The sequence below is a fragment of the Strongylocentrotus purpuratus genome, unplaced genomic scaffold (genome assembly GCF_000002235.5).
Source record: "Strongylocentrotus purpuratus isolate Spur 01 unplaced genomic scaffold, Spur_5.0 spur5_scaffold_11, whole genome shotgun sequence".
Taxonomy (NCBI): domain Eukaryota; kingdom Metazoa; phylum Echinodermata; class Echinoidea; order Camarodonta; family Strongylocentrotidae; genus Strongylocentrotus; species Strongylocentrotus purpuratus.
Window position 1 is genome coordinate 14,393,668 of NW_022145596.1, and position 72,089 is coordinate 14,465,756.

Below are 72,089 nucleotides of genomic sequence, written 5' to 3' on the forward strand. Positions count from 1 at the left end.
CACTAACAGGTAGTGGTCTTCCACGGGGCCCTGAATAAACGTGAACATATTTACATCGCTTATAACGTTTATACAGAACAGTTACAAAATAATACTCGTTTGCAAAATAAACATATATCATTAACCTAGTTCAACAGTAATGTCAATAGGAAAATATTGATTAAGTCGCAATTATGTGAATAAGTCATGTTAATATTACAAAACATGCACGTAGTGTATGTTCGGCTGAGCTATTCACAAATTACTACTTTTTTTAAACAAAATGATCGGATAGAGTAATAGATTTGTGTCAATGAGAAAGATTGAAATTATTAGAAAGGGACTGAGGAAAATGATTTGGTAGATAGAGAATAATTAAGATTACAATGTCCGTACAACGGTTTTGTGGCAAACACAGCGGTTACTCTGTTTTGTTTTTTTGTCAGGTTACAAGACTTCCCATTTAAGTTCCGATGATAAAAACAAAATAAATCCTTCCTTATTACGTAACGGATTAGAACTTGAACATATATATTTACAAACCCTAAGTATTTATAAACCTTCTGGTTTGTTACACATCGGAAGTTGTTTATTGGTGATAAATCAATTAAGTAGTAGTGGAATTTGATAGGTTTTGTCAAAGTCTTATCCAATATGCATGTAAATGGTCTTCTTATTTACCTTTTATCATTATAGGTTTATCATACAATGCTTATTTCTCTATTCGAAAATTAAAAAGAGAGTCGTTTATCACTTATACAAACGGGGGGAACAACTTTAGAATACCCCATTACTAAAATTGACCAAACGTTCGTAGGGTACCAAAAACTTCACCAATCAAGCTACATCTCGAGACTAAACCTAATCCTAAACCTAATCCTAACTCTAACCCTAACTCTAACCCTAACCCTAGGTCTTTGGCGTTTATGTACATTAACCATAATGGTGGGGTATTCTAAAGTTAAGCCCAAACGGGAAGTTAGTTTTCTCGAATATCATACAATTTAAAAGTATTTCAGGTTCTACATTTTTTTTTACTTAACGGATAATTGCAATTTATTACATTATATTGAGTCCTGATGGAAAATATACAAAAGATACAAATATATGACACACTAATTTTACAAATTTTCATCCAACGAACATTTCCTTTTCTTTTGATGGGGAGATAAATTTCGTTGTCATGTTGAAGTAATATAATTTCTTTGCCAAATAAAGGTATCTATCCAATCGACTGTTGAAAACTTCCATTAACGACATTCTCGAATATGATTAAATTTGTGGTTTTATTATGTCAAGTTTATCATGACCCAAAACTGAAAATACCTATATCAGTACGTAAACGCAATCGCACGCGTAGCATTAGACAAAGAAATGCAATTCGATGGTTTCATATACTGAATTAAGACAGTTTTCAAATGCTCTAAGAGAATTGGCAAAATAATCAAAATATATAAATAATTAAAATTTACATCATATTTTAATCGCTCCTTACTCTCCTCCAAGAAAATCAAATAGTACCCTGTATATGATATTTATTTACTATTATTTGATACTAGGTGATGTTTTTGTTGTTCTTAATGCAAAAACTCATTTTAACAAATTAATCGTGAGCAATGAATGTAATAGACATTACAATATAGTATTTGATGATTACTTCAGGTTGTATTTATAATTTATTCATGGTATGATAATACTCAGTACGGGAGCCTATTCACATACAAGCTATGCTTTTTATTTAGGCTCCACAAATTTTCAATTGTTTTACCTTGCCTGTTATATCAACATATTTCGAAATTTCGTAATTATTTTCCGTACATTTGAGTTGATTTGAAATTTTTTTATACATTTTTTTCTTGTGTGAAATCTAGTGTTATATAATATACGCCTGTATACAAAAAATTATTTAAACTGTTTTTTAATGTAAAATATGGAATAAATAAACTTCAAACTTCAAATTTCAAATAATATGATAAGCAACCAATGGCTGAACTGTTCACTTATTATATACAAGTAAGTTTTAATAATACATAAAATACAATGTTAAACATGTTAAAAATATCATTATTTACGATCGGATACATACTGCTGCATGTGTCTAAACATAGTAATGTTTCTTTAGTATACAGTGTAAAGGAAAATTGGAAATTATTTTTCGCGAGAACCGAAGAGGGTTACTAAGGATAAAAAGATCTGTGTTGCATCTTCGATTCTGATAAGCCGAATTTGAACACAGAAAAGTGCAAGTTTACTCTTCTTATAAATGTCCGTGTCAAATAAATTTCTTTCCTTTGTACTTTTCACAAAATGTCAAAACCTTTACAGAAATAATATACAAATTTACAAAGAAACTTGTTTAAGGAGAACCTACATGTATAGTGACTCGTCGTCGTAATTCATTTAACCGTTACATGCTACAGATTATTATTTTGTAATTAAGAAACTGATAAGCCGAATTTGCATACAGAAAAGTGCAAGTTTACTCTTTTTTTAATGTCCTTGTCAAAAAAACCTCTTTCGTTTGGACTTTTCACAAAAAGTTAAAACCTTGAGAATTTGTTTTATCAAAGATATCTCTTTAAGGAGAACCTACATGTATAGTGACTCGTTATTCTAATTCATTGAACCGTAACATGAGACAGATTCTTAGTTTGTAATGAAGAATAGCAGTTTTAATTTGAATGTGAAATGTCACGCTTTCTTATTCGTACGAGAGCAGTGTTAATGTGTAATCCAGATTCATATGTATTAGCTTTCGCTTGTTTATAATTACATGTGTAGCTGAACATCAATGTCCTTCAATATTTATAACTCATCGATATTTATTACAAAGACAGGTGACTCAGACTAGATTTCATAAAATAGAAATCAACAATGATTGTCATAATTGTTCAGCATCTTATTTTACGTCCCATTTTAGTTCATGTATATAATTCGTTGTTTTGTCAATAATGAACTTAGTTAACTTGTAATAATGTGTTATCACATCTTTCACTATGGATAAAGTAAAAATTTCTTTACCCTAAAATGTGTGTTGTATTGTATTCCTGACGATGCAATACTAATCAGTGAGATGGAAATGAAAATTGTGAATTTTCAGAAAAATGGATTCTCTTATGAGTATTATAAGATTTTCGTTAAAAGTACATGTAAATCTAACTTTTAACAAAAATTTGTATTAATTTCATTAATACAAGGCCTTTCAGTTTACTACATATTTCTATGCATTCTGAAACAAAAGAGGTGGTATTTCGTCCTAGTATTCTGTTTATGAAGTAAGACAGTACTGAAATAATTTACCCCATGCATGTAATAAGATAGCGGTCTTACTTTATATATGAATAATTAAAATAAGTTTGCATTATTAGGTAACATGTGGAGAGCAGCCCATTTTTTAAAACCAGCGCAGTCATTTGTGTTCTTTTTCAGCGTATCTCATTATATTTATCGCACATTCTATCGATCCTTACATTAGGAATTTGTATTACTTGTTATTTTTCATTATTTTCATTTCTACGTTGAAGATGCAAGTATTAATGTCTACTCGCATCAATCTTATAGCTTGTGGTATACCACGCCCTCTTCATTGTCATCTATTTATTCTTGGTGTTTCTCAAAATGATTGATTGATGGAATAAATACTTCTATTCCTTACTTATTCTCTTCTTTATATAGGCAACATGACATTTAGGTGACATTCCTGAGTATATATCAACTCAGGATTTTGACAAGGATGAGTTTGGTCCTGAGATCCTGGTTCTGGTATAAATTTATAACTCCTGTTCAGGTTAATGCATGCTCCGACATAATATCATAGCGGAAATGAAAGTGATTGATTGTGTATTAATATAATTATCTAGAAATGCTTGAAAAAATTCAGAAAGTTCAAGTGAAACAATTTTTCATTTGTTTGTTTGTTTTGTTTTGTTTTAAATTGTTCAAATAAACCTGCAGAAACATGGGCATGTATGCTCAAGTCTCTTTATTTTAAATTTTTGCTTATACCATGTTTTTTGTTTTGTTGTTAACTTCTAGTAATTTGCACTTTGTCCTGAAAATGTTTTAACGATACCTTGTTAGTTCTGATAGTCTGACAGCAATTATACGTGTTTATCGTATTACTATTGGCCTATATCAAAACATAAATATTCAATCCAATCCAATCTTAACCGTTAATTATTTGTGTACAGCTCATTGACCATTTTAAAATCACATGAAAAACAATGGAAATCTGTTTTCCTATCAAATTGCACATCCAAAGATTTAATTCCGTTAAAAGAAAAAAAGATTATCGTTAATTTACAAGCTCACGGTCAGTATTAATATATCACCATGCATGAGCATCAGAGTTTCTGTGCAGCTCTTAACCGCTTGACACAATACACAATACCAATGAGACTGAGAATCGGTTAAGGAAAAAAAAAATGTTGAAATACCATGTATTGTGGCAGTCCGTTCATCCCTGGCCCGTTTTTTTTACAAATACAAGAAAGAAAGAGGCATCATTATCATGACTTTTCCTAAAATCATTGTTGAATAACCCACTGCAGAATATATCTTTGCTAATATTTTGGAAACAAACTGATGCCTAATCAACATTATCAAACTGTATGTATAATCTAAGGTAGATAACCATGTCTGCGTTGTCTAAGGTTTACATTCGGGCGTTCTATCGCAGAATTAAGTCTTTTATTTCAAGAAAGAAAATTTGAAATAATCAACATCTATTTTAGTAAGGTGTGTAACATTACGTAAAGGATGTACAGCAACCGTTATTTTTGAGTACGAATGCCCTATTATGTACTGCAAAAGTCGTGATAAGCCATGATCTATTCCAAGGTCATGCTCATTGATGAGCTAAGCCAGAGCCGAAACTCTCCCGGTGAAGGTTTTCGACGTTCCCGCTATGGCTCAGATTACTCCACCCCTGCAGAAAGGGACTATGTAAAGCTTAATATCTATGATTAAATTAGTACAATTTGGTTCCTCAATATTAATCCACAAGGCTTTGTGTTTTCATTCGCAATTTTGCAAAATATCAGATGAACTGTGCTTAGATGGAGGCTGATTTTGTATTTTCCTCTCACTTATTAAGATTCATATCGTCAATATGCTTATAGAAATATGAACAGTTTAAAAACGTTGGCCAGTCAAATGTTGTATATGGAGTATAATTTCTAAACCAAAAACAGACAAAAAGGTGTTACACAAAGAGTATCTTCATACTATTGGCTGTATTGTTGAGGGCTTTGTATGTTGAGGATAGCAGCTATTAAGCCCAATCGAAATGACTAATATACTAATGGAGTTATCACTTGAGTCAAAACGATTTACCACCGAGTGCAATCAATTAACGAACAATTAAACAAGTATGAGAGATGTAAAGCAATTAATTTATATTAATTACCGATACATATTTTAATCCCAACCCGGTTCGTTCTCATTTTCGAAACTCGATTTCAGATATGTTTTCCTCCTTGGAATATATTAATTGCTTTCTTTGTATAGATTTGCTCTCACAAAGCCTTGTTTAAATTTAATATTCGATGAACACTGGTTTGTTGATTTCGTCATAAAGACCTCGCCACCATAATGGGTTGATTAATAAGAGACACGAAACAACAAAGATAATTATTATGCAAAGAGAAAACGAGATAAAACGCCATTTCTTATGAAAATATAGCGAGTTTACCTAAGCGTACTCAAGAGTGAAAGCCTCAAATCATTATATTTTATTTTATGCGGGATTTATGTCAAATTAAAGATGCTATGTTTTATTAATTGCAAAATTCAGTTTGTTAAATGTTTAATCGCCTTTGTAGGACGGAGTAAAGAATAATATATGAATTATAACAAACCATCTTAGAAGGAATTTTGAAAATGAATGTTAAAGACAACAAATTATTTCAAAGAGGTTAGCTTTATATCTAAAACAGAGAATATCCATAAACAAAAATTGATAGTGTTATTCATATATATCACAAGAATCATAATTTATATCTGATATAAGATATGATTCATGTGATATTTATGAATTACACATCAATACAAAGATTTTAATTGATAATCATTTTTTCAAAGAAGTATGTAATAGTTATTTTAAATGGTTGTAAAGATAATATTGCAGGAAGGGTAACCAGACGAATCTCTATTCGCGCTTTAACATAACTGACATTATACAGCGGCCTTGAATACGGCTCTCTTCGACCCTGCAGTGTACTATGTCAGACTTACCGACATAACATGAAATCGGTATTACTTGAGGTGACATGTATACGGTCTCCATGAATAGCTACATTTATTCTGATTGCGTCGAGAAACAATTATTCGCAATGTTTTAAATCTTTTATATTTGTTCTTAATTAAATTCAAATTTCCACAAACAATTGCATCGAGAAGCAATTATTTGCAGTGTTTTAAATTCTTTATTTTTGTTCTTGATTAAATTCAATATTCCACAAACAATTGCGACGAGAAGCAATTATTTGCAGTGTTTTAAATCCTTTATTTTCGTTTTTGATTAAATTCAAATTTCCACAAACAATTGCATCGAGAAGAAATCTTTTGCAGTGTTTTTGTTCTTGATTAAATTCAAAATTCCACAAACAATTGCGACGAGAAGCAATTATTTGCAGTGTTTTAAATCCTTTATTTTCGTTCTTGATTAAATTCAAATTTCCACAAACAATTGCTTCGAGAAGAAATCATTTGTAGTGGTTTTAATCTTTCTATTCACGTTATTGATCAAATTCAAATGTCCACAGACAATTTACTTAATCAAGCGTCAATTATTTCATTAAATTATTACTTCAAGACTCAATGTAATAATTATTGTGGACAGAAAAACAATGGCTGATCTACAATTATCGAGAAAAGAAATTTAAAGATTTGCATCGTTCATGCTCATAAATATATCTTCGCTTTCGTTAATGTTTGAAACTACAGAAAAGACATGTTCATAATTGAAGCAGTTTGTATCCCATACTAACTGACTTTGGAAATGTATGAATTTAAAAAACAAAGCTCCAAACCTAATTTAGTGTTACTTGAAATGTAGAAACTTAAGTTTATTACATTATGTCTGTTTAGTGTGCTCAAAATATTAAAACTTCTAGTTTTTAAAGTTCCGTGGGTCAGTAGAAACCGCTGATTTTCATTTTAAATCGTGTGCTTTCATTTTGTTATTTCTATCTTTTCTCAATGTGAAATTAAAGATTTACCATGGCAATGCTAATAGACTTCTGCAGTGATGAGAAAAAAACGAAGGGAGATACACGTAGCTCTTGACGCCACACGACAGGGCCGGTTCTCCGTATGCTGCACGGTGACGAATGCCCTGCGCGGGCCGACCGCTGATTAGAAAAGGCTTTACTTGGAAATATATATTTAAATGCATTTTCAAGATGCATATTCATCTGTTTTCCCCCTCAAATTTTAATGTATCTAAATATTACCAAACTTCATTTTGATCTCATTTGATTGCTTGATGTCTTCATGAATTCACAAATTTGATAGGAGTTTGTTCATATTGCAGACGTTAAAAATGACAAATGTATTTAAGAGTGATAATGCCAATATGGTTGTATGTTTTTCTGTTTTATAATAGTCATTGTTTGTTCCTTAATAAAATATTGGTTTCTGCATCAAGCACCATAAACCACATCAAACGAATCCTTTGAAAATAGGTCTGTCTGTCTTTTTCTTTACATATTAATATGAAGAAAGCAATATCTTCACAACGCCGATTTGTTTTCTTTTTCAATTTTTAGGGCAGCGTACTTTAATTCAAACGATTTTGATAGAATGTCTGGTCAAGCAGATTCTACGGACTTCATAATTTCTTATATAAATTTTTAAGTAAAATGTAGAAAAGATTGAGAATAAAAACTGAGCAAGTTTGTTACAAGGATAATTAAAATAGTGTACATGATATGATGATAAAGGAAAGACTGCGCAAGTGCAGGACATTTATAATAGCAACGAATAGAGTCAAAGAGTTTGTCACTTTTAAAAGATAAGATATCATACTTATGATGGGGTCATTCTTTTCCCCCAATTGTATTCGTCTTTTTCCAGATATTAAGTGACAAAAGAATCCATTATTTTTGCCCATTGTAAAGTTTAAACAACTCATTAAGAATAATCGTTCGATAATTGTCGAAAGAACTTTATCATTCTTGATAATGAAAATAGAGATTGTAATCTTGGGACCCCCTCGGTGATGAATTTGTAATTTGTAAAAACATTTCCTAATCAAAGGTCAAAATTTTCCATCACGACTTTAATTTTGTTTTCCATGGTCTACTTTTGTTGAGCGATTTGAATAAATTATTTAAAAATTTGACATATCATCGTTTAGTTTTCTTTTTGTTTTGTTTTCCTCTTTAAAGCATCTATAGCCTCCTGCTCCTCCTAATCCCGCGGTTTGTCCGTTACCCCCTTTGTATTTCTTTATCTCTTTCTCTCCTGGTTTCATCCTATCTCTAACTCTCTCTCTCTCTCTCTCTCTCTCTCCACCACCACCACCTCTAGCTCTTTCTCACTCAGTACCCTATATCCCATGCAAATTATATTATATAGTAGTGAACATCCTTATGATATTAATTGACAATGTTCCTTTCTGATTTCTTTCAAAAGTACAAATAATTTTGTTGTGATATATTTCACTTCAAAATTTGTATGCTTGCTTGCAGTGATGATATATTCAGATAAAGTAATGAACAAATCAATGAGAAAGGTCTCTCTGAAATCCATATGGGTCTTTATTCTTCGAAACATTTTCACCTCTTTATGTCGCACATCTTATTGTCTTTAATAATGTCACGTGATCGTGATGCCGAATAATTTTAAAAGATTCTCTATGTTTATCCTGTTTCTAAAATTTTGGTTCAAATGTCCTTGCTTTCGTCAACGTCGCTCCGTCTTTCTACTCAAAACTTTCTGGTTTCATTTAACAGCTTTACGTTAAAATGGAATACAGTGTTTTTTTTAAAGAAAGTTTTATATACTTTTTAATTTTTTAGTTTGCCTCAGAACTGAAATATTTAAAATAATTACCAGTGGTTAAATAGTTATGAAAAAATGATTTTGAAACAATACAAATTGACAACTCTGAGGTACGGCAATCACTTACCAATATACGTTGTGCAATTTAAGAACGGTTTTAATGAATTCCAAACTGAGATCTATCCGTAAGCATCCATTTGCAACACACATACTAAATTAGGTTTAGAAAATATATCGTTTATAACGGTGGTATATATTGCTAATAGCTGTACAGATTGTTAAAAAGTACAGTAGATTTGTATACTTGTGATACTGTCTTTGGTGCTTGGATGTTTTTGCAAGTCTGTGCAAATAGATTTTCTCACATATCGGCAGGTCATTAGCCACTAATGAGTGTTAATCGAGCTACATTTTGAGTGTTCGAATGGTCCGCCGGGCGAACATCGCTACAAAGTAGACGTAATTCGCGCGGAGATAATTACCTCGATTTGGAAGTCTTTAACTTTACGAGGCCGTGTGAGAGATATAGAGAAAAATTGTTAACGACCCTGCAATACATACAATCTAAATTATATCAAGACATAAGTTTGTTTTGTCAACATACAACAAAACCTAAATTAGGGGCATTAAAAGTCGATTTTATTCAGCTGTTTCTTCCGCACTTGAAAATTAATTTTGATATAGGCAACGTCATTTTTTGGTTATTCTATAAACCACCGAAAAAAATCTAGTTAGAAGGCGAATGAAAGCATGACAGTCCGATTCTATTTTACCTTTTTGTTCATCTTTAGTAGCGTCAACTGTCAGCAAGTAAAACTGAGTTAACTGACTATTTCTTCCTTTCAAAATGTTTCAAATATAAAACGTAAAGCTCGATCACCCCATGACACATCAGGCGAAAAAGCGTGACATCACAAGGATTCTTAACGCTGATTGGTTAGTTTGGAATATAAAGGTCATTATCGACTCGACTGTGTGGGTGATTGAACATAATACTGAATATTTGTGTTGTGGAGGGTGAGAGAGTGAGAGAGGGAAATACAGAGAGAGAGAGAGAGAGAGAGAGAGAGAGAGAGAGAGAGAAGGCAAAAGAAGGAAGAAGTAAAATAATGAGAGGGCGCTAGTGTCATAATGATAAGACAAGTTAAATTAACAAGCAGATCCTTGATTTACATGATATACATCTGAAGTAGTTTATAAAAAAAAGTATTTTGCTACTAAGAGCTTTATGAGCTAGACAATAATTATTATGTATTGTTTGAAGCAAAGATGAATACGGAAGGATATTGAAGTGATTTGATTATGTTTTTTCTGCTTGATTTTCAGGTAACTTAACGATGTCAGAGAGAGAGAGAGAGAGAGAGAGAAAGAGAGAGAGGGGGGGGGAAGGTAGAGATATAAATGGAGCCTGTTTACAAAAAAACATACCCCTAGTCAGTTTCATGATAACGACTTCTTTTATGTTTTAAAACAGACCTCTTCTAAAAACCTGCCCCTAAAATAAATAGGTACGACCCGCCCATTCGTTATAACTGTAGCCTTGTACTTTATACTTGACCATGACGTTATCGATGGAAATATTCCTAACATCTCTAAGCTGCGTGTTACATGTCTAATCTCGTGTCAATCACAATAGAACAAAGATAGTGAGAAATGAAGCCCGTTCGCCTCCAAACTTCAGAGTTTCGAGATCTCGGGTCGATAGCGAAAAAGGCCATACCTGAAGTTCAAACTCCGATAACAAACTAAACTGACCGACTGATGATTACAAAGCCTGATTATCTTTGGACGCCCGGACTATGCAGTTGGAAAAAAAAATCGCTGAAAATGAGTCAAAATGAATGATAAATATTGAATTGTCGGGTAGCTTCAAGGCGTTCGAGTGCTTGTCATTTGACCACATGGCAAACATGAGCCGGTTTGTTTAGCGGCAACAATCAGAGAGCCTGAAGTGTGAGATGCCCATTAACTAAAATTGGCGCGGATTAATATTGTTCGTAGGGAGTTTAACCATTATTCTTTTGTTGCTGTTGTAATTATTGTGTAAAATAGTCTAGATGTGTAGATTAAATTAATGGGAAACACAACGGATGGCATCTCAAGTGCACCAGAAAGTCTTCTTTCAATTTATATTCTTGTATTTTAACCCCCTTTTTTTACTCAAATATATTTTTGTCACCTCCCTCTCCTCACCTCCATTTACTACACGCCTCCCTCAACCGAGTTCTGTTTTTTGGTATCCCCCTCTCTCTCTGTCTATATGTCTGTCTTTCTCTCTCTCTCTATCTAATTATCTTCCAATACCCCCCCCCCCACCCCCCCCCCCTCTCTCCACATCTCTCTCTTACAAAATTTGTATACCCACTTCCTTTTCTCGAAATAGACAGCAACATTCATATATAAACTAGATGGAATTTTGACTGCGCGCAGTCGAAAATGATGCCTCCGCCATAGAGCAATTTAAACAAGTTTGGAGTTTAAATCTCCAGTGGTTCTTGAGATATCATGATAACAATCTCAATGTATGGAATTTCATAAGTTGACCTCTGTGACCCTTGACCTTTGACCTACGTGCTCCAAAATCTAATCAGATTGTCTTCCTATGGTGATACACACTATCATTAAGTTTGAAGTTTAAATCTCCAGTGGTTCTTGAGATATTATGATATGGTGATACTGTACATACTATCATTAAGTTTGAAGTGAAAATTCTCCAGTGGTTCTTGAGATATCGCGATAACGATCTCAATGTATGGAATTTCATAAGTTGACCTCTGTGACCCTTGACCTTTGACCTACGTGCTCCAAAATCTAATCAGATTGTCTTCCTATGGTGATACACACTATCATTAAGTTTGAAGTTTAAATCTCCAGTGGTTCTTGAGATATTATGATAACCATCTCAATGTATGGAATTTCATAAGTTGACCTCTGTGACCCTTGACCTTTGACCTACGTGCTCCAAAATCTAAACAGATCGTCTTCCTATGGTGATACATACTATCCTTAAGTTTGAAGTTTTTACATCTCCAGTGGTTCTTGAGATATCATGATAACAATCTCAATGTATGGAATTTCATAAGTTGACCTCTATGACCCTTGACCTTTGACCTACGTGCTCCAAAATGTAATCAGATTGTTTTCCTATAGTAATACACACTATCACTAAGTTTGAAGTTTAAATCTCCAGTGGTTCTTGAGATATCATGATAACAATCTCAATGTATGGAATTTCATAAGTTGACCTCTGTGACCCTTGACCTTTGACATACGTGCTCCAAAATCTAATCAGATCGTCTTCCTATGGTGATACATACTATCCTTAAGTTTGAAGTTTAAATCTCAAATGGTTCTTGAGATATCGCGCTAACAAACTCAATACAAGGAATTTCATAAGTTGACCTCTGTGACCTGTGACCTTTGACCTACGTACTCCAAAATCTAATCAGATCGTCTTCCTATGGTGATAAATACTATTCCCGAGTCTTAAGTTTAAATCTTAAATGGTTCTTGAGATATTGTGATAACGGTCAAACGGGACGGACGGACGGACGTACGGACGGACAACCCGAAAACATGATGCCTCCGGCACCACCTTCGGTGGCGGAGGCATAACAAAATGAACACATAATTCAAAACAACTAAAATTCAACAGATAATATTACAATGTAGACAGTATGCTTAAGGGGAAAAGATTCAACCTCAATTGAATATTTAATCACATGTACATTTTCTTTCATGGATAACAAACAATATTCACCCACCATGGAATCTAATTATTGATTTTAAGCTCAACAAGTGCATAGTAAACAGGAATTATTTTTCCCTTCCACTTCTGGGATGAAATACAACAACCAACATATATATAAATATTGACATTCATTTTGGCTTTGAAAAGGTTTTCATAGATGCAAATAACACTTTACGATGAAACGAACTATAATATCGTGTGTGATTAGAGGCAGAAGGGTGCTAACTCTTCACGTCTAATGCAGAGTTAATGCCCTTCTGGCTCTCAACAGATGATATTATGTCAGAACAAGAAATTCTCATGAATGAACCAATGAAATATCAAATATTACACCCATTATATAATTACTTGTCAACAGTAACATTTTATTTCCTACTCCTATAACTGTTAAGACATGTATAATTCAGGTTGATGATTCTCAGACCTCTTGATTTGTATTGGAGCAACATGCTCAGTGGTCCAGAAAGAAACACAATACACCAATGCAACTATAGCTCTGAAAATATATTGTGCGCTTTGTCGAATCATAATACTTTGAACCATTCTCAAACACTTTATCACCATTTTCTGTTTCCCCATGTCTTTTCCAAACGACACTCTTCAACATGCAGCATCAAGGAGAAAAAGAGTCTTTATGCTCCACGTGAACGAATACATTATCACCATCACCAACCAAGAATGCAAAGACACCATAAATTACTCATACGATTGGACAACCCGATATGGAATCTACAACTTTGAAGGAAATCTACCCAAGTTCTACTCCTGTCAACATCTTAAAAACTAACAAACATACACCCAATTTTTTTAGCAGTTTTGAGTCACAAAAATTTGGCTTGAGAGACTGACACCCGAAAGCAAACATGCTACCTCATTTAAGACCAACCCGAAACTGAAACGTGTCCAAGAAAGTAAATCATTACAAATACCAACAATGTTACAGCTTAAAGAGATCATTACGCATTGTTTAACATATTTTGTCAAGATGAGAGCCAATGTTACACTAGAACTTCAATCACCGCATCAATATCACTTAAAATAAATCTTATCAAACTAACCCCATCAGTTGTTATTTTACAAAACGAAGCATTTAAACGAAAATCTCAAATTCATCTTCAATTATGTAGGCATATAGAGGTAAGGGGATAATCTTGCCAATATGAATATATTCTTAGACATGATATTAAAGAATATATCCATCTATCCTACTAACTGCAACATCCGCAACCGCAAGTAAGCACCTTAGCACAACTGTCGAGTACATTCATGTATCTCATATCCATGTATCCATTTCATGTATCAACTTCATGCACCATTTTATCCATTTCAAAAGAGTAAAACATTCTACCTAAAAACAACAACTCCTCGCTTGGGTGGTTCCAATGATCTAACAACCTAAGCTACATGAGTTGAATATCTATAGTCTAGTTACAACGAGGAGGTTATTCCTTGGTTACAAGCAATTCTTCTTGACATACAAAACATGAATGTCGAGCAGATCTTGTTTTCTCTTCATCTTTTAAAGACACACAACCAAAACACTTGACATAATAGGGCAGTATCGGCATCTTTTCGATGTATGCATGTATTTCCTGTAACAACAACAATGATAGAACTTGAAATCATAAGACCTTAAAAGTCAAACATTCATTTCCTTGACAATATTTAAAAAAGTTATAATAATAATAATGAAACAGATTTGTAATTAACTACATGTTTATTCTAGTATATGTCTAAAACCGCTAGTATCATCTGTATATATCTGTTGTAAGAAACGCCAAACAAAAGGAGAAATATCAACGAAAAAAAATGAAAGAAGAAAAAAATCAAGTGGAATCAAATACAAGCCAGTGTATCCCCAACATATATATTTTTAAAAATCTCTCATTCAATCCATCATCCAACAATCCATTATCTAACTCTGAAATAAATTCATCACCACAGAATTTTGACATTTTCAAAAATTGGTACAAATACAATACGAATGTTAATTATCTATCATATGAATTTGAAACTCTTATACACACGAGACAAATGTCATGGGGATGAAACTAAACTATTTTCTATACAGTTCCCTTACATTTTCAATATTCAATTCATTAACTCTGTAAATGTTCTCTAGCAGATTTACATTTCTCATTTACTGTAGATCAAAGAACCTACTTAAAACAAAAGAATGTTGCAATTAATGACCAAAGAGCAAATAGTCCAGAATCAAACTAATCATTGGTTCATGTGTCCTGCGATTCGTTGTGAGTCTATACACTATTGAATTGTTTGTTAATAAATAGACCAACAGTCCTTTTAACAAACAAAAAAATGAAAAAATCAATAAAGAAAGAATGAACACAAAGCTCATATTGCGAAATAAACGTGATCGCGTGTGAATGGAAATGCGCTAGAAACAATCAAGTATTCCTGGAATCAAACTCAAATTTAAAGAAATAACAAAAAGTTGATAGAAAATATTTGCTACTACAAAACAGAATATAAACAATCCACTGGCTAACTATCTCTAGCCCTACACTACAATGAAAGTCCAACAGTAGCCAGCATTCATGATGTCAATCATATATCATCTTCTGTTGTTGTTTTTGTTTGTTTACTGACAGGGTGATTACAACAGGATGTTCTGTATTTTGGGGGTTTCCCTAATTTGTAATGCCACCACACAACTGAATAATCAACAACTCTGTAGCAGTTGTGCTTAAAAACAAAGTAATGGCACCAAATGACTAGTTAAGTAACTAATTTGGATAAACTTTTCATTAAAATCTAATGATTATTTGTGCACTAAAGAGATAATTAGAATTGCCTGCAAAAGAAAAACATCTAAACCATCACTGAGACAGTTTAGACCTTGGACAGTGTGTGCAGGCAAGCGTCTATCTGATGACTGGGTTAATAGTAATATCTGTAAAGCGCTTAGAGGTATCGTAGATGCATTAGGCGCTATATAAATCCAGAATACTATTATTATGTGACTCACTCGACCGAGTTTACAAACAAACTTGTGTATTGCCTTTGTTTATGTTGACATCATGAAGGCTGACTGACTAGACACCTGTTGCTAGAAGAGAAGATGCTATCCTCAGCAAACTGACGGGTTGCTAGGCAACAGGACGTCATCATTCCTTTCTTGAGCGCGTCTTAGGCTTCTTGGGTGTGCTGTGAAGAAAGAGAAACAAGGATACCATGTTATAGAGGCACATTTTTGAGAGTGTAATGTTTGCTACATCTACAATAAGCCAGTTCCTAAATAGCTTCGGTACACATGACCTTAAAATATCCACAGATCTTTTACACGATGGATACATGTACTTGTGCATTTTACAATAATCACTGCCAAAGTGATGGAGGTGCTTCATGAATACCTTTTGTTTGCCTCTTGAGAAGAATACTTCCATTTATGTATCCGATAAATGTACTGTTGGTGCATAAATGAATACTGATTACATAACTTTCATGAGCACAATACCAGTATTCATCGCGATGAGTTTTACAAATTAGGAACAAATGACCTTTATCTGCCCATGTGCGGTAAGTATTTACGAACTGGCTTATCAAAACACATTTTCTTATACCAATTTGAAATTGTTGTTCCAATAAAAAAAAAATTAATTGTCAGCTTTAACACTTTTTCTGGTATTCACTTTTAAGCATGGGAGTGTATGTGATAGTTTGACAAGAATGGAGTATCTTACGTGGCTTTTTCTTTTGGTGCTGGTGCTTCTTCTGGTGCCGCCTCCTCCTCAGCCTAATGGATGAACAAGAACAAGAAAACAACAACAATGAATACAAGAAAAAAAGACAAATGGAGGTTTTTACATTTGGAATCATATCTTAGTACAAACTTCCTTCAAAGATGGAAGAATAACACTACCTAATCTTGTATTGATTTTTACAGATATGAAAACATATTCTTCAGTTATGGTTTAAAGATGGTACTGAATGATGTAAAGATGGCTAACAAATTCTACCATATATTAAGATTGTAATCTATACTGATCTCTTTTTTAATGCTACATACAAGATCCTTATACAAAAAATTCCCCCAAATTTATGGATCCTGCTCCCATTCTTACAGGTACCGGTACTCCTCTGTGTCTAGGACCATGGCACTGGTGTCCTTTGACCAAGAAATTTACCTACATTTGCCACTCTCCACCCAGGTGTTGAATGGTTACCGGTAGAAAAGATATAGGATGTGAATACTGAAGTGATTGGATTGGCATGTGAGCGCTTGTAAAATGGCACCTGGCCGAAATATTCCCCAAGGAGCAGAGCATGTGCACTATCATGTGCAGAGTAGCAATAGAATGTGCTACACAAATGTGGCTGTTCTTATCATTATCACATAGCTAGCGTTTATTGGCCACGGCCACCAGGGCGTCCTCCCCTGAGGTGGAAAGACCAAATCCGCCAAGACTCTGGATTAAGCCTGGAGGCTGCCCAACACCAAGCCCAGGACAGAAGTGAATAGAGGCAGACCACCCGTAGGAGCGCAAGGGGACACTCCGTCCTGTGCACTTAAGTCAGTAAGTAAGTCATTGGTATCTAACCTGTTCTGTGGGACCTTCTAGGTCTGCCTTGGTGGTCTTCTTTCGTTGTCTCACTACGGCATCTCCTTCCGCTGATACATCCTCCTCTTCAGCCTTCTCTCCTTCTTCATCCTCATCTTCTCCTTCCCTCTCATCGTCTGGAGTTGCTCCATCCCTCTTCTTAACTTCATACTCCTCTGGATTCTGTAACAATAAAAAACAGCAAAATGTTGTTACTGTACTGTAATATTGGCAACTTAAAAACACATTAATGTCACAGTAATGATACAAAAATTATATGATATCCACGTTCAACATAAAAAGGCATACACTGTAAGAGAAAGTTTTTTCAATTAAAGAACTTCATGTTAATACTATGTAAACAACAATAATAACATTAATCTCAAACTAGCTACATTCACTACTGACTACAGAAACAATAATCATCACTTTCATTTTTTTAATTAATTGTCCTTTTCCTTCTTTCTTTTTTATATTTTGTGCCAATGAAAATAACTAATAACTAGGCAAATTAAATCATGAACATGAACACTAAGAATTCAAAACTTTTTCTCACCGATTTTAAGCAGAATCTTATACAGAAGAAGAGAGGGATGACAACAACGAGAGCAAACACAGCCCACAGCCATGGTCTCTCAGTGGCAGCATCGATTAGACCTGATACGAAGGACTCCTGTAAAACAGATACAAACAATATTTAAATGTTAGCAAAGAGGTAAATCATAAAGAGTGTGCTATATACACTTTGGTTGGTTTCTTCGCTGCTCTGTTTGCTCCTTTGCCACACCTAAGGCACTAATCGACGGAAAGATCACTACAGGCAACCCAATGGCATTGCAAAATTATCCATTTCTGATCTTGATTTGGTTACATATAAAGAGTTAAAAATATAAATAAGAAAAATTAAAAAGATAATCATGGTATGCTCAGAAAATGTACAAATAAAGTACATCTGCAATGAATATCTCAGGGGGATTTAAAAGGTGAATCATAATGAAAATCTCTTTTTCAAATGTTGTCATTATTGACTGTATTGCACTCATAACATGCATTTCAATAAAATATAAACATTTCTGTACTTACAGCTGATGCAACGACTCCTTCCTTGCGCTTGAGACCAAAGCTATCAGCAGCATACTGGTCAGCTACCTCTCGATCGGTCGTGATGATGAAGTTATCAAACAAGATCTTATCACTCATTGACCATAGCTCAAGGGCAGCAGCTCCCTGATGAAACAGAATGGAGATGGAGGGATGGAGGAAGAGGGAAAGAGAGAGAGAGAGAGAGAGAGAGGGGGGGGGAGGGGGAGAGGAAGAGAGTGAGAAAGAGGGACATGGATATAGAGAAGAAGTGAGAGAGATTGAGAGATAGAGAAGAGGGGGAAGGGGTAGATCAAGTGGAGCAAATGGATAAGAGAAAGGAACAAAAACAAAATCAAGAAGTCAGTCAGGGCTAGATAAAAAGATTAGCTGAATCTTTTCCCCAAATTGTGACTTCAGCAAACCTTTTAAATATTATAAGGGCCATTTGCATACAAGCTCTACATACAGGTAATCGAGAAAAAACAGTCATTTTTTGTTTTATAAAGGTGGAAAATAGGTAATCCTTGTAGTTATTTTAGTAATTTACTAACCAATTTGTCTAGGCCAATCTGTGATTATGGCACATGAATTACTGAGCCACTTGGCAAACGTGGTACGTAATGCAAACTGGCCAAAACAGGATTCACTCTCTAACACAAATCAATTCTGGAGCTGGCAAGCATGTTCCCCGCTGCGTCTTTATCGATCTCGAGCCAACCGTAGTCGGGAAGCATCATTTTTTGGTGATAAAGATTTTCGATAAGACGCCAACAAAATTGCCTTATCATCTGATCATGTCATGTAACCACATTATACATGAATAGAACGTGAAGAAAAACTCACATAGACTGATAGACAGCTAGAGAGAGAAAGAGAAAGTAAGATGACAGAACTATAATATTTCCCTGGGAGGTTCCCGACCCTCTCAATAGACATTTTTACTTTGAACTTGTATTATTGAACTCAGTATTCCCTAATAGGGGATTTAATTTGTGATTTTGTGATTTTTGTTTCTTTTAATTGAATCAAAATATTAATATTGAAAGACTCCAAAATTTGAAAATGAATCCATTTGTTATGAATAAAGAACTCAAATTCAGTGAAACACCATTTTTGGATAATGATTATGATGTAACTCAACTCAAATGTGATTATATGTTTTGTGAAGATTTTGGAAAGAAATATAGCTTATGTTCACCATCTTTGTCTTTAATACATATAAATGCAAGAAGTTTAAAAAAGAATTTTGATGATTTTCAGTTACTACTCAGTTCAGTGAAATTTGATTTTGATATTATTGCTGTTTCTGAGACATGGTTCCACCCAAATCTTGATCTTGATATATATTCTATGCAGGGGTATTCCTTGATACAACAATGTAGAGACAATAAAAACGGTGGGGGAGTTGCCATTTATGTTAAGCACAACATCCAGTATAAAATTTGCAATGATTTGACATGCATTACACCTGATTATGAAATTGTATCAATTGAAACAAATGAACCTTTAAAAAAACCTATTGTAATTACTTGTATTTATCGCCCACCAAGCTCTGATATACCATGTTTTATAGAAAAGATGAACTCTGTTTTAGAATTATTGGATAGTGAACGAAAAGAAATATATATTATGGGCGACTATAATATTGATTTATTAAATTGTGCTTCTCATGATAAAACAAATGATTTTTTAGAAAAAAATGCTTTCATTTTTTGATTGTTTACTGAGGGCTGGTGGACGCTATCGTGCGTGATTTGAATCTTGCCAATCACTTTTACCTTTTTTACCTGGAACTATTTCTTTTTAGCCATGTAAACTCATTTGGAACCCTCTTCTACTGTCACTGGATCTTTTAAAGCGCTGGGTTTGTGCTCATAAGAGGTAATTTATGATACTGTAACTATTTGTATTTTGAGACGTGTTGCTTCTGTGAGACTTGGACTATAGTACAGTCCCATCTACCAATTGTTGCGTGCGGTCATTTACATTTTCTGTTTGCGTGTGTGTACATGCCTACATGTACATCGCCATCGACTCATTTCATGCGAACTCACCTGACCTGTGCCGGAATCTGATTACTTTTACTTCCGCTGTGCAATATATTTTTCATCATCCTTCTCATCAAACGTCTCGCTACATTAAATTTACCTCGTTTTCTATTAGAGTTTTTATAGACAATCAGCAATGAATACTCGAGCTAAGCCTAAAGCACAAACCCAGGCCCAGCCATCTCAACCTCTCATCAGTGCTGAACAACTTGTTGATCTGCTTCAAAACGATGAACTTCTTACGATATTCCAAGGCGTTGTCAACAAGGTGATCGACAAGATACTGGCAGGAGTGAAGGAGCAACTTCTTGAAAGGATTGAGCAGAATGCTGGAACTATTTTGGATCTGCACTCTGCTGTCGAGCAGAAAAGGAAAGAGGTTGATCATCTCAATGTTGAGCTGACTAAGCAGCAAGACACCATCGGTCGCCTGGACGGGGAACTTGAGGAGCTGAAGCAGTACTCTAGGAGAAACAACATCAGAGTTTTTGGTTCTCCTGAAAGTGCAGGTGAGATCACCGATGATGTCGTGATTGACATCATGGTAAAGCAACTAGGAGTCGAGCTTCGGTCTTCTGACATCGACCGCTCGCATCGTGTGGGCAAGCCAGGTGGACCGAAAGCGCGTCCAATCATCGTTAAGCTTACTTCCCACAAAAAAAAGAGAGAAATCTTGAAGGAGAAAAAGAAACTTAAGAAATCAAAAATCTCAGTTCATGAGGACCTTACCCGCTATAGACACAGTTTGCTAATTGCTACCCAGAAGAGCGATAGAGTCACAACCTGCTGGACTATGGATGGGAAGGTATTTGCGAATGTTCCATCCACTCATGGTGAGTCTGTAAGACGACTTATCCCAAACATTGACTTTCTAAACACTCTCCCGAAACTTGTGTGGTAGTTCTCTTTCCTCACTTGCCAGTAATATGTTTATTTTTTTCATTGATAATGATAGTGTCAAGATTCATGACAGTGACATTTCACTTGCTGTATTTTTCATACTGATTTATATTTGTTATTGTGTACATAGTTGTATGAATCTAATGTATCCTAGTCTTTGTCAATGAGACTTTATTTTTTATTAACTTAAGTAAAATATTTTAATCTTTTTTATAAAGACCTTTTTATAATTCCTTGGCTGTGTGTAATTTTTGTAATTTTTTGTAATTTTTTTGTTGTTCTTCCTCTTAGCTGTTGAAGATACTGTGGGGTGTTGTTTATTATTGTTGTAGTGGTGGTACATGTATCAATCTTGTATGCCATAACCTATTCTTGTGGTTGGTACATTTTTTTAACCATTATTTATATAGCTGTAATATACATGTATAGTGGGTGGTACTTTTTCTAATGCCTTTATCTGATTTCTGCAAAGAGGATAGTACACCATACCTTCTAGAAGATCAATTCAATGAGTTTATGAATGAAGTTGACTCAAAGACTTCATTATCATTTATACATTTTAACTGTCGTAGCCTAAGGAAGAATTATGAAAATATATTTGATTATATAACTTCTCTGTCAGTCACATTTGATGTGATAGGTCTAACTGAAACTTGGATAAATCAGGATGAAAATTTTTCATTATTTGTTCCTCCAAATTATTCTTATGTAAACTGTGGCAGAGTTGAAGGTCGTGGAGGAGGTGTAGGAATTCTGATACACGATAATTTAAAATATTTTCATCGTTCTGATCTTACTGTGGTAAACAAACAATATGAGATGATCTTTATTGAAATTCCAAGAGAGAGTGACAAAAATATTTTAATCGGAGCTATGTATAGACCGCCTAATCAATCGGTTGGAATGTTCATCAATGATATCTATACAGTGTTATCCAACCTCCAAAAAGAAAATAAAGACTGTTATCTTATGGGCGATTACAATATTGATTTAATGAAAATGGATGTGTGCCTTTATGTAAATGACTTTGCCGAACTAATGGCATCTCATTGTTTTTTCCCAATTATTTATAATCCGACTAGAATTACTAAGGAAAGTGCAACTCTTATCGATAATATTTTTTCAAATACAGTACATGAATTTTTAAAAATTGGTATTCTATTGACTGATATAACAGACCATTTACCTATATTTGCCACTCTCTCTTGGAATAAACCAGTGAATTCCGAAAGAGTATTTTATAAACGCAATATAACTGACTCTGGTTTTCAATTATTTAATAGAAATTTCAGTACCTTGAATTTTCAAAATATGTATAATACATCTGATGTTGATATGAAGTATAATCTATTCATGAATGCTTTTAAAAACATATATGATTCCTGTTTTCCACTTAAAAAGATTACAATTAAGGAAAGGAAAAGTGTTAAACTATGGATTACTAACGAAATTAAAAAACGGTGTAAGAAGAAGAATAGATTGTATAAAAAATATCTTTCCAAACCATCACTAGAGAGAGAACGTAATTTTAAAACATTTCGGAATAAGCTGAATAAAGATATAAGATATGTGAAAAAAGAATATTATTTAAATAAGTTTCAGTCCGTGAGAGGCAATATGCAAAAGACTTGGAAGTACATTAATGAAATAATAAGGAGGAAACCCCAGGGTGTCCGTCCTGAATTTATTTTAAATGAAGGTGACAAAATTTATGACAATATAAGAATTACAGAGTTGTTCAATGACTATTTTGTTTCTATTGGAGCCTCACTAGGCAATCAATGCTCTTCCATAAATGACTTTAATTGTTTTTTACAAGGTAATTATTCCAATTCTTTTTTCTTAAAACCTATTACTGAGGGAGAAATTGTCGAGATTGTTCGTAGTTTTAAAGCAAATAAAAGTGCCGGACATGATGATATTGAACCAGAGATTGTTAAGAAAACTATACATGTTTATGCCAAACACCTTTGTCATATTTTTAATGAGTCTTTTATTTCAGGACAACTTCCAGATCAATTAAAGTTAGCAAAAGTAATACCCCTTTATAAGAATCTCTGTAAAGAAAAAATAGAAAATTATCGACCTATTTCTATCTTGCCAATCTTTTCAAAAATATTAGAAAAATTGGTCTACAAACGTCTCATTAACTACTTGAATAAGAATGATATTTTATATGCTAAACAATTTGGATTTCGTGAAAAACACTCAACATCCATGGCTCTAATTGAATTTTTAAATCTTGTTACTCAGGCATTGGAAAATAAGCTAATTCCAGTTGGTATATTCCTTGATTTATCTAAAGCGTTCGACTGTATTAACCATTCTATTTTGTTACAAAAGCTATCATTTTATGGCATACGGGGAACTCCTCTCAAATGGTTCAAAAATTACCTTTTGAATAGGAAACAGTTTGTTAAATTTAATAATGTTTGTTCTCAATCACAGATCCTTTCAACAGGAGTACCCCAAGGCAGTGTTCTTGGTCCTTTATTGTTTTTGTTGTTTATAAATGATCTTCACTTTGTGTCTGACAAGCTTAATTTTGTTTTATTTGCTGATGACACCAATATATTATTATCAGGTAAAACTGTGCAAAATTTAAATGAGGTTTTAAACCAAGAACTGAGTAGAGTTTGCAAATGGTTCACTGCTAATAAACTTGTTGTTAATATGAAAAAAACTAATTATATTGTATTCAGGAGAAGAAAGGTTGGAGGTGATTTTAATGAATTGAATGTAAAATTTGATAATGTGTTGCTCACCAGAGTTAATTCAACTAAATTTTTAGGAGTTTACATAGATGAGTACCTTACTTGGAAAAGTCATGTCAGTTACATATCTTCAAAAATTGCCAGTGTACTGGGAGTTATTTATAGTGTAAATAAACTGCTCCCCCCAAAAATATTAATGAATTTATACAATACTCTAATCTTGCCACATTTTTCATATGCCGTCTTAGCTTGGGGTGGATGTTTAATTACCTTAATGAACCGTTTGCAGATTTTACAGAAAAAGGCTGTTCGTGCAATAACAAACTCTACTTATCTTGCACATACTGCACCCTTGTATAAACGCCTGAATATTTTGAATGTGAAATCTCTATATTATATGCAACTTGCTCAATTTATGTTTCTTTTCAAGAAAAATCAGCTACCATGTATTTTTAATGAGATGTTCATTGTTAATGCTGAAATTCACTCTTATGAAACAAGAAGTTCAAATAAATTTCATTTGCCCTCTGTTAAAACAACTTTTCTTCAAAGGAACATTTATTTTAGTGGACCATCACTATGGAATTTACTTCCCAATGATATTGTCAGCTGCTCATCACTTTATTCTTTCAAGTCAAAGTTGAAACAATATTTGATCTCGTATCCAACTCTTAAGATATAGTTTGTACGGTGTTTCTTTCTATTGTTCTCAATATTTCTTTCCTGTATATCATTCATTTCCTCTTTATATTGTATTTCTTGGTACCACCAACCCACTACTACTCACCCCACGCATAGATTTGCATGTAATATCTATATATGTTTTTGTACATGTATGTGTTATTGTTTAATTAAAAAAAAAACTATTGTATTTTTATATTGTAATTTTAAGCAGGGGATGATCCCCGATAAACCTCTGTGGTTTTTGATCACCCCCTCTGCAGGTTCATCTTTTGTTGTAATACTTTTATATTTGATTGTAATTTACATTGTCTTTTATGAATCTGTGGAAATAAATGAAATTGAAATTGAAATTTTATATGCTTCCACTAATTTTGAAACCTACTCGAGTATCTACAAAAACTGCAACACTTATTGATAACATTTTTACAAATACTTTAAATGATAATGTACATTCAGGTTTATTATACTCCGACTTTTCTGACCATTTTCCAGTGTATTGTATTAATGTTTGTAAAAATAATAAAGATAATCAGTATAGACATCGTTCTGAATTTGCTAGTATGAACAAAAGAAAAATTACAAAAGACGGGATATCTCGACTGAAGAATGAGTTGAAAAAAGTAGATTGGTCAAATATGAATAATGTTGATAATGTGAATTATTGTTATAATAAATTTATATGTAAATTCTCATTATTGTACGATGATTGTTTTCCATTGTTACCCATTTTTGAAAAGAAAAAGAAGTGCAAATTCAAGCAACCATGGATGAGTAAAGGACTTTTGATATCAGTACGAAAGAAACAAAAATTACACCAACAGTTCTTGAAACAACGTAATGATAATAATAGAACTAAGTATACTATATATAAAAATAAATTAACTTCTTTATTACAAACAGCTAAGAAACAGTACTATTAAAAAATGTTTGCCAAGTATAAACATGATTGCAAGAAAACATGGTCACAAGTTAATGTATTACTAGGAAAGAGCAAGAAGAATGATTTGCCATGTAATATGTATTTTGAAAATATTAGTTACAATAATAGAAAAGAGATTGTTGAATGTTACAATTCATACTTTGTTAATGTAGGGAGTAATCTAGCTCGTGGTTTGCCGATGACCACGAGCCGATGATTTGCCGTGTAATATGTATTTTGAAAATATTAGTTACAATAATAGAAAAGAGATTGTTGAATGTTACAATTCATACTTTGTTAATGTAGGGAGTAATCTAGCTCGTGGCATTCCTGTTGTAGATACTTCATTTAATGATTATTTAAAAAATCATAATGATTTTACATTGTTTTTAAAACCTACTACAGTATTTGAAATAATTGAACTTAGTAAAACATTGAAACCATATAAAGCAAGTGGCCCAGATGGTATTTCTCCCAGAGTAGTAAAAGAATGTATACACTTTATTGTTGATCCATTATGTGATATATTTAATAAATCAATTTCTTCTGGAGTATTCCCTGACAGATTGAAATTAGCTAAAATTATACCCATTTATAAGAAAAATGAATAAGAAAATATACAAAATTATAGACCAATTGCTCTTTTATCAATTTTTTCAAAATTATTTGAAATAATCCTGCAAAAAAGAATTTATGATTTTTTGGTTAAAAACAATTTATTGATTAATGAGCAATTTGGATTTAGGAAGACTTATTCTACATGTTTGGGAGCACTTCATTTAACAGATTATGTAATTAAGAATATGGATAAGGGTAACTATTCGTTGGGTGTGTTTATGGATTTGTCAAAAGCGTTCGACACTATTGACCACCACATACTGCTCAAAAAATTAAATCATTATGGTATTCGCGGCCTTCCATTGAAATTAATTGAAAACTATTTGAGTGATAGAAAGCAGTATGTGGTGGTTGATGGTGTCTGTTCGACTAAAAGGGATTTTATATGTGGTGTTCCTCAAGGATCAGTTCTAGGGCCCCTTTTGTTATTGATTTATATAAATGATATTAAACAATCTTCAAATGTATTAAATTTTACACTCTTTGCAGATGATACTTCAGTTATTACATCACATAGTAGTGTATTTACTTTAGTTGATATTATGAATAATGAATTGATATAATTGGATAATTGGTTTAAATGTAATAAATTATTTCTCAATTATGATAAAACAAATTATGTAATATTTCATTCTCGAAATCGGAAGATCCCTAGTGATTTATTGCCTATACAAATTGATGTAAATATTATAGAAGGGAAAGAATCTGTTCAGTTTCTTGGTATTATAATTGATGAATCACTTAATTGGAAACCTCATATTGATTGCATTTCGTTGAAATTATCTCGAAGTATTGGAGTTTTGTCAAAGCTAAAGCATGTTTTACCATCAAATATTTTGCTAATGTTGTATTTTTCCACATGTAAATTATTGTAATATTATTTGGGGAAATAATTATGCATCATATATAGATCAGATTTATTTGTTACGGAAACGAGCCGTGCGTATTATTACTAAATCTGATTATTTAGCCCCATCACGGCAACTTTTTGTTAAAACACACGTAGTCCCAATTTTTGAATTGATTCAATTTAATACTCGCATATTTATGTTTAAATTTCAAAATCGCCTATTGCCAGAAATTCCTAATATAAACTTTGTTATTAATAGCGATATTCACTCGTATTCTACTCGTCAGAAAAAAGATTTACATTTATTTAAAGTTCGTACGACAAATGCACAAAATTCTTTCTATTTAAATGGCATTAAGGAATGGAATAATTTGAGTAATGATATTAAGGAAAGTACAACTCAATCTCGATTTAAAGTACGATGCACGCAGTTATTATTTAATGATTTATGTAAACAAGTTTGAGCAGAGGAGGATATTTTGAATGTATGTGTGTATGTATATGTGTGAGCGTGCATGTGTGTTTGTATCATGTTATTTTAAAGTTTTTAAACTGTATAATTTATGTGTAGTTTGTTTTTTTTCTTTTTAAGGCCCCACCACAAGCAATTTGCTTCTAAGGGTGTCCTTTACCGTATTATGTTTACTATGTTACTAATTTGTATGTACATGTTTCATTTTATGGTTAAATAAACTTTACTAACAATTCAACTATCTCACCAAGTATTATATCAGGTAGCTTTAGCATCAACTTATGTTCTAAATCAAACAGTTATATGTGTCCAATTTTTCTCAGGGTCATTATTATTTTGAGTCATCACACAACTCCTTTCTCAATCTCCAAATGGATCAGGGTATTATTACAGAACTTTTCATGAGACAAGCAAATAATTTTTTACAATTTTCCACATATTAGCCATCCTTTTAGGAAGAAGTAATATCAATAGTCATTGAAATGAACTTACGATAGGAGACATTTTGAATGGTTCTAGGTCCTCAAAGAAGTCTGGATTAGGGATCACTCTGGGCTTCCATTCCCCTTGGTAGTTAGGGTTATCAATGTAAGGTGCCTTCCACTTGCCCTTGTATTCTGGGTTGGGCACCATGGGAGCCTTCCATTCGCCACATCCGACGTCTTCACATAGCGCGTTGTCTGCAGAGAGGAAAGAAGCGTAGGATTTTTACATTTCTGCCATCATCTTTGACCACCTCCTCACATTTCATCTCATGTATTAACCATTAAAAAAAATATACAAAAACATCAATAGAATAGAAGATTAATATCAAAGAACTACATAAAAAGTAATAATGGCCAGGGCCCCTGAGAAGCAAGACTGCTTGTAATAGGGACCCTATATACAAGTACATTATAATAGCAATATGAATTTAAATGCACACGCACATAATTATTCAGAGCGTGTTCGAGGACCTTAAAAACCTTAAATATCTATCCTTGTATTATTTTCTTCTCTTTTCTCTCCTCTAGAGTTTAATTCAAACAAGTTGCATCTGCTTAAATGGTCTTTAAGTTTCCTGTGCCATGAGCAGCGCTCCATTTTTCAACCTGTATCAAAAAACCACCTCACTATAAAGACCGTTTTCTCATTTCCCCTGCAGTCTTTATGTTGAGGTTTAGCATTTCCCTCAACAACAAAAAAAGAAGTCTTAGATTTTTCATCTAATTTTGCTACACATGTCAATTGGCACAGAGGATATTTGGTTCCAAGACTATCCCACATATGTAGATCACTGACCATTTGAAGAGAATGAAATTGAGTTTAATACTTACTGATCTTTGGTGGTTCCCATTCTCCATCCATCTCATCATCCCTACAAAATACAAATCAAGTCAAAATAAGCAATCTATACCTCTCATATTTCATGTACTTCAAGGAAAAAACTACAATAATGAGGAACAAATTCAAATTATCACAGCCGTCTCTGAGTATTTCTGCATTTCTTTAAGACTCTATAGTTGCTATGCATTTAATATTGTGGTACGGGGGTCAATCAAAGTCAGAAATCAGCAAAAGCACCTCCATGCTACATTTTCCCACGGAGATCCATATTAGTTAGTAGACCCAGTTTTTAAACATCTAATCTCTCTCCGACTACATTTCACACAAGACAATTTATAACATCAATTGGTCTAACAAGAGAGGGAGGTGTATACTCAATTTGTTTCTTATACAGGGACATTCATCTTCAATACAAAGCATATGTATCCGAATCAAGCCATGTTCAGAACAAATCTATCTTCACTCAACATGTACTGACAGGACAGCATACCACTACCTCATGGGATAATCTCCTGGAAGTAATCGGAACACTCTGGTGGAAATTTTCTTGTGGTATGCTTTTGGGAACATTCTTTAAAAACTCACATACTAGCATTCTAATCCAAACTGATTGTTGTTGTTGTTGTTGTTGGGTTCATAAGGCTGTCCAATCTGAAAAGATTATTTCCGCCTGACTATACAGTTTTTCGAGTTATTCATCAGTGATGATTAGATGGTGCTGTTTCTTTTTCTCTGGCTCGAATATTGATTCAGTGGGTACCACAGCTTCCATTCACTTGATGGTGCGGGCAATAATTTAGGTGTCGACCATGAACAGAATATAGGTTAACTGTGCAGTGCTAAACTATACTTTTCCTTCCCTTCCTCTCCAAGAGAGAGAGAGAAGGCCTATGAGAGCTCTTACTTCACAGAGAGCATGGGGTATGTGAGTTTTATGGTTTACCAGTCGTCGGGTTTCTCTGCATCGGGGTCGTCCATGAGCTCGGGTTCATCCTCGAGCCATCCATCGGGCTGTACCGCAGACTCATCAACGATCTCCTTGGGTTCATCTTCATCCCAATCCTCGGGCTTCTCTGCACCAGGCTCAGGGATCCTAAATACAGAGATGGAGAATGAGAGAGAGAGAGAGAGAGAGAGAGGGGGTGGCAAACACAAAGAAAAGGAACAGGAAAGAAGAATACACAGGGAAAATTATTCAAGAAAGAGTTACATGAAGTGAGATCTATGTAGATGTATACATGAGTCTAAACTATCAACACCCAGTATGCAACAATGAAAACAAGTGAATGATCCTCATGAATGCATTTTCTTTTATATCTGCAGTATTAATTTAGCTATTTGTTGGTTGGCAATTCTCGATAAAAACCTGTCACAACAATATCTTCACAGATCAATTTCACGAGTTTCATTCAGGTTCATCTCTGCTCATTTCTGTCCACATAGTCATCATATTGAAATCTATGCCATATGTCACTCATGTTCAGGTGACAAAAAAAATGCTACCCCAATACAAGATTTGTTATAATTCTACCTGATATAGATACAGTCAAACCCGCTTTAGTGACCACCTGTCTACAAAGACCATATTTTTGTTTCCCTTGAAAATGGTTTCTCATTGGAATATGTACTAAATGAACCTGTCTACAAACACCACCTGTCTAAGAAGACCACTTTTTGTGTTTCCCTTGGGCGGTCGCTACAGACAGGTTTGACTGTATATATAGTATGAAAGAAAAGTTAATTCTTACTTCTTCTTGTCATCCCAGTCAGCTGGCTTCTTGTCATCAGGATCCTCAACCTCAGCAGGTGGGTTTACAGGGGGACTGTAAAAAACAATGAAGAAAAAGGCATAACTTACAAAACAATTTTTAAAATGTTATTAGCGGGTATATTTGAACCAGGATCATTGAAAATTTGTGCCCGTAAACATCATCCATGCAGTACATTTTCATGTCACTGTACTATACATTTGTTACCTAAATATGTTTTTGTCCTATAAATTTTGTTACATAGCTATCTTATTTTAACAGAATAAGCACATTATAGCCAGGTTTCACTCTAACTTTCTTTCTGGAGCCTGTGTGCATGAGCCCTAAGTAAAAGAATTGAAAATTGGTGGTTCCGGACAAAGATTTTGGGCAATAATGTGTTCTGAGTGCCTGTTAGTGTTGAGCCCTGTATATAGCGCTGAACCAGTTTTCTGAATTTGTAAATTAAATGGATGCTACATCCAAAAAACAAGGTGTTTTATATTAGGTTTAGGGTCAGGTTTAGTACTGAGTCCATGGCTGAAGTCTGGAAGTTTGCTAGTGTCGGGAATTGACAACAGAGCAATGGTCACCAGGACGTATGACAAATAATGAACATTTAATCTTTGTAATTAATACAACACTGATCTTTAATCTATGTCAGAATTGAAGGACGCTTAAAGACTGATGAGCATCACAAGCTTACTGACCTCATATCTGAAAGCAGACTGCCAGAGTTGACGACCTTCTGATCGACAAGAACTTGGAAGGTGTTGTCGGTGTTGATCACTGGATGGTATAAACAGATTAAAGAACAGTGAATGACTATCACAGCCGCAAGAAAATTTTGCAACAATTAGGTTAGAATGTACTTTCAGAACATTTCTTTAAACTTGTGGTTACCATACAGACAAGATCAAGATAGTTGAACAGTGCTAAGACTAACTTTTATCTCTAAATTGCAATATCATTACAGAGAATTCACATTCAGTTATGATATCATATTTCATAAACCCAACAGCAATGGCCCAAATCTTCATTTACATAACCCATGGTTTAAAACTAGCGCAAAATAAGCGTAATTTCCTTTGAATGCGTCTAATTTTGGACCTCTGACTGAGAGTGTGTACGCGATGAATTACGCTAATTTTAAACCATGGGTTATGTAAATGAAGATTTAAACCATGGGTTAAATTTAAACCTCCTTTGTGAATTCGGGCCAATGAGTCTAAACAGGCATTTCAAGATTTAACAAAGACTGATAGATACTCGGCATATGTTAAAGATAATTCATTTTGTTGTAGATCATTGTCTTTGCAATTTTCAAGTGACATTTGTATAATACAGAGTGCATCTTTAACTCATAACTTTAAAATTACACAGATAAATTATCAATAAAGAAAAAAGTAATATTCATATATTCAGGATGATATGATAGTGACACACGGCCACACGCTTATGATAAATTCTTACCTAAAGTGAAGAGATGGGCCTTCTTGTCAGTAAAGACATGGCTGAATGCACCAGTTGGCTTCTTGGCATGCTTCTCCTACAAATATGTCAAACACAGAGGCATTTTAATGATAATTGTTCTATTAACATGTGATTGTGACACTTCATTTCATTTCATTTATTTCACTCTCCGTAAAAAACATTAAAACATAAAAACATGATATACAGATAAAAGATCAGTTACAAGACAAATACAAGGGGAAAGGTCTATCGCCCTCAAGCATCAACAACAAAAAATCAGTGTTTACTCATAATAGTAGTAAACTCCACACACTCACTGGGTATATTGCATAACATAAAGTCTGAGATATAAAGTGAATGAATGTAGAATTGAAAAGTAATTTCATTATGCATAATAATAATAATAATAATAATAGCCTAATAGCCCACTCCAAATTTTATTAAACCAAAACGGAAATTCTTTTTGCCCAAGTGACTTGAGCCCGGCAGCCACTGAGCAGCACCAGATCGACATTGCTCTATCCCTTATCAGTCACCCTGATAACATAAAACTATAATCCAATCTATCATTTCATGTTTAAGCATACTGCTAGCAAATTTGTTTCTGGAAGTGGGGAAAGTAGCACAGAAGTGATTAAGCCAAACACAGAGCAGTGAAGAAATATACTGTATCTCACCTGAAATTCACCAGTACTAGGATTTTTATGCCTGAAGATGAAGTGAAGCTGTAAGATAAAAGAAAGAAATTTAAATCAAATTCCTATTTTTTCTTTTATTTTAATAAAGGAAATCATTACAGGACAGAAAAATTAATTAGTTCAAATTTTTCAAATTAATTTTAATTTCATATTTTTTAATCAAATTCCAGTATCTCCTGTATATTCTAGTATTTCAATAATGGAAATCGTTAATAGGACAGACAAATTATGAAATTGGGGGAGGTTTTATAAGGAGGGAAGAACAAAACAACTGTTTAAAAACAGTATACTATCAATATTTATTCAATCCATTTTTAAATTAAAGGAACATATTTCACAATTTTTTTTAAACAACGATAAATGTAATTTACTTTGCATAAAAATTGTATAATTCTGACAATATCTTTTTATATGCCAACAGTACTCGATTACATACAAATCAAAGAAAGAGACAATGCATGGGGCTAAAAATATTACATTTGGTGACTGCAAAATAGTATGTATCTTACCTTAGAATCTGCACCACATTTATCAGGTCCGAACATGATGGTGTATGGTGTTTTGTCAAATACAGAATCCTGGGGGAAGTAATATGAAATCAAAAGGTGAATTATGAATGATAATTCTGAAATCATAATAGTTGATGTTCAATACGCATTTGAATTATCCAACTTTCGCAATGAACACCATGGAATTATGAAGGTGAATAAGTGTACTTGTTCCCTCTCACAAAAATCAATCAGAACTATTGTATAAGAGTAAGAACTGAATTTCAGATGGTTACTTACCAAAGACAGATCTGGCGTATCAGTCAGGAGCTTCACGTATGCACCACCACAATCATGGGAGTTCTGGAACTTAACCTCATATCTTAAAAATAAAGTACATGTAAATAATCAGACATCAGAAGTGTATTACAAGATAAAATATTTCAAATGGGTGCAGTACCTTTAATAAGATAACGTGTGATTAAACAAATTGTGCAACTTTGGCCAATTAAAGGGCCATCTAACCCTTGTAATAAGTCCATTTTTATGAAAGCAGAACAATAGAAACAGAATGGCAAAATTTTGAAATAAATTGGACCAATAATAAGAAGGTTATTAATGTTTTGAAAATGAGATCACTAAGTCTATGGAAATCTCAAATTAGCAGTTCGTTCAGTGAATAGTAACATAGCAGCGGATAACTCTCCTGTTTATCGTCTACAAAAAATTTCTTTAATTTCTGAATACATGTATATATACAAAGACAATTGAACATGAATCAATTTTCACTTTTTTTTTTAAACAAGTCCTCCACAGGGCCTTGTCACAAATTTCATACAGGTTATATCTGTCACTATCTTTCACAATCAATACTTACTGGACAATGAATGGTTCATTTTCAAAAACAAAAGGCTTGTTCAACTTGGCAGATATGGCATGATGTTTGGCCTTGGACTGAAAAATAAAAGAAACCGAAAAACAGTTAATTTGAAACATAATCAGAAAGCACTTAAAGATGCGATCCAGTTTATTTGTTTAACATTTCATTGGTCCTCATTCTAACTACTTCAGTTAAACCCAGCCCTGTGTCTAAATTCACATTGAACAAAAAAAAAAACTTATACATCAGACAAACTCCCCTTGGTAAACCTGATTTTTGAACAAAAGCCTAAACCCAGTGTCACATTTAAGTTCTAGTTTAATACGGGCCATTCCCTCTGGATTTAAGTAGCTTGTTTAAGTCAAAAGTCATTTACCAGTGCCACACACACAGAAATATTAAAAATGGCCAAAACATTTTCCAGAATTTTTTTTTCCCCGCCTGATTTCCTGAATAGATTACACGTTTCTAGGCATCATCTACATGTATAAAGCCTACAAAATATCTTCACAAACCATTAATCACATGAAATAAGATTACATACCTTCAATACAAGTCCCAAGTCTCCGGCAAGAGGGGAAGTCTCTGCTTCTTCAATGGCCCACTTTCCGTCATACTTTGAGATGTCTTCATCGACGCCGTCCTTCTTAGCCTTGGATGGAATCCATCTACAGAAAAATAGGTAACAATACTTCAAATCATTTGTTCAGAGCAAGAAGTATATGAGTTAACATCCTTCTGGATCCAAACAGATGAAATATTCATCTCTGACAAAGTGTGAATGTATATTTCATTCAGTATACTATCGCACAGCTGGATTAGTGCATGAAAAAAGAAAGAATTCCAACCAAGAATTGGTTCTTATGCTGTTTCTAGATAATGTGCTTGAGATTTACATCTCTTCTATCAGTCTGCATATCACGGAGCAGTCACATTATTTAAAATAAAACAAAATCCTGAAATTGAACAAAATTTGCAAAGAACTGCTGGTACTTACATCCAGTAAAACTTGTCTGACCATTATCTTCATGGCAAGTTCATTATTGGTCTGCAACAAAGTGCTATGATTGCAAAATACAGAGATCATCTATACCATACCATTATGTTCATTAATCCTTATACAATTCCCCTCCCCCCTCCTCTACATTTTCAATTAAGGAATTAAAGAGGGGCCTAATAAAATGTATGGTAATAACTTCAAAAGCTGTTTTTATCTCTAGAGGAAAGTTATATAAAATGAATTTAAAAGGATTTACCTTGTGCCAAGAACATCTGCACTGTCAAACGGTTCAGCAAGGTTATGTGGACCTGTTGGTTCCGGAGGTGAATACTCCACCTGTTCAATTGGTTCAACGTCTTCCTCCTCCTCTACTTGAACATCCAAGTCCTCACTATCAAAATCATCTTCATCTTCATCGTCTTGGCAACGGATGAATGTGAGGGTCCCCAGGAGGAGGAGAGTCAGGAGTATGAATTTCAGTTTCATCTTGATATTACCTGCACAGACATGATGAGGGAAGAATATAATACCATGAAGTAAGGCTGTGCACAACCGTGTAATGAAGTTCCCGAGTACACTCCCAAGCTTACAAACGAATACTCAAATATTCGGTTTATTTTTTTTTTTAATTAAAAAAAAAAAATTAAATCGTAGCTTTACCATGAAGTAATATGAGAACTGCAAGTGAAAGATGTTAAGAACATCAGTTAACACAAACTTGTGCATCGCCTGCTGTTTAAATTGTATTCATGTGTCACAAACTAAGAAACAAAAAAATTGTGAACTATTCTTCTTCATCAAGATTAAAGAAAAATGATGCATGGTAACACTGATTTAACACAATCTAGGCCTACTATCTAGATATATTGCAACTAGTCTAGCAGATTGAAGAGATCTTTGTGGGAAAGAAAACACTCAAGACTCACACTTTAGCCCTAATAAAAAAGAAACAATAGTCTATAATTAATTTGGGGGTGTTGTTCATTTGTTTGCACAATCAGCTGAGCTCTTGATAATCAGTTAGGCTAATTAATTGACTTTAAATTCAAAGTTTCATTGTGACTCTCGTTCTTGATACCAAAAAAAGATCAAGATCTACAATCATTCTTCTGAGAGCCAGACGTAGCCTCAGTGAGCAACCATTGATATCAGAGTTTGAACTTGAAGCTTTCAGTCTACTCATGCATGCCTTAACTGGTACTTTGTAGAATTATTTAATTAAGTTTAGATTATTGATTAGCTCCATCATGACTCATCATGACATGAATACTGATGGAGCTAATTGGTGTAGATCTAGGCCTATAATAATCTAAACGAATAGAGTTCTACAACTAAGTTATAATTGGTGATGCTTTTCTATGATTGGTTAGTTGGCAATATTCAAATCCAGCAAAAAAGTCTGAGTCATTGTGCAATCATTTTTAATTTAAATTTTAAAATGTAAATTTGTGTTAAAATGTTAGATTTAGACTCTCTTCTAAGATTTTTAGGCTCATGCCTACAAACACTCATACAATGTGTAAATTAAATTCACGTTCACGTACTAGGAACAAGTTTATAGACCCCTATGTGCTATTTTTTCGCAGTACAAAACATGCATCTAAATTCAACAGTCACAAAATTCACACATCACACCCTCTCATTTGCAATACATGGGACTACAGGAAAAATGATCGACTTAAAATCACAATTGAAACAGCACATTCTCTCAAACACAATCAACAAAATAAGTTAAAATTGAATCATAAATACATGATGAGCTTTTCAGTCTATTTTCTATACACAACCGTAGCAAATTAGTATTGAATAAGGGGTGTGTTCTCACCATTTACGCCGGTCACATGCAAATACTTCGACGCCGCACAGAATTCTCACATTGCCTGCATAAAAATGCATAAATTTATCGCGTGGTGCACGCTGAGTGGTCGAATTTTGTGTGCATTAATTCCAATATGTAGAATTTAAAGACCCAATAGATTCGACAGCTAATCACGTTGCCAATCTAAGAACTTTGCACACCGCTAGCGATCAGTGTAACTTCGGGTAGGGGTCGATGATGTGGGATTATTAGAATGAAGGGGCTCCTAGCTACTCCTGGGGGCGTGGAGAGTTGGTGAATAGGCAAATTCTATGGCAGCAGCCAATATTTGCAAGGAAGTGTAGGGCACTCTGGGGCCATAATGTATCAACGTGTCTAAATAATGTAGTGCCTTTAAATTTCTTCAAATTGCTGTTTTTTATCAAATGTCCAGATACAATTTTAAAAGAAACTTGAGTATTTTAATTAAAAGCTGAATAAATCTTAATCATGTTTTTGTTATTTTGTTATACTGCATTGCGTATTTTGTTTGTTTGTGTGTTTATGTCCTTTTTTCTTTTGTTTTTCATTGTGATGATACTTATTATAAAGTTATATTTTACACCTCTCCTAAAAAAATAAAGAATTATATCAAACATGTCTTGCGCTATATTTCGTTATACTTTGTTCGGTTGGCCGTCTCGACAAATTCCCCTATTATTTTGATGCCCATCCTAATTCCTATAATACCATTAAAAAAAAATCTGTACTGTATTATATTGTATATAACTCGTATATATGTGTGTATATATGTCAAGTATTTACCTATGTATTTTTAATGTATTTGCTGGAATTGAAAAAAAGAAATTTAATTGAATTTAATTGAATACACAACGTGTCCGGACTCACAACGTCTGTGTTGAATTAACTATTAGGCCAACATCAGAGGCGGCCCTCCTGGGGGGAAGATCGAGGGACACACTTCCCCCATTTTTTTCAAGTACCCCAATAGTGCCCTCTTAACTTTGAAAGAAGTCCCCCTTTTTACATAAGAAAAGTGCCCCTGTTCCTTCGACAAGTTTCCATTTTCCTTTGCAATAAGTGTCAATTTTCCATTTTCATAAGAGCCCTTTTAAGGTACGAGAAGTGCCCCTATTCTTCACTTTTGATAAGTGCTTCCTTTATTTCCGATGAGTGTCCCTTTTCACCTTTAATTACTGCCACTTTTATTTTGAAAAGTGCCCCTTTTCTTTTCAAATAAACGCTCTTTCTCCTTCTTATAAGAACCACTTCCCCTTCTCATAAAAGCCCGCTTTCACCTTTGAAGAATGACCCTATCAAAATCTGATCGGTTCCCCTTTTTCCTACTAATGCACATTTTCATTTATTATAAAAGCCCCTTTTTCATTCTCATAAGTGCTCCTTTTCATATCTGGGCAGTGCCCCTTTACAGGTGCGATAAGTGCCCCTTTTCACCTCTTATAATTTTCCCTTTTAGAAATGATACGTGCCCCTTTTCTTTTCTAATAAGGGACCTATCACCTATTCATAAATGCCCCCTTCACGTCTTATAAATGCTCTGTTCACTTGGTGCATGCCTTTTTTGTAGGTGTAAAATGCCGCAGTTGAAAAATGCCAAGTTGTCAAATTTTGTTTATGCGTGACTCTTCCATATAATAATAATAAATTCAGTATGGAAGAATGAGAAATTAGTTTTTTTTTAATGATGTGTAGTTCAGTAATTAAAAGGCACAGTGGAATGTTTTTCAAATTTGAGGGGGTGCCAAAAGGGATACTTTTTCAGATGTAAATTAATAAACGTTAAAAGGGAACTTATGCTGTTGCTATAGGGGCATATTAGAAAGGGGCAAATTTTGGTCGTAGGCTGACGGGCACCGTTTTGAGAAAATGGCATGGATATCAGCCCCTCCCCCCCCCCCCATGCACGGCCCCTCTATAATTCTCCTCCGCTAATAAAGTCGAGATAATAACTCCATTATTAATCTATAATTTATTAAAATTATTTTGAGGACCAAATGCTGCAGCCATCCAATTATTTTGGACACTGATCTCATGAAGTTCATCACCGTAATTCAGACCATCTAACATTAGTCTAAGTTCATCCTAATTCAGTGGTTCTCCAATAGTGTCATATGAGAGAAGATGAATGAGTTTCCCCAAGAAGATATACATGCATTAACCCCCCCCCCCCCCCCCGGCCCCCCTAAAAAAATAGTTACTATAATTACACTGTAACAATTAAAATGGGTTTCCACTAGTATCGGTACCCTGCTTGTTTTTTTAAGGCAATCGTTAGCAGCAGCAAGACGCTTAGTTTGCTTTTTCAAATAATCATCTAATGTAATGTGGTAAGTTGAGTAAGGATTTACTTAATTCCCATCAAGCACAAGAAACGCACAAAAAACCACCGTGATCAACCAACAATGATTAATGGCAAATGAACAACAAATATCTAGAAAGTAAGTTGCAAATCAAAATTGCATAAAATACCTTGTAGGAGTCATTGTTATTTACGATGGAGAAAAAAATCGCTATGTGATCTTTAGCCCAGCCATGTTAAAGTTAGGTTACTAGCTTCAAATGCAAATAGAATTTTGTGATTGAGTCAAGTCCCTTATGACATTATTATTGGTAATTTTATATTTTGAATTATTTCTAACTGAATTCCTCACCCTGTACTTGAATAAATTCAATCCAATTATTTTTTGTTTGAGCACTATTTGTATTTGAATAATATTTTTTCTCTTCATTTAGTTATAATGACTTCAAATGTATTTAGCTCAGTTTTGAATTAATGTCCAAAGCGTGAACATAGACTGTTCTTGTTGTGTGGCACCAAAATCAAAATTGTCAACGAATTCCATCTTTAAATTCTATCTTTATCGACAGTTGTGAGATGTCTCGAAAACTTAATCAACAGAACTATGTAAATATAATTGTGTTTTTTATACATTGAGTTTTCAAGTATAATTCAATTTCATTTATGTAAATTTTTGCTATCATAATCACAGATAAACTCGCCGCCCTATATGCCTAAATCATAGCAAAACGTCTCTTGGCGTGTCGCCTGAACTGTCGGCCTAGGCCTAGGCCGAGTCGAACCTCGGCTCACTTCGCTTGTACGTGTGCTGCATGCAATGAGCTGATTTGTTGTTGTTGTTGTTGTCGCGTTTATAAGGCTGTCCAATCTGAAAAGATTATTTCTGCCTGGCTATAGACTCCGCTATAGTTTTTCAAGTTATTCATCAGTGATGATTCGATGGCCCTGTTTCTTCCTCAGTGGTTGAGTGGTAGACCGAATTTTCTGTCTCTTTCGACCTTACCCAAATCAGAGGCTAACAAACGAAAGAGACAGAAAATTTGGTGAGTGGGTATCACACTCACACTCGATGGAGCATGAACGGGCAATAACTTAGGTGTCGACCATGACAAGGGTGCGAGTATTTCATTAATAATGAGCGAGGGCTCAACTTAGTTATAAGCAGAGAGGGCGGAGGTTACTTTAAGGGCAATCCAATCCAAACCTTGTAAGTTCATTTTTATGAAAGCAGAAAAATGAGAATAACAGAAAAATGCACAAGTTTGAAATTAATTGGACTAATGAATTCATAAGTAAACCTGGATCTAAAACTATAACGTATACTATAAGTTAGGCTTAGTATTATCATTATTTTAAGTTAGCTACAAGAGTTAGATTAAATTTAAGAAATAAGAAATTCAGAATACAGAAGAAGCTGTATTTAGGCCTCTGCTACTGCTAGCTGCTTTGCGATATAATTGCATTGTTGTCTCTTGAAATGATTCAGTGACATTCGACTTCTCTCCCATTTTGATCGATTCCAGGGGAGATTATTCTCTGATGACCTGTCTTCCATACCAGACCTTGGAACTCAACAAGGATATGGTAAGAGTCTTGGCAGAAGAGGATACAATAAAAAAAAGTTTAATCAGGAATAATGAGTGATTAATTACTAGAATGCCTTGAATGACCTTTGCTTACAAAAATAAACAATATTCAATAACAAATAAAGACACAAAATCTTTGTGAGAAAATCTAACATCTATATTAGCAAGTCCTAAAGGTGCTTCTTAAAGATGTTAGTCAGTATAATCTAACGATTCCATCCCATTAATGTATAACTAGAGAGATACTGAATTCCGCCTTACATGGCCATTTTAAGTTTGTTTTAAAAAGAATGACAACAATCACGAATGTAAAAAGGGGGCAGAATTCATTTCTACAGTGGAACGTTTTGTTACAGTATTGAAATGTAGATCTCTCTGTGATTAGAGAAAAATGATCTGTCATTGAGAATTTCATGATCCACAGAAGTGACTTCACAGCAAACTCCAGAGAGGGCAGCAGATATGAATGCATCTCCCTCGAACCGCCGGCTGATGAGCGAAGAGAGGAAGCATTACAACAGAGCTTTGAGGGACATGTGTAAAATCATCAATGCTAGTAGTAAACAGCTCGGAGATGCGTCACAGAGGACAGACAGAGACGATAGGCTTCGGAGGATGATGAGGGAGGGGAGATACCGTGACAGACATACTTGTAAGTTTTTAATTTATGAAATATTTTGTGATATGAGTCTACTTTTGAATTTCTGTCAAAAGAAACATACACTCAAATACCTCATTTTGTTCTATATGAGGTCAGTGTGATTTGTAGAGTTAATTAGGAAATTTATCTCATTTTATGCAATGAAATTAATTCACCTTATGAGACTCTTTGTTGTTATTTGAGGGCAATATTCTTGCAAGGATAATAAATATGATTCTATATTCTGAAAAATTGTTCTAACCTCATTCTGTTGTTTAATTCTCAATCATCATGCAATATCATATGTTTAATAACTTGATATCAACTATAATTTATTCTGTCCTTGTGATGTAGTTTCATACTTTTATATCCGTATCTTTTCAATCAAATTCAGAGTGTATTTTTCCATGTAGGTTATTTTCTGTATTTTTTTTCTTCATTTCTACTTTCTGTTGATTTCTGTCAGTGTCTGAGGACCTTGCAACGCTTTCCGATCCAGATGTGACCCTCCAGGTTGGAGCATCCTATGATGATGGGACCTCCAATGGCTCGGGTCTTGGGAGAAGACATGATCCATATGATCGCATGGACGATGATTTTGATGATGATGATGACGAGGAGGAAGATGATCTTGATGGGGATCATATGACCAGTCCCCACAGGTCGCAGAAGAACTATCATAAGGCAGGGAGCAGAGACAACGATGTCAGCTGGAGCCCTGGCAAGCCATCTGGACAGTTTGAGGCTGTTTATGCAGAGCTGGTTACCATCAGCTCCAAACTTCAGGTTTGTCTTGGACACAATTACCTGTTTGGATTCCTACCTCGTAAAATGCCCGGTCACACTTCAGAATCGACTTCTACATGATTGGTAGTCAAGAAGATCTTGACCATATGGGGGTAATGTAAATATGTGTTCCGTCTGATGTTGTTCTGGGCCCTGTTTCATAAAACATGTTAGCAGTAACCAGTTCCAATAACTGTTATAAGCTACTGAAATCATAGAATTTGATTGGCTGAGAGCAAATTTGACTCGGAAATTTAGCATTTGTCACTGATAACAAGTTTTATGAAACAGGGCCTTGGTGCCGGTCTTGGAGCGTTTGAAAAGATTTTTACACTAATCTGTGATCACTGGCATTACAGTACGCAACGTCATGACATCACTGGAAAATCCTTCTCTTGGAAATTTCTTTTTTTTTTGTCACCTTTATTTAAAAGCACATACTGTAGCTTCCAAAACTGCACAGATTTGTTATACACTGTACATGTACATCAGATGATTATGGTGATTTTGAAGAACCATCATTTCTTTGTTTGTTCATCACTATTCATATATTCTTAAGTACATACATGTTCTTTTTCTTTTGAATTTACAGAGGCAGACCGTTGCCCTACAGGAGAGGGAGAAGGCATTAGAAAAGCGAGAACAATCTCTTCAAAATCTGGAGGAAACTCTTCAGACTGACAATTTATCCATCCATCAAGCTTACAAAGATTTCAACAAGAGATGGCATAAACTGGAAGAGGTGTCTATAATATCTTCTTATGTCCTCTCTGAAGTCTGGAGTACTCTTGATTATTGATAAATCTTTTTCGAAATAAAATAATGCAAACCGAAGGTTATTCTGTTAGCATTAAATGTAATTTTTAAAAAAGGTTTATGTGTGTCATTTGCTAGTAATGACAATAGTATACCCTAAGAAATCAAGTTTGATAATTTGTATTATTACCCATACCAGACGTCTAAGCAGTGGTTTTACAAAATCATATTACACTTGTTGTAATTCTAAAAGAGCTAATCAGTAAATATAAGACCATATTACCCTCTCATGAAAAAGCCTAAGTACACCCATATTGCCCTCGTCTTTGACTCGGGGCAATATGAGTCTAGTTTGGGCAATATATGTGGTATCTCCCTCAAGGCCAGTCAATATTATATAAATATGTGTTAATCATGATGATGATAATGATGATGATGTCTTTGACGACGATGAATGATGTTTTTGCATAAGGGATGAAAAAAAACATTTTGCTTTAATATCAGGAGCACAGGAAGCAGGTGAAAGAGCTTGAGGACACCATCAGAGAGAGAACTAAAGAGAGCAAGAGACAGAAGGAATCATTTGATACCCTGAAGCAGGCCAATGATGGATTAAGAAATCAGGTCAGTATAAGCTGTTTTAGGATCTACTTAAACTGTAGTCTGCTCTGATCCCTCTCAAGTTAATAAGTTACACTTTACAATATTTGTATTCATAATATTTCTTCTTTATTATTTATCTTTGTTTTCATAATTGTGTTATTTATGTGTTTAATTTGTACTTATTAAGTCTGTAATATTTTGTATATGTTTTTTTTTATTGTGCAGAGCCCTCAGGGATAACAGTTTGTTAACTGAAAAGGCAACCCTGCTTAAACAAACAGTAAATGAATATGTAGATAAATAAACTGTAATCTCTCTTTACATGGATTTGAAACTGATTTGGGGTTACATGATTACCCGAGCCATATTTCATATATACTGTATTTATCTAGTTTCATCTGACTACTGGATCAATAAATGAGATTTGTTCTTGTTTACTAAAAATAGCTGTGAATATAGCATATTGCACATAACTTATAAGGTTTTTTTTACATCTTTTTGTGAATATGATACCTATTCTCTAGTCTGTATGCTCAATTCTCTATGTTACACTAGCAATAGTAACAAATTATTGGATACAGTATAATTTATAAGTTATCACTCTCTAAGATAACTTTATTTATGATTATCCTTGCATGGTAGCTTGACAAGGTCGAAGAACAGAACAAGAAGCTTGAATCTCAAGCCATCGGTCTTCAGAGTCGCTTGACCAACCTGCTGAGGAAGCAGGAACTGATCAGTCGACAGAGAGACCAAGAGAGCATGGCGGTCAAGGCTAAGGTTGAATCTGTCAAGCGGCGGGTAGAGGGGTCAGCGCAGAAAAGTGTGATGTCAAGAAGCACAAAGGTATTCCTTGAGTCCTTGTGAGGCTTGTTCCTTGCTCTTACAAAGAGGAGCATGATTATGCAGATATCACTTTTCTGCAAGAAGCTATTGAAGCATATGTTCTTGTTGAAAAACGGTATAATCCTGCAAATATTCTTCTCTTGTGCAAAAGAGATACATACCAGTACATTTAATTCTGCTGATATCCTTATACGCCTTTCTTGTAGGCACTTTGGGATGAGAATTTTAAATACCTATCACTTTTTGTATGCTTATTGATAGGGGAGTAGAAGGATACTGGGTTACAATGCTACTGCTTTTAAATACATTGAAGATGAAAGCTGATATTGGAGCTTGCCTGAAGAGAACTCATTCAAACTTATTGCATGGTATTTTATTTGTGATTAGCCAGTATTGTAGATGTTAGAACACTAACACTAGATATTTGTATATAATTATATTGAAATATATTGGATTATGATTTTTATAGTGCACATATCCACCATGCAAGATGCTCAAGGTGGTCCAATGTTACCCCGACTCTAGCTAGGCTACAGATTCAAAGATTTCCTTCCTACCATAAACAAGTTAACACCTGGATTTTCGTGAAACATTCATCCAAAGATGCAATAATTGAAACTTTTTCCAGGAAGCCTAACATTCAAATGCATCGAAAGAGTTGCATATCAACTATTCTCACGCTCAGTCTTCAGTAGTTAGTCACTCAATCAATAATTTCAATTAGTGATTAATTTATTATTATATGATTTTTCTTTTCTTCAGCAATCCTCTGGACTGTATGATGCATTAGGAATACTCCTAGAATGGGTGAGTGAGGTTCATCTAAGACACTACTCTGACGATCCTTCAAAGCCTCTAGAAGCCATGCCTTCACCAGCGCTTACACATGACAGATGTATTAGGGTAAGATGTACAAGCCAAACTTAAATATTTCCCTGTCATTTACTTCTCCTCTTTTTTTCTTTTTCTTTTTTGTGTGTGTATGTATTGTTGTTGTTGTTGGTTGTTGTTGTAGTTTCTGTCCACATTTTCAACCTTTTCCATATCTCCTTGTTCTTCTACTCATGACAAATTTACATGATTTAGTTCAATTTGAATGTGTGACACAGATTTCTGTTTATGCAAAGGGATTTTTTTCACCATCATTATGCTTTGTGCTTGAGATGGCACATTGTGTTTTAGGTTGAGGAAAGTGGTATCAGAAATGATCTCGATGATAAGAGGAGGGGGAAAAACCCCAATCATTATACCAGGAGGAGAGACCTAAGGGTCACAGTGATTCAGTTAGCTATTCCCTCCCAAGAACAGGTGATGCCATAACATAATAATAATAACAAATTACAGTGATGATCAGGGCCTTGTCTTACAAAGAATTGCGATTGATCCAAATCAATCGTAAGTCCTCCAATCAATCCCAAGTTTGCAGTCTCCTATCTCTTATGTACATAGTTGCGATTGATATCAATCGCAAATAAGTTGCGATTGATATCAACTCTTTGTAAGATGAGGCCCAGATCTAAATAAATGCATCAGATTTCAATAAATGGTTGATTTCAGGTATTTCATGAATTATCAGCAATTATTCAATCAATGAGGACTGCGTTACACAGCATATGTTCAATGGATTATTTCCATTCGATACTCTTAGAGAATAATCTCTGTTCTATGTTGCTTGATCCATACAGATTTTACCAGCTCTAGTTGAAGTCCTTGGGCAGCTTCCATCTCAAGCTGCCAAGTTACATCTTCCTTGTCTTCAATTCATCTACTGGTCTCTCCTACACCTGCAGTCATCAGATAAACAGGTACAGATAGAACAGATACTGATAGAAGAAGGGAGGGGTGGCAAAGGGTTTACTGTTCTTTCTGAATTTCATTTTTATTTTCCACAGACTTCCATGTCACCCTTTCCATATCTCTCTACTGGTCGGGAAGGGTATAATAAGTAAACCTTCAGTGTAAAAAGCCGTTTGCTTATAGTATGTAGCATGATATTTTTGTTAACTTACCATTTTATTGGATAGTTACCACCTTTACCCCTTTAATTTACAGTTTAATCAGTGATTTTATTTGTGAAATCTATACACTTCATGTAAACATCGATCCATGGCTACTTTCATTCAAGATATATGCATTTGCCTTAAGGAAAAGAAAAGAGCTGTAATTCAGTTCTTTTTATGAATATTACAGCAGGTGAGTCTGTCATCGACGTACCGTCGTCTTGGTGATGAGTTGTACCGCCCTCAGGTGGTGAGGTTTGCCTCGGATCGAGATCGGACCAGCCCTGATCCTGCTGCTCAGACGGAGAAACCCAAGTCGGCCATCTTCTTCAAGAGTGCCAACCTCCACATCCGTTTCCTCTCCTCTCTCATCATTATGAGGACTATCACACAGGGTAAATCTTAGATATATCTCACTTGTATATTGTCTTTGCTCCCCAGGGAGTGGAAAATGTGCCTAAATTGCGTTGCGGGTGAGCCTGAATCCGATGAGCAGGGTAATAATATGTGTTGTGCCTCGAAACAAAGTATTAGGCGCATTATAAATGTGACCTATTATTATTATTATTATTTTTGAGAACGGTTATAACACCCATGGTGTATGTTGGCCTGGTTGGAACAAAACAACAATGGCTCCTGTCTTTAGGAGTAGCATTGTCACAAAGAACAGTCAGTGATGAAGAGAGACCAGTTTTGATTTCCAGTGTCTTTGATGTCATGGTCTTGGTTTTCGATCCTGAGACCTAATGCTGAATGAATGCAATTATGGGTTTTCTCCTGAATACAGTCTAAATGGCCCACCGCCCAAGTGTTTGTTACAAACAAAATTTAAACTTGATGCTGTGTACTGATATTCCTACAAAAGAAGAGATCCTTCAAACGATGCTGATCTTCATATACAATGCTACCTCTCAAATTCCATCAAGGACTCAACGTTCTTATTGTTCCAGGCCCCATCTTATAACAAGTTTTGATTAAGCGCAACTTTCGCAACTATGTGCATAAGAGATAGGAGACTGTTAAATTGACTGAAGGACTTGCGATTGATTCGGATCAATTGCAACTCTTTATAAGACAGCCCCTGATCAGCTATTTTCCACGATTATTAGAAGAATCTTCTCTCAGAAGCTTCCTCACCATGCTGAAATACTGAGTGAAAGACATCTACCAACTTTCAAAAATCTTTAATTCCATCTATCACACTGTGCCACATTGTATGTACCATGGCACTATGAAGTTGTGTGATCTAATCTAATGTTAACATTTCTTTAATCTTAAGTATGTTAAATATTAATTTGTCTTATCTTATTTGTATGCCCCTTGAGCATCTGTAGAGATGGATATGTTGCGCTTTATAAATATTATTATTATTATTATTATCTTTAGTGGACTACTTGGCAAATGTCTTTGATGTTGTCCGGTGTGACCTCAAAGATGACAGAGCCAAAGAGTTGTACCTTCGCTACCAGGCCACACCCCTCATCCTCTCTCATCTCAAAGCTAGTAACAGAGCTATCACGGGCTGTGCTGTGGATATCTTCCTACAGATGTCTATGGAATCAAGTGAGTTGTTATCTATTGAATGTAGTCACGAACCTTAAACATATTCATGTATGTTAATTATGCGCATGACCGAAAGTGAGGAGGATAAGAGAGATTTATAAAAACCACCACAGTCATAGCGACATGGAAAACTTCATTATTTTTTTTTTAAATACCGTTGCTGTTTTCAGTACTTGTGTGTTGTGAGGTGCAGGAAGGTTTAATTAAATAATGTAGAATCATCTTGTTGTGATACTGTTTATAACAGTTAGTGTGACACATTAACAAAACAGAAGGCCTTAATTTCTTCATTTTATTTTTCTCATAAGGCTCTTCACTCTATTCTTAATTACTTTAATTCCAGTAAACTCACCTGACATGCTAGCAATACACTCTTTTTGTATTTTTTGTTGTTAATGCTTTTGATGTTTTGATTTAACAATTATTATTTTGATATACAGTATTATTTAATGTTTATCTTTGCAGAAACTGAATAGCATGGTTTGAGACATTCATGTGGTTATCTGTTCAAATTTGTATTACTTCCCTTCATTAATAAAAAATGTAGAATTATCTATTTCTTTAATTCAGTGGAATGAAATTTCTTTAATTCATCTTGCCATAATAAAATGTAGACAAGATGTGGAGAAGTATCTCAATGTGACAAGTAAACACATATTTCTTTTGTTTTTACTGCTCTAGTTTTCATGCAGCAGTTCCTGTACAGCTGTTGCAACGACGTCTGGTTCAAGTCATGTGCTGCCCTCTTGAGTTCAACGGGGATGGATATCAAGGTGGTCGAGAAATTAAGCATCATCCTCCAAAAACTTTCCAAAGTCAAGTGAGTAGATGAGTAGATATTAAAAATAACTGTATGATGAAATCATTTGATTTAATCATAAACGCTTTATTGACAAAGTTAATTTTTAAAAAAGTAATAACTTTAATAGGTTTTTGTGTTATTACTTTTTATAAAAGGATTTTCCTCTTTTGGGGGTGAGAGCTGCAATAAATATCATGCTAATATGTAAACGAATGTTCAAACCATTTACTCTTTCATCAGTAAAAGTAGAAGATTTAACCATCTGAGTCAGTTATCAGTCAGTATATATAGATAGAATAAGAGGCATGCACTTGAACAAAATGAAACACATTGCATACTTATTTCTCCAGGGACTATGAGACAAAATATAACCTTTTTCTTTTTCCTTTTCTTTTTTTATACTTTTTGGTTTCCATACACAGATATATTCATATCTACTTTATTGTCCTGCATACAACTGATGCACTGTTGTTTTGACAAACGAAAATAGGGAAAAAATACATTGGGACCCATACCATCTGGTTTGATGTATGAAAGAGCTCCCCCTAGTGGCAGATACAAAGATTCTGTCTGCTTTGTCGGCCCTATGAAGTATTTGTGATTGAAGAGACATGCGTAGTGTGAGATTAAGGTCATTCAATTATTCAGGCAGTCCTTTCATTCTTTGTTGTTGTTAGTGTTGTATAGAGAAGGAGTATTGGGAAAAAGGAGGAGAAATAGATGACAAAGAGGAAAAAACGAAACCTTTATTGAGATTGTAATAACATTTGTTAATTGACAGAATGATTTTATTTATATTAAAGAAGAAAGTTTGTCCTCACTGGAGATGATCTGAAGTTCCTTGTATATTTTATTTTTACAAAAAACAATGTGCCATAAACACACTTTTCACTTTTGCATCTAATAACATTGGTTTTGTTATATCATGTACAGTGGACTCTGCATAAGTTAAATCTTTTGGGACTGCTAAAAATAGTTCAATTTATGCCACATTGACTAAGGAGGTGAAAAATACACATGTTTTGCATAGTTTGGTTTTAAAAAAATTAAAAAATTTGACGTTGAGGAAATTTGACTTGTCCGACTTCCGGTTAGGCAGAGTTAACTGCATACCTCGAGTCTTACTTGACGCCTGTGAAGCATTTCTTTATTGACAGTGATTGAAAATGTTGCTTGCTCGTGCGTGATCAAAAGTGCATACGTTGTTTATAATCATGAATGGTATTTTTAAAACATAAAAATAAAGTCTGGGATTATTTGTGTGAAAACCGCAAAGACTTCCATTAATATCAGTCATGATTCATGAATTGCCTAAAATATCTTCCCAAGATTAAATGAGACATACTTGATGTGATTATTTTAATCAAATGTGAAAGTTGTTATCCTTTGGTTTTGAGGCCATTTACACCAGCTTCGTAAGGACATGAACTACTTTGAATTGTTTGTCCTCAAAATACTGCAGTCATGCTAAGTTCAACTATTTCAAAGATGATAAATCATCATTATTTGGCACAACAGAAACATCCTGAACAAAATGAGGAAGCAGGTAGAGGAATTGGCTTAAAAATTATCATCACGCACTTAAGATAAGAAGGTTTAAAACTGTTGGAACAATATTGAGGAATTTTGAAATGGACTACCCCGAAATTGACTGGAATATGCATAAAATATGTTGTCAGTGCCAACTCTAAAATGTAAAAGAAAGTGTCCAATGTTGATAGCAAGACATTGTATGTTCTCTTACTCAGTTGAACTTAAAGCCCCTCTGCACTAGTTTGGCATGGAGGATTAATCCTCCCTGCAAGGTCACTGGCAGTTGGTTATCTCATCAAATCAGCTCTCAATTAGCATAAGAAAATGAGCATCATGGGGGATCAACAGGTAGCGCTTAGGCATTGTTGGCTTATAGAGGGCACAAGTAGCTTTAAATAGTACAGTGGGGCTTTAAGTTTAGCTCATCATAGTTTTCTCTCTTCTTAGGAGAGGTCAAGAATTCCAGACCTCATGTTAGTGGGAAAGAGCCCATTCTTGTCTCTTTCCGTCCACCAAACACTTTTCGTGTACCAATAACTGTAAAGTCCAACATCCCCAGCAGTGAGTGTGGGACATGAATGGATTGTTTTCCTGCTCACTACAAATTCAATCAGACACCCCTCCTGTTCAGGATTAGTAGTCTCCCCCTCCCCAGGGCATCAGGTTCACTCTCTCTCTCTCTCTCTCTCTCTGCCCTATTCACACTCGGCTTTATAATGCGTTTGTCATGGAGTTCAATATGCAGGGCATGAAGTTCACTCTCAATGCCCTATTCACACTCGGCTTTGTAATGCATTTGTCATGGAGTTCAGTGTGCATGCCTTGTATGCACTTTGGCTTATCTCGCTTCTAGGGCATTGAGTTAACACCTCATGCCCTATTCACATTCACATTCACATTCACAAGCTTATTAACGATGTATTTGTCCCTTCTTGGACATGGAGTTTGGTGTGCAGGCCTTGTTCACATCTCAGCTTACATCCCCTCTAGGGCATTGCTCCCCTCTTTAAGGCCATGTTCACACTCAGACTCAAATTGAAGAATGGTAGTCTCACTAGTCTGTCCCCTCTAGGGCATTGAGTTCATTATACAGACTGTGTCCACATTCAAGTTTCATACAAAGATATGTAACCGGCTAACCCCCTCGGGACATGTGTTCAAACTCTGTTTGGTGGTCTTTATTTTGGGCATGGAGTAACTCAGCATGATGTATTCACACTTACAAACAATGTTCTACCTTATCTAGGGCATTTAATCCATACTGCATGCTCTGTTCACATTAATGTCTACAAACAAAAAGTTTTATTGGTAGTCCACTTCTTCAAGGTCATGGAGTTCACTTTATCCTGTTCACACTCAGGCTTACAGTGTAGTAATTTACTTCACAAGTGCAGTGAGTTCATTCACTCTCTCTACTATTGAAACATTCACATGGCACATGCCCTGGTGCCAGAGTAACAATTCTAGATTAATTGCCTTGTCTAAGAGTGCAACATCTGGGCCTGCATCATGGAAAGTCTATTTAGAATGATCCAAATTACCTATCTTTTAGTTTTATGTACAGAGTTTTGATTTATATCACTTTGGATTAATCGCAACTCTTCTTACGACAGGGTCCAGGGCAAGCCGAGCTTTGAACCCCCAACTTTGTCATGGAAAGTCAAAGAGACTAAGGATTATCCCCAGTGCTCTTCATGACATTGTTTGATAATTTCAGCAGCTACATTTTCAAAAAGTAACACATACACTGGCCGAGTGTGAACAGATCCTAGAAATCTACTATCGGTATATAGTTTCAGCAACTGCTGCGGTTTCTTCTGAATCACTAGATACACGTATCAACAGTAGATTCACTCTTAATCTTATCAACTGCATAAACCAGCCACTCCCTCAAAAATGACTTCTTTGAACAAATGCTCATGAGGTCATTAATAATTTTAGTTCCAGGCTAGTTTTAAAAGCTCCATGTAATTTATAGTCTTGACTATTGAAAGGAAAATGGAGAGAGCCATTTTGTATCAACTGTTAATTGTTGTTTTTATGACCTTTCATTTGAGACTGGTAGGCCATGTATAGCATCATACATTCATCCACTCGTGTTTATAATTCATAGTTTAGTTCTTTGCCCTTTAATCATAATGTTTTTAAATGACCACTGGATAACTAAAATATGATAATTGTTATCATATTTTGGTTAGATTTCTATGTCGATAATGATTAGATGTAAACTTATATATCTAACAACTCTCCATTTCTCTCTTCCCCTCCCCTCCCCCCCCCCCCCTCTCTCTCACTCTCTGCACACAAATTAATTAATGTATATGTCTGACTGTCTCTTTTTATCTCTTTGATTTTGTTTATCTCTCTCCTTCTCCTCTCTCCCTCCCTCCCTCTCTCTCTCTCTCTCTATCTCTCTCTCTCTCTCTCTATCTCTCTATCTCTCTCTCTCTCTCTCTCCCTCTCTCTCACTCTCTACACACAAATTAATCAATTTATATGTCTGACTGTCTCTTTTTATCTCTTTGATTTTGTTCATCTCTCTCCTTCCCCTCTCCTCTCTCCCTCCCTCCCTCCCTCCCTCCCTCTCTCTCTCTCTCTCTCTCTCTCTATCTCTCTATCTCTCTCTCTCTCTCTCTCCCTCCCTTGCTCTCCCTCTGTCTCAACTCACACAGGACCAACAAGCATCTGTTTGACTCCTCTGGTACCTCCTTCACCATCCAGGAGATGTCCAGATCCAGGGAGTGCCAGGAGAATGCCTTCCTGGCCCTCAACTTCCGCTCCATCCTCTTCAACCTCAACCTCCTCAAACCCGGCTCTAATTCTACCATGAGATAAAATCCACAAATGAGGCATGATGGCTCAGTGGTAGACCTGTGACCCATTTCACAAAACTTGTCATCAGTGACCAATGACAGTTTTTGTTATAAGCTACTGAAATCCTTGCTTTTGATTGGTTATCAGCAGATTTGTCACTGATATTTGTCATTTGTCATTGAAAAAAGGCTTTGTGAAACACCCCCAGTTGACTCGTAACTGGGAGGTCACAGGTTCAAAACCAAATCGATGTGCTAGTGCCCTTTGGTAAGGCATCAATCCTCATTACCAAGTCCCTCAGAGAGGACTTAAAGCTATAGGTCCCCTGGTTGCTTATACAAAAGCATACACATGATTTCTAATAGTCGGGTAAAACAAAGAAACTAAGCAAGTAGAGCAAGTACCATGACCGCCCAGCAGAGGCAGATACCAATTCTATATCATAGCTGCCAACCATTCCTATTTGGGAGGCATGATTCTTATTTTTTGGTCTTCAAGCTACTGTTTTGAACCCTAGATTCCTCTCTTTTTCTGAAATATTCTGTGTGAAAAAAAATAGACTGCATTTCTTAATTTTGTCTTGAGAGATTCATAATTTTTGCTGTGAAAGGTTGGCAAGTATGCTTTACAAGAGGTTTTCATCATCAGTATTTCTTGGGACAATCTATAAAGTGCTCTGATCATTTAGTTTTAACTGGACAGACCACAAGATACAAATGATGCTATTTTTTCTATCATTAATAATATCTCATTTTACCATAAATAATGGTTGTTATACAGCCTTTGCTCTTGTGATTCTGTGGAGGTGGAATAGAAAGTGTATTATTCCAATTTCTGTAAAATTCTTTGTTTGTTTTTTTGTTTTACCTGACTGCTAAGAAAGCATGTGTATGCTTGTAAGTAAATTACCAGGGGACCGATAGCTTTAAGTCCTCTCCGAGGGACATGGTAATGAGGATTAATGCCTTACCAAAGGGCACTAGCACATCGATTCGGTTTCAAACCCGGGACCTCCCAGTTACAAGACCTCTGCTCTACTACTAAGAAATCGTGCTTTGTGATACAGCCTTTGTTCTTGTGATTCTGTGGGTGTGTGATAGAAAGAGTATTATCTAAATTTCTGTAAAATTTAAAATGCTGAAATCACAGAGCGTAAAAAACCAGGCTTCTAGACAGGAATTTGTTTACCCTTGTTCCAAATTGAGTATATAATAATATGGTCTTTGGTAACCTAGGTTTAGAAGGAACCAAAATATTCAAAACTTTGATTAGGCTATTGCATAATTGGCTGAATACTAGCAATGACTTTACTAGCCTTTTTCATGCATTTTCATGTAATTTGTGTTTTAGAAGGTGCAAGCAAAAACCAAGAAGAATCAACTGCTAAGTTCATGATAATTTTCATAATCAATCCAACATTGTTATCATTGTACCGGTATATTGTTCTTTTAAAAGAATGAACTCTTCCTTGAAATTATTGAATACAGTACCGGTAGTTAACTACTTGTTGATTTCTTTGATGGGAGATAGGATGTCTACTCCCTTGAAATATACAAATAAAATACTTTACTAGTTTTTTGCTTGCATTTTCCTATAATTTGTGTATTTGAAGGTGCAAGCAAAAACCAAGAAGAATCAAGTGCTAGTTCATGATAATTTTCATAATCAGTCCAACATTGTAATCATTGTATATTGTTCTTTTAAAGGAATGAACTCTCCCTTGAAATGATTGAATACAGTAGTTAACTACTTGTTGATTTCTCTGATGGGAAATTGGACATCTACTCCCTTGAAATATACAAATAAAATAGGAAAGTGCTATTTCACCAAGCTTAGGGCTATTACTCTGACTTTCTCCCTGTAAGATCTCTCAACATTCCAAATAGTTTCATTGAGGAAATGAGTCTTGAATCAATAACACATCACTTTTACAAGCCTCTGGCGTTGCGCTGGTTTCAAGGAATCAAAACTGGGTCAATTCTTTCACAGTATTCATGTTTGTTTGACAGCTGTAATAAGAAAAGTATGCACAAATTAGTCTCAAGTATGTTTACTTGCACTCTGGTTGATGATTTTGAATATATCTAGGGCGTGTTGCTCTAAATCAGCGTACTCTCCGATGGGCCGTGACCTAATTTCTTCTGCAAATAATCAGTGCTGTATGGTACGTTGTGACAACTTTCAACAGAAGTTGATGACCATATGAAAGAAAGAAAGAGGTTTACATGGTCTTTGTTTTATTCTGGGTTGTTGATTGATAAGACTTGGTCATGCTTTCTTTGGTCTATTTAAAACACACAAGAGAATAGACATGATGAATGCTGCCCTGTTTGTATAGCATTGAATTGCATGCATTACAGGAAGTTGGGTTTCTGAACTCGTATAATGTGAGAGACACAAACTGAGGTAGAAATACATATTCTTACAAAGATAATTTGAGAAAGCATTTCTTATGTCTTTGGGGGGGGGGGGGGGGGTGAGGGGTGATCTGAGGCGTGTTTTTCTTCTCAGTTTGCAAGCATATGCTACTGGAGTGTGAAAGGAATTTAAATACAGGAGCATTTATATCACAAACTGATGACAAGCTATTTTGCTACATGTATCTATATGTATCTGTTTTGCAATGTGTAAATTTTGTATTCATTTGTCTATATTTAGGAAAGTTTATTTATTTGTAAATACTAATTGTCAGATTTGTTGTTTTTTGGTGTGAAATATTACATACTTACTCTTGAAAAGGTACTTCAAACCCATCTGTATTTGTTTTGTCTTGTTTTCTCTAATTTTCTTTTCTTTTTCTTTTACCTTTTGGTTTCCCCCATTTTGTTTCCTTTCCTTCCTCGGGGGTAATAGTATATCTGTAAAGCGCTATATAAAAGCGGGATATTATTATTATTTTATTCATTACTCTCATTTTTTAACCCCCCCCCCCCTACCCCCTTCTCCCTTGCATTTTTCTCTTCCTTATTTTCCAACTAGGATATTTTGCTCACTTTCCTCTCTTATCTTTGTAAAATATAACATTTCATCTCCATCTGTTTTTCACTCTGTATCTCCATCTCTGCTTCTGCCCCCTCCTCTTTATATATACATGTATATCTGTATATCTGTCTGTCTGTCCCTCTCTCTCTCCTCTCTCTCTCTCTCTCTCTCTCCTCTCTCTCTCTCTCTCTTCTCTTTTCTATTTCTGTGTCTTTGTCTCCACCTGTCCCCTATCTCTCTCTCTCTCTCTCTCTCTTTCTTTCTCTCTCTACATCTCTCTACATGTATACACCCCTCTCCCTTTTTGTTGAGAGCTTGTTGCATAGGTTTGTAGAGTCTAGCTAATGGCCACACTCGGACCATAAGTGAATAATTTGCTGTCAAATCCAATTCTCCATTGTAATTATATTTGTACAGATTCATCGTGTATCTGTTTTCCGATTGTAAATTTGTTCCATACTCGTGGCATGAGAAGATTATTTTTGAAGGAAGATTTAAAAATGTGTGTTCGTGTTCTAATTATTTGATGCGTGGATTTGAAAAAGTGCATTTGGGTCCATCAGTAATTAGAAGTTTTGACCGCAGTATTTTTTTTTTCTCTCTCTCTCTCTCTCTCTAAATTTAAATCTAAATCTATTGTAACATTTATCCATTCATGTACTTTTCTATTCGATGAATGTTCTGCATAACACATTTAGTTATTATTTAGTAATTTACCAGGGTATTTCAACTTACTTAGTTTCTTTATTGGCATGACACCCTTACAAAGGATATCATTCCGAACTAAAACAATCACTTACACGTATACATTGTAAACTATGCAATTTAAAAAATGTTCGAAATGATACGATGACATATTTTTCAACCCATATTGAACCCTCACAAACACATGTAAAAAGAAACTGTGTCCATTATCTCAGGCAACCTCAGACGAAACAATGCGACAGATATGGAGAATGATGAATCCCTAATCACAGATTAGTTCTCGGGTGGATTTTTTTTTTGGCAAAAACACTGTTCAACCTGGCCCCCACATTGCAACCCTAAATTTGGAAACGAAGAATGACTCGCTTGGCATATCAAAGCATTCAAATATCATTTTACAGAAGAAAATAGATCACTTGCCTATCATTTTCCATCCACTTCTTAATTCTAACTCCATCTATGTCGACAGTGGCGACAATTCACCGATGTATTGCCGGATGCTGCTTGTATTGCGAATAAAAGAAACATAACGAAAGAATTGTTCGAGATTGTTTGACCGCCATTTCTTGGGGGAATAACAAATTGTTTCCTTTCACAACACGTACAATTGAATTTGCGATTCTAGACAAGTTACGTGGGAGTTAACAATGAGATCACATCGTATGAACAACATGAAATGATACTGAGAAAACAAATTGTAATCAATTTAAGAAATAATGACAACTGCACATTTTCCGTTAGGAAACGGGTGATATTTGGGGCGAAATAAGAAAAAATGAAGGGATTTAGGAAAAAGAGACGGACGGGAGTCTATGAGAATGGATAAATCCAGTTGTTTCTGGGGGTCAGATCTCTGAATAGGATACCAGATGTGACAAAGAGCACAAATAGAAACACATGCAAGTGATATATCAGTGGTGTTATAATTATTCTTTATGACGGAGAGCTTTAAAAGAAGAATGAAGCTCTTCTTGGCCAAGAGTCGGTAAACGGATCAGAAATGGAGAAACATCGCTTTTGTTCGTTTGCCCCTTTTCCGTTTGGGAATATTATTTTAAGTAGACCATGTGATGCAATTTCCTCCTTTCATATTAAAACAGTCCAGTTGCCTTTCGCACTTACATATTCAAAACTATTCTAACGAAGATTTTGAAAGTGGGCGATCTGTTTCACATTTATGTTTCTTGTAACTTTACATGTTTCCCTTTTTTATTTTAACAATGGTACTGTTGAAATTAACTTCTTAATTAACTTCTTAATGACTTTCGATTCAGAGTTTTTGTTAGTATGATATTCACTAACCACAAACTAATTATATGAAACTTAAATTAAGAGTTAGACATAATCAAATGAAAGCAAACCATTACATTAACAATACGTATTTGAAGAGATTTCTTTTATGTTGTGGTGGATGTTAATGAACAATTCAGGAAATGCCTAATGCAGCAGTCATTTATCATAATCTGCCACTTATCAAAACTATTATAATGCATTTATTACCAGTGCAAGTGTGTAACATAAAGTTAAGTAGTGTGTAATGCATTGATTTATTCATAATTAAGGTTATTATTGGTAATTCATCAAATATCAGCTGGGCCTACGACAGGATTGCAACCGCATACATTCATTCTTTTCCATTTTAATGCCTCAATAATTCCCTCGATAATTATGTTGATGTATGCGTTTGATTGATTTATTACTCCCGAATTACCAAAACAACATAATTATAATAATGTTCATACAGTGAAATAGTTCTTAACGGACCGTAAATCAAACACAGAGATGCCGGAGCCGTTCTGAGTTGTTTCCCGAATTCTTCACCACCCCCCCCCCCCCCCAAAAAAAAAAACTCTTGCGAGGAAAATATGACTGCCCATTTTGCTCTCGTGAACCCTCTTATGTAATTGTTTGTCTTTGTTCGTTTATAACCTATTATCTTTAAAGATAAAACAGGAAAAGAGTACAATTATATTCATATTAAAATCTCTTTCAGATGAATTTATATTTGCCCTTTAACTTTTGAAAGCCATACAACAATAACAGAAATGAAGAAGAAAAAAAAACATCAAATTTTTCTAATAGTACACAGACCTCGTCTCACCCCACAGCTCAAATATTTGTGAACATCACCCAGCCTAGATTTCGAACTGTTTTCTTGTAAACTTGATTCGTTTTGCAGACCACGGCTTCGATAATTCAATTTGAATTGATAATGTCACCGGCCACAAAACGCATTACATCTTTCCTCTTCTTCATATTTGATTCGTCTTTCATGAATCAGCGACGCGCACGTCCCAAATCTTATCATTTTTGCATCTTTTTTTCTTCTTCTCGGTTTGTTCTGCCAAATTGCCGACCTATAATTCCCTCCAATTTCTATCCATTGTAGTCCGGTTTTGATGACTTTTACAGGAGAGCATACACAGTCAAAGTGTTCATTTTCCAAGAAACATTCATGTTTTGCATGTTTCCACGGTGAGGTTTAACAAAACTATCGCTTGTTACAATCGAGAGCGGGTGGAGGCGTGCCTCCTATCCTATGAGCAATACATTAAGAAAAAAATGTCGAGAAAAATGAAGTCGGACCGTTAATGTGTTCTATATCCAATTTTCCTTCTTTTGAATTAATATTCAAGGATGCGTTATAGCATAGATCGACCGAGATAGAATGGCGACGGAATATTCAACGCATCAAAAGTATCGTGTAAAACAAATATTTTTCGACTATTCTTCCCTATATTCAAACAGTTGAATCATAAACGATACCAGTCACAGCCATGTCTCTTTTGAGTGTCAGGATATTTGTTGTAATAATTATCTTTTCTGACTTAGTTTATTTAATTTGTTACATTATGGCAATGACAGAGAAATCCGATTAAATATAGGTTCAAGAGGGAGGGGCACGACATGATCATAAGCCCCAGTGATGTATTTCGAAACAACATTGCCCACGCCCCCCCCCCCTCTCTCTCTCTCTCTCTCTCTTTTCTTCCTCTCTCTCTCTCTCTCTCTCTCTCTCTCTCTCTCTCTCTCTCTCTCTCTCTCTCTCTTTCTCCTTCTCTCCCCCTCTCTCTTGGCCCGGGGCCGGGGCTGATATATATTTTCTTAGGGTTCATACGGAGGATCGCGAGACTTAACGTTCGCTCAACCCCTTGCTAGATACGCCAGCACTGAACGTTTTACTCTAGTCGAATCAATGCTCAGTTCGGTGGAAATGAACAAAATTCTGAAGAAGAGCGCTCTCATGCGGTCAAAAGTAGACACAAACTATCATGTTCAAAATTAATCATGGTATCTTTTTTCACATCTAAAGCAAGACGAGTTGAAAGTCAAATGGCCCGATTTGCCCACATGCAGACATGACTTTTCGAAAATGCATCGCGGCTGGCTATTTTTTCTTTTCTTGTTTTCGCCTCGATCGGCTGACGTCTACACCTACTTATTTTACCTTTCGATGTGTTTATAAATAATAATAAAACCATCACTCGGCGTAATGGAAAGGAGTTGCTGGGCGGGAACCCGACCTACCATCCGCCATACACTATCACTTGCTGACAGCCCATCGTTACGGCTTGCATCATGTTTGCTTAAAAGGGCAGGAGTCATTACCATCGACTAAAGAGATAGAGGAAAGGGGGGGGGGCGTTGTTGGGGGCGGCTTGTATGTAAGGTTAAACAGAAATAGGGGGTCTGTTGATTTTATATTGAGAGGTCTATATATCACCGTCGGTCTACTCCTGGTCCTACGTACGCTAAACTATGGATGTGTGAGAAATTGCACCGGGAGAGGGGGAGGGGGAAGAGAGAGGGGGAGGTGGGAGGGGGGCAATGGATATAATGTATATTATATCGCCATTAGGCTAATTCGGGATTCGATAAAAATGGAGGGGGTACAATGTCTAAAATACCCTGTCAAGCAAATAATTTGTTATCTTTTCAACAAACGCCAGATTGAGTTCGGAATGGGGGCGTCTTTCCGACTGTGCCCCCCCCCCCCCCCCCCCCCTAGCCATCATCACAAATGGCATTTCAATTCATTTTCTTGGCTAGAAAATGGAATATTTATTAAAATCACATGCAAATTAGAAGCAATAAAGGAAAGGAAAGGATGGTTAAATTGAAAATAAAAAATAAAAAAATAAACTTTTTATATTAAAAATTATGAAAGATGATGATAGCGACAGGTTAGTGACATCAAATCCCTTCAAGAACGAGAAAAAAAAGCTTATAATAACCAAGCATGCCCAGCACGATTATCGGGTAGAAAGTACATTCAAATATATCTTGCCTACGTGCGTAGTCAAGTCAATATGATTTTGCAAGTAAAAGATACTTAGTCACGCACCATGTTATGAATAATATTAATCGAATCAAAACTCAATTTCGTGTGGATTCAAGATTTGTTTTCCTTTAACTCTTTTCAAAGATAACATTCTACATTTTCCTATATTCCTGAATTCAAGTGTGATATACATACATTGAGATTATTCTATTCTTCTATGTGGAATATATTGAGATATAAAGAAGGTCTTACCTTTATTTATCATTTTATATCTTAATCTATCAGTCTATCACGGTAGCCTAAAAAAAAACCAAGAGGTCGTAGCACTTTCAAGACGAGAAATGTTCTGCCAGCGAAGCAATTTATTCGCTATTTCCACTTTGGTATTAATTTTGTGTATACAGAATTGTTAATTCAGTAGTATCATGCACTTTAAATCGACTTGTGTGCCATATCTCACAGTAAATCATGTCGTTATTGTCAGATTAGTGTAATATATTCGCTATTTCCACTTTGGTATATCCATATTCTTTTATTTATTTATTTCCAAAGTAGTAATTAAGTAGTATCATGCACTTTAAATCGACTTGTGTACCATATCTCACAGTGTCATTGTTGTCAGATTACTAAAACCATTTATTTTTAAAAAATCCAAAAATTGTGTTGCATTTTATCGATTGATGTTGAGTTTTTATATTAAAACATAGCAAGATCTTTCTGTGCCTTGTTCATCATCAAAATAAAAATACAAATAAAGAAATATCCTAAATAAAATCGATTGCTAAGAAATAGTAGTGTCACACAGGCTTCATTAAGACTAAAATAGCGTGAACCTGAATTGTATCTGTGTGTCTTGTTTCTTTGGATTGCTAGTGATGTATCGTTGCCAAAACTCTGTACTGTTTAGTTCCCAGTAAAAGTAACAGATATGATTATTGAAAGATATAGAAAAATACAAAATAAAGAAAAACAGATGTATACATTTTCTGCAATCGTGCTGGAGCCTGTACAATAGGACATGGGCTCGTTACGAGTAATTGACCATGACGATCTCGCGTTCGCTCCCCGGCCGCTCGGGGACGAGAGAGGCGTCGAGGACTAGGTCTTGCCTGAGGCTATACTGCCTTTGCTACGGTGATAAGACTGACGTGCGTAGATGTTGATGATTTCTCAATTGCAACTCATGTTTGTCATCTTTATTTCTATCTCTCTCTCTCTCTCTCTATGTCTCTCTCTCTCTCTCTCTCTCTCTCTCTCTCTCTCTCTCTCTCTCTCTCTCTCTCTCTCTCTCTCTCTTTCACGCCACACACTATCTCTCTTTAAGGGAGTGCATTGACTTGAAATCCCCATATAATAAACATGGTAGTTACGATTAAACAAAACAATACCATCCAAAGTCACATTTTGTTGAAACCGATCAACTTAACGCAGATGGGATAAATACTCAAAATATTTCATATTCACTCTTCTAATAGGCCTATGATTTCAATTGATATACTTCGATGGTTGACATTTCCTAAAAATTAGATTTAATTTGTATGCTCTGTTACTGCTTTAGTTGTTGATGTTGTCATGAAGAATGATAAAAATGGTGCACATAACTATAACTCTTCATATTTATAACGCCGGCTACAAAAAGAAAAGATTGTGTAGTATATATGCAAAAAGTAAAAAAAATATTGGGATATAACCGAAGGGAAAGTAATTGTGATATGAGTGCAGCTCGTTTTTTTTTCTTTTCTAGAACGAATTCCTATGTATAATTATCTTATCATAAATCTTAAATATCTTATTGTCTAGTTTACCTGCCCGGTTCCTTTAAATTCAAAGGTATGCGTTGCGAATACTAATTGCAAACCTTTCTCAATCTCAGTTCGGATCGGCTAACACGTCTATGGTAAGAATATGTAAATTTCCTTCTCGTACTCCGATCTAATTGGTTACGAAGCTAATTTTGTTGCGTCTTTACTCTGATTGGCTGAAAGTGCTCGGTACTATGCTCTGATTGGTTGAAGGGTTTCCATGCACCGTTGCTTCTCACAAACTATCTCCTGATTGATTTTGTTTCACGCTTTGCTTCTGTACACTCTCTCCTCTACTCTCTCTGTCTCTCCCCTCTCTTTCACACTCTCCCATTCTTCTTCCCCCTCTCTCTCTCTCTCTCTCTCTCTCTGCACTTGTAACCCCTTTTGTTCCATTATTCTTCCCTTTCCCTCTCTCTCTCATATCTTTTCTCTCCCTCACCCTATACCTCACTTACTCTCTATATTTCATTGATCACATCATTTACTCAGACCATTCAGATCATTTGCATAAAATAACAACTTTTTTCTAAACCGATAAGAAAGATATATGCATAATGAATGATAAGGATGCTTGTGATAAGGATACGTTTCCATGGCAATAAAAATGACGACGATGACCACACATAAATTGCCATGGCATTTACAGGAAAGAAGAAAGTACTTGCACATGTACAATCACTCCAAAATATGATCAGATTAAAATCCATAATTTCCTTGAATAAACGCCTACGTCATGATAACTCTTTGAATGGTCATCTTTCTGAGTGGCCAAACATCAACAAGTGACCGTCAGTTTGTGATATCTCTCCAAACCTGATCATCCCTCTCGGTCAAAGTGACCACTCCTAATCCCAAAATGACCGATCATTTGTCATAACCATTTCGATGAAATGTCTAGGGATGGGCGGAAGGGGTTTGCAACTGTTCTGCTCGTGTCAGAAACAAAATATTCAAGATCATCGTAGATTAAGTGAGTGATTTTATAGGTTTATTGTGTGTGCAGATAGGGATTTATATCACTATTTCACGCTTTAAGTATTTTCTGATGTAAACTTGCGGCGAAGTCGTAATTTTTGTTTACAGTGGGTGGGGGAAGGGGTAGTCAACGTGATTTTGTTGTGAACGGGGAGGGGAGGGGGCGTCAGAATATACAGGCATAATTATATCCTGCGAGAAAGCTTGACGACTGAGCAAAAAAGGAATTTGCATTTAAAATATTGGAACTTAGCATTTAATTTATTACAGAGCTGATACAGTGTTAAAAACCTTTAAATAACTTCACCGCTGTTCGTATTTTTTAATTTTCTTGGGAAGCACCAGCCAATAAGACAATTACTATGATTAAACAATTTATTTAACCAACACGATCAACATGATCACTTAAAACATCGTCATATTGTCAAGAATTCGCAGACTCGCCGCATAAATGTCAATAATCTCAATACGATAATTTCATTTAACACCTCAAGTTGAGCCAAGAATGTATTCATCATCTTTAATACCATTTTTTGCTCACCCTTTCTTCTTATCTCATTTCCTCATCCTTCCTCCCCGATCACCCTCATCACCACAGGCCATAACATCTCCCCCACATCCCCAATATTATCACCGTCAATTCTCCAAAATATTTCCCACTTTCTCTCCAACTTTTTCATATTATTCCCTTATCAAAGTTATTGTCCTCCTCCCTCTCTCTCTTTCTTCCTTGCTCACTTTTCGCTTGTCCCCATCTCCAAAGGAAGCGTGAGTGCACGGAGAGCACAACGAAGAAAATTAATTCCGAATGTGATTGTGCCTGTTTCGGTTGCATAACATGGCAGCCGAGCTCCAAATTGAATTGTAACAAGACAATTTTCGGCGGGGTCAATCCTCAGGCGGGTTTTTCAATTCTCCTTCCGCCAAACACTTGTCGATTAGTCAGACCTGCTACTAATTGGGTGCAATACGCATTTCGAATCATAATTCGGAGTGCGATGATGGATGTTTTCATATAAATCTGTGTTCGGTTTGTGGCTGTGTTAATGGAGATATCTACAACTGTCGAAACTCTGTATAATGAGCAATACTCCGTTGAGACTGGGTCGGATCCTGCACTGAAAGACAGGAGAAAAGAAAAGAAAGACTGAGATGACAATTATTGTCGGAGGATGTACTTTATTGTATAGTGGCGTAAAGGTCATTCGCTCATGGTAAAAGTAAAATCTTATTGTTGTGTTGTCAGCGTGATATATTCATCTTGTTCACCAAAATACATCGCCTTAAGAGCTGTACATGATTGTATAACCCCGGGATCTTGTTTATTATTATGATCACCACTCCAGTTGTCTCATGTCGGACAAGGGAAGATAAACAAAATAGAACGTTTCTGAAGACTGACATTAAAATGAATATGGTTATATACCAAAATGATTCAAAAGATAACCAATCTTTAAATGGATAAATTATACAGCGTAAACGTCAATTTGCATTTACATATTTTATTATAATACAAGGCCTGGGCTAACTCTTTTCTAAATTGATACAATTTTTATGAATGTTATACAACAATAATACAATACAATAATTTCATTCGAATTAAAGTCAACCTGGTAGCGTATCTGAATAGAAGATAACCCAACCCCCGGCCCCCCCCCCCCCTAAGAAAAAAAGTTTTGGCCTGAAAACAAACAGAACTTTACAATTAATGTTATGACAAAATCATTATAAAAGTTTGAGTGATGTCTCATAAAAAAAGATATGCTGCCAATGCATCACTCTAAAGTCCTAACCGATAAAGCCAACATAATATAGCCATATACAAATATTGTATACATCCTTTTCACATTGTCTCCGTCCATTCCAAACTGCTTTAATCTATTTGACTTGTTCTAACCTAAATGAATAAACCTTAATTATTAGATCAATGTGAAACATGTCAAGAATTGTTTTGAAAAGAGGGCGATGTTATATGGTTTGTCAGCTTTATTTGTTTTTCATGTAATTAGATGAAAGTGAGTGACATTGGGAAATTACTCCTTAATTGGGTACACATAAAATAATTGAATTAAAATTTGTTTGTAAAAATCCTATCATAATAATCATGTAGAGGGGTTAAAGCCATAACTCATATATCTATTACAAAATATAATTTGACAATGTTAATGATCTGCATATCTTCCCAAAATGCTCGATCAGATTTTTCATATTTGGGGGGGGGGGGGAGCACAGCTGACAGATTGTACCGACAGTTTAAAGGAATACAAACTCAGATTTGCTTACACAATGGATGATTGCTACATCTTTTGAAATACTAAACTGTAAATAACCATCATGGGGGGGGGGGGGGGGCAATCTTCACTAGCTGCCCCGTCCTTAAGTTACAAAATACGTAAATTGAGGTTTTAGGTGCTTTTGGGATTCTTTCTTAAAGTCAACATGAACCTAATACACCCATTACTTGCTTAATATACATAATACTTTAATCTTTGAATACATAATCATCTAATATAGACTCGTAACTCTTTCGCAATCTATAAAAACCTGCTTTTATGTATTTATAATTTATCATCAGTCTCCAAACGTTCATCGCGTCTCAGCGCCTTATCTTAATATTTCCTCCTATTTTTTTTTATACTAAACCCACACGCAATAAAGGGGGAAAACGATGAAATTAACATGCCTCCTACTCCTGACTGATTTTACCTCGCATGCAGTCGCTGATTCGGGTTAAGAAGGGTTGCTTATGTATCATTTCATATTTTTCATAGAATTTATTTGATCTGCACGCGAGTAATTGTGATGAAGACGTCAACGAGCTGACAGGTCGAGAAATTAAAGGAAACGGCTCATTTTGTCGAGCGGTAGTTGTATATTTTCTACGCGTTCTGAGTTCCTCTGTTGAATTGGATGGAGGTATAATTAAGACGTCGTTCAGTTTTCCCCAAACCTAAAACTTCTCCAGTTGATATTTCCGTGGTTAGGACCAAAGGAAAATCGTTGCTGGAGCAAAAGTAAAGGTTGTTATTCCAGAACGACTTCTTGACGTCTCGGGTTGTTCTTTTTATTAATATATCTTCTATATTTTTGTTCTAATCTTTTTTGGAGATTATGTCTTCGTATATCTTTTGAGATTCCTAATTTCCGCACTTGGAATAACAAAGATTGACCACAGGCTGTTAGGCAACCGCAGAAAGTATCCAGTTTCTTTGGGGTCCCTCTGTTAAATTTGATTAAACTTGCCTCAAATTATAGATGGCTTATTATATTATATTGACGCGTGGCACTGGATGGAAGGTGACCCTTACTATGTAGTGTCCCATATCAGGGGTATTCTACACAGGCATCGTCACAGAGAAAGTATGCTATCGTAATATCAAAAGTCACGAAAGGGTACCAATATAACATAAGCTATCAATTATGAATTGTAGAATGTTTAAAAATACACATTAGGGTCATTTTATATTTGTCAAATTGTTATAAACAACCTGTTACAACTCAATGCAATTTTGTCAATTTTTCCTATTTGTTTTATATCTTTCTTTTCCTCTCTGATCCTTTCAGCGATCCTGTTTCTCTTAGAATTTGATTTATGGGACAAGATTATAATGGAGTAAAACAAAATCATTAATCATGTTTAGAAGCATTTTCTTTATAGAGGATTATAATTGATTAAACTATTACATTAATAATGTAATGAAAAGACAGAGACGAAAGAATAGACATTTTAAAGATATTTTTTATAGAATGTTCGAAATAAAAACTCTGGTGATGCAACTGTTGCGGTAATGGCAAGAATCGCGTGCGTAAAGTAATCCTTTAGCAAACCAAACAAACCTATATCATTTAATTTATTTCCTTCTTTTTTAGGAATTCGGGGAAATTGTAGCCAGTATGTTGAGCAAACACAATTGATTACACCACCCCTGCCGCCCCCTCAAAGCAGCATGCTAACATCATAATCATACAGCACTAAATTTATTACCCAACTATTATGATATTTAAAAAAAAAATCGAATTCATTAATTAGAAAGTTGTTCGTGATCACTTTTATCATACAATGGTCCCACCTCATATAGTATTTGCTTGCTTATTTTGATGATCATAATTATTAAATCCTTTTATCATCCATTTTTAGCCTATTTCTCTTCGTTCTGGTTCCTTTTGTTCACCATTCTCTTTCCTTCTCCGGATACATTCTCCTTCACTATAGTATAACAGTCCCGATACCCGGATCACCTTCATCATCATCATCATCATCATCTAAATAATCATCGTCACCATCGTCACCATCGTCGTCATCACCGTCATCACCATCATGATCATAATCATCATCATCATCATTATCCTCATCAAAATTATAACCATCATCATCATCATCATCATCATCATCAACATCGCCGTCATCATCATTATCATCACCATCATCATCATCATCATCATCATCAACATCATCAACATCATCACCGTCATCACCATCATCACCATCATCATCATCATCATCAGTTAAATCTGTTTGATTTTCCTTCAGTGAATCCCCCTTTCTCCTAAGTTTCTGTCACTTTTGTGAAACTTGATGTTTCCACCTTTGAGCCATTACAACTTGAAAATTAACAGAAAGCCGAAATCAGACATTATAAGCTCAAGCTCAAGAAATAAGCACGCGAAAGATCAACAGGCTTCCGCTTCTATTGTCTGATTTCGGCTTTCTGCTCATTCTTGCAATTTACCCAGAAGAGGGCAAGACGAAAAGCTTTAGTATGTCTGTTTTCGTTGCTATTTTTCAATTTCGAAGTGCTAGTCAACTTGAAAATTACAAATATAAGTAGAAAAGGGCGTGGGGTAGTTCGTAATTCCTGTCATTAATTTCTGCAGAACTGCCATTTTGAGTTGGCAATAATCATTAATTTTATATCATCCTGTTTTTATTTTTGTCTCCATTCTTAAATGACATCTGCAACTGACCGGCTTGCGGATATCTTTCATTAAATGGAATTCTAACAAAACATATTGAAACAATTGAAGAAAAGGATGATTTTTATTATTGCCATCATAAATCATTACTTGGACTGTGTATGGTATCCTCAAAATAAGAAGCAACAGACAAAAACACTGTTAATAATGCAGAAAGCAGAACCCATGCTGTTGTCGATTAATCGCTAGTGTAAGGGGGAAAATAAACGGCCCCATGATTATCATAAAATACTCTACTGTGACATATTTATCACCGTCCTATATTTAGATATCTGCTTTTACCTCTTCATTTGTTTTTGTTTTCTCTTTGCTTGCTTTATTAATCTTACAATGGCGAGACGGAATTTACGAGGTGTGGAAACACAAATGTTAGAAAATATCCAAATCGCCAACATTCGGAAATGATTCTGAAACAAAACGGCCTTTTCTTCTTCCGATGAATAACCTTCCTTATGTAGACAATCTAACTTCAGATGCAAGGTGATTTCATCAGCTTGCTGTGTTCTCATGGCAGCTGTGAAGGCGAATCTCTTAAAGATTCAATTGACTCAATTCATTGATTCAATTGTTTCTTCATTCAATGACTATAATAAGGCCTAGAGTTGTAGTGGAGCAGTTTAAACAATTATTGACGGTTCCCGTTTTGGTAAAAAAATACTGTACATTGTAACGAAAAGTCAGGAGTAAGACAGAACATGCGAAAATGCCGAATCCAACAGATACGTTCAATGACATCAACTAAGTGATAGCAACAACATCCATGAGCGTACAACACTAGGAAAAGGCATGGTGTCTGGAGATTAATAAAGAGTTACATATTAATGTGGTCCCATCTACCCAGGGAAGCCACATCAGTATTGATACGGCTCTTCCTCTTCCTGTTATTATTACCCCACACTATTGTCAGGTACCCATTTATGAAACCTGGGTCGAGAGAGACAAATGTGGACAAAATACCTTGATGTAAGTACAGAGCAAGGATCGAATCCAAGACCTCTCGTATGAGAGTCAAGAGCCTTTACCAATGCTGCTTTCACAACGTACAACATCAATATAAGATACAATACAATATAACAATATTGGATATTTTTTATAGCGCACATATCCTCCACGCAAGGTGCTCATGCAAGACGCTCTAATGTTACCCTGGCTCTGCTATAAAGGCTACCGTTTTCGGTGCTCACAGCATTTAAGGAATTCCTTCCTACCGGCTGGCATTTTAACACCTGGGTGGAGAGTGGTAATCGTAGATTAATGTCTTGCCAAAGGATATAAGTGCCGCGGTGGGACTCGAACCTCGAACCATGTGATCCATAGAACCACGACACCTCTAGAACTTTAACATCATGCTACTTCAACAACAAGAACATGGTTCTTGTGGTAATTTCCCTGGGGGCACCCCACCCTACTCCCCGCCATGCCCCCTTGACAGAAACCCCTTTCTTTAATAATAATGATACTTATGAATCAATCTTGAACTTTCAACAATCTGCACTCTTTCATAATTTCTCTATATACCCTCCATTTTTTTTCTCTCTGGTGGACAACTCAAATGCCACGCAGGTTCCGCGGTGGATGGGTCGCTCAGAATTCAAAACTAGAAATCATTCGAAACACGTGATCCGAGTCAAAAGTCGCAATTAAAACTTGGTTTCGATGCGAATGAGTAAGAGATTGTGTCTTAATCAAAATGATGTGACGACCTGTCAATGATTTAGTCATCGGTGTGTCTGCAGCATGGCAAAGTGTGCTCATTGTGTCTGGAGAAAACAAAGACATGATGAACATAAAGAAATGGAAAGAAGCGAATCTTGTTAGACTATAATTTGGGCCAGATTTGGTACCCTTTTTTTATATCTCCCTTTCAAGTAAAATCCGGGGCTGGATTGGAGAGATTGTCACAGATTATCTTGTGTAAGTGATGATGCTTGAAGTTGTTATTTACAGATTAAGGATGACTCGACGATATGAAGACATGAAAGTCACCTGAATCCCTCTGAGAGAGATGAGTGCAATGTTCTAAATGACATGATCTTATCTGTTAATGGTGGCAGACTGGTGAGTGTAAAAACAGAGAGTACAATCTAATGTCTATCATATGTAAAGCACGTTCAGGAAGGGGAAATAAATGAGTGCACAAATCAAAGTCACATTGTTTTTCGTTTAAACATTGTTTCAAATAATAATAGATGAAAGAATATCTCGATTGATCATTAATTCACTTGCTAAAAACAAAAATGTAACCAGCGAAATGGTGGTGTATTAGAACAAGCGCGTAGCCAGGATTTCCTTATAGGGGCGGTAGTAAGCACGCAAAGCGTGCGAATCATTTACAGGGGGGGGGGGGGTAGGTGCAGGGAGGGGGAGTTTCCCCCCTCCCTCGTGAAGCGCGGAAGCTTTGACGTTTCATTAAATTATTAGAGAAAGAAGACGATTCGTTGGACCGTTCTCGACTCTAAATCCTTGTCAGAATTCAGTTTCCCCGCTCCCCCGCGAAGCGCGGAAGCTTTGACGTTTCATACATCATTAGAGAAAGAAGACGATTCGTTGGACCGTTCGCGACTCTTAATCCTTATCTGAATTCGGTTCGCCCACCCCCCCCCCCCCCTCCCGCGCGTAGCGCGGAAGCTCTGACGTTGCATTAGATTATTAAAGAAAGAAGTCGATTCGTTGTACCATTTCTCGATCGACTCTTAATCCTTGTCTGAATTTAGTTCCCTCCCCCCCGCCCCGATCCCGCGCAAAGTGACGTTTTATTAATTTATTAGAGAAAGAAGACGATTCGTTTTACCGTTCTCGACTCTTAATCCTTTTTTTCCTACGTCCTTCCGGCGTTTTTTTTAGGGGCGACCGCCCCCACCGCCCATTGGCTACGCACCTGTATCAGAAAAATATTGAAGAAAATAATATCGTAAAAAATAAAGACGGGTTACGAAAAGTACATTAAAGCCAAACGTGTCTGAAGGCAGGCTCGGGAAAATGTTTGGTCCCCTCTCCGCCCATCCCACTCTTTCTCTCTCTCTCTCTTTCTCTCTCTCTCTCGTTCGTACTAAGTTTTATTTCAAAGGAATGGGGACATGCCAATTTTTTTTTTTTTTT

The 72,089-nt window shown here is 35.3% G+C and overlaps 3 protein-coding genes across 3 annotated transcripts; 2 read left to right on the forward strand and 1 right to left on the reverse strand.

Annotated features, from left to right (window-relative positions):
- Window positions 1-12,666: 12,666 nt before the first annotated feature.
- Window positions 12,667-37,154, reverse strand: LOC586348 (calnexin-like). The gene is made up of 18 exons (XM_786133.5): window positions 37,025-37,154; window positions 35,456-35,696; window positions 34,744-34,867; window positions 34,197-34,273; window positions 33,620-33,701; window positions 33,341-33,409; window positions 32,811-32,858; window positions 32,134-32,209; window positions 31,371-31,449; window positions 30,661-30,735; window positions 29,856-30,005; window positions 28,903-28,943; window positions 28,079-28,266; window positions 18,382-18,525; window positions 17,855-17,971; window positions 17,299-17,481; window positions 16,441-16,493; window positions 12,667-15,904 (listed from the first exon to the last, which is right to left on the reverse strand). Exons 2-18 carry the CDS (start codon window positions 35,683-35,685, stop codon window positions 15,865-15,867), a joined length of 1,776 nt encoding a protein of 591 aa, XP_791226.3. The 5' UTR covers window positions 35,686-35,696; window positions 37,025-37,154; the 3' UTR covers window positions 12,667-15,864.
- On the forward strand, window positions 20,112-21,364 carry LOC115922241. The gene is made up of 2 exons (XM_030980737.1): window positions 20,112-20,262; window positions 20,545-21,364. The coding sequence occupies exon 2, from the start codon at window positions 20,566-20,568 to the stop codon at window positions 21,328-21,330; it is 765 nt and encodes a 254-aa protein (XP_030836597.1). The 5' UTR covers window positions 20,112-20,262; window positions 20,545-20,565; the 3' UTR covers window positions 21,331-21,364.
- A 2,673-nt stretch (window positions 37,155-39,827) lies between the features above and the next one.
- LOC586396 (coiled-coil domain-containing protein 138) lies at window positions 39,828-53,379 on the forward strand. Its single transcript, XM_030980738.1, has 13 exons — window positions 39,828-39,944; window positions 40,862-40,922; window positions 41,349-41,576; window positions 42,031-42,350; window positions 42,943-43,092; window positions 43,611-43,730; window positions 44,352-44,555; window positions 45,318-45,458; window positions 46,241-46,360; window positions 46,746-46,950; window positions 47,942-48,118; window positions 48,800-48,938; window positions 53,126-53,379. Exons 1-13 carry the CDS (start codon window positions 39,915-39,917, stop codon window positions 53,286-53,288), a joined length of 2,058 nt encoding a protein of 685 aa, XP_030836598.1. The 5' UTR covers window positions 39,828-39,914; the 3' UTR covers window positions 53,289-53,379.
- Window positions 53,380-72,089: the final 18,710 nt, after the last annotated feature.

Bases quoted from the DNA above. Each gene is read 5' to 3' on its own strand.
- LOC115922241 (XM_030980737.1), top strand. From the start codon at position 20,566: ATGAATACTCGAGCTAAGCCTAAAGCACAAACCCAGGCCCAGCCATCT.
- LOC586348 (XM_786133.5), bottom strand. From the start codon at position 35,685: ATGAAACTGAAATTCATACTCCTGACTCTCCTCCTCCTGGGGACCCTC. The intron at 34,274-34,743 runs GTATGTAATCTT...TTTATTTTTCAG, and splicing joins ACTTGGGACTTGTATTGAAG to TCCAAGGCCAAACATCATGC. The intron at 30,736-31,370 runs GTCAGTAAGCTT...TGTTTTTTACAG, and splicing joins AGTCTGCTTTCAGATATGAG to TCCCCCTGTAAACCCACCTG.
- LOC586396 (XM_030980738.1), top strand. From the start codon at position 39,915: ATGTCTCGAAAACTTAATCAACAGAACTAT. The intron at 48,119-48,799 runs GTGAGTTGTTAT...TTACTGCTCTAG, and splicing joins ACAGATGTCTATGGAATCAA to TTTTCATGCAGCAGTTCCTG. The intron at 48,939-53,125 runs GTGAGTAGATGA...CAACTCACACAG, and splicing joins CAAAAACTTTCCAAAGTCAA to GACCAACAAGCATCTGTTTG.